We start from the raw sequence: 72,089 nt of genomic DNA, 5'->3' as shown, positions 1-72,089 counted from the left end.
CTGACCATACTAACGACCCTACTTAGTACCTTTTGTGACTCCTGGACACACCCAAGACTGTTAGTGGCTTATATCTTTGAGCTCTTCCCCAGTCTGGTCAGAACTGAAGAAGTCTTTCGGAGGAGAGGTGAAACGTCTTTAAGAATTTCTACCGGTCCAGTTGCCTTATGGATCAAGCTTTGGTATAACCATGACCTGGATGACTGAGAACCTTCACAGACAATGTCTACTTAAAGAAAAATGATTGTCCTTTGCTTTGCAGGACCACAAAACATTTCAGCACAATGGACAGCTCAAAATATCTAATTTACTCTAAACTACAGAGGCAATAGCCAATTTTATCTAAATTGGTGGATGAAAAATTAAAGGCAGGGTATGTAATGTTATCCAGATACACTGCTGTTGTATTGATTGAAATTGTCTTGACATTTTGACAGCTACCAATAATTCACGTTCTGAAAAAGGAATGAAAAAGATCTGTCATCTACAGGAGCTGTAAACCTGTAAAAAAATCCAACCAATCACTGCCATGAAGTCTGAATGGAAAGAACCCATCAAACGGATTCTTGCTTCCCTGTGTTAGTAGCATATGTCAACATGATTCAGGACCGCAATCATCTGACCATTGTTGTTTGCGGCGACCCCACCTAGTGCATATATGATTACCAAGGACTGCGTTTTTATAGTGTAACGTCACCCTAACTCTTACCCTAACCCTTACCCTAACCCTGCCCATAACTGTCACAAGAACACAAGAGTCACTAGAGATACAGCCTCAGCAGAGCGATCCTGTAACTGCCAGCTTCGGACTCTGCAGACACATTCTATTGCCCTGTGTGGATTCTACTTCTGGCATGCACTAGCTTGCATTTACATCCGGTGGTATGGATGGTAGAGAAATGACCATGTGGTTAATGGTAATGGCTTGCACTACTAAACTGGGCTACTACTACTACTACTAAACAGAAAGATGGAGGCAGAGATGGTTGCAGAAAGAAAGAGTTTGGAGAGTCAGCGTTGGTACTGCTTTCAACAACGGTGACAGGCGAGGGAGTTCGAGGGCTTAAAAAGTGAAGCCAAGAAGCTACTTTCGAGCCATATTATCCCAGTGCTAAAATGAGCTTCTCTCTAAATTGAAGCTAGAACATTACCTACATTTAAATTAGGAATTTAGGAAAGCACAATTTATTAAACAGGGCTAAACCAAGCGACAACGTCCGGTCTCAAACTATGAAGCCCATGCGGAAGTGTTATAAACTGCAGTTCATCGAGAATCCGCTTGAGGCTGGCTGCAGAAACACCGGAAACCACATGGACACCAATTCAAAAAAGACGATCTTTGCAGCATTAATAAACATGTTTACAGCCTGGTTCAAAAAACTGCTTGGCTCTACGTAGCTAATCTCTCTATTTTGATTTTCTCTAATTTCGGCACACACTGTACGGGGGGTGAATTTTTTTCTAACACGACGGTTCAGAAGATATTAAAATGACGATTTTTTGCCCAAATAAGGACATGACTGACTGGACTCCCGGGTGGGAACACAGAGCTGTTGGCTAGGAGGCTCAAACTCCGCCTCTTTACGTCACACTCTGCCTGGTTGAGTTCTGCATTTCCAATATGGCTCCCGCCGTTGATTGGCTTCAAAACAGCGTTCAGGAACAGATGGGTGACGTCACGGATACTACGTTCATATTTTATACAGTCTATGAACTAAACATGGCGTCAGAGTGCTGTCGGTAAACATAGCATTATGGCAATAGCCAATTACTTGAGCTATAGCCCTGGCTACAGCTTCGACAACATTTTACATTTCAGGCCTACTAATAACTAATAGACCACTGCAGACACAAATATTAATAATTAACTTAACTGACAAGTAATTTTGGTACTGGCAAGGGAAATAATGTTTAAATGTATAGCTCAACTTAACTTGTAAATCCCTAGTTTACACATTCCAATCTAACATATACATCTGTGTGTTTCTGAGTGCCTGTGTCTTTTCAGATTAATTTCTTACATAGCTTGCATAATGTTAAATTGTTCTGATACATTAAAATGTAAACATTTTGACATTGAACCAACTTTTTTCTATGTCTTTCAGCAGCAAAATATTGCCTTAATTAATGAAAAGGTTTGTCCTAATGAACCTAATGAGGGTGAGAAAGATTCATTACTCCCATCATGCATAAAAACAGACAAACGGACAGTCAATTGCTGGGTCAATTTATCATGGCAGTAAAAGTATAAGCCATGCTGAAATCCTTCATTTTAAGTTTTATTGGTTTAAAAACTCTTCACTGATTTCTCCACAGGACATTATTTTTTTCTGTTCATCTCCTCTGGGGCAGAAATTAGATTGCAGTTACTTTATGTGTAAAGTGATATAGCATGTCATGACAAATTACAAGGCATATATTTCATCAGTGAAGGTAATGAGGTTTTCCTCTATTTCATGCACTGCCTACACCAAAAGTATGCAGCAGTACACGATAACTGAAGGGCTGTAGCATCTATCCTAGAACTTGTCATCCGGCCCTTATCCTCCAACAGTTTCTCCTGTCAGTAGCTGTATTTCTGCATGGTGATATGTCTGTAAGGCTATCTGGAGCACTCATTAAAAATAAATGAAAGTCCATTGTCCCTTTAATCCCATGGGCTGCAGTGTGAGTCAGCAAATGGTCTTGCCAACCCTTTTTGACATGTCCGAACCCCAATGTCGTTCTGGCCACCTGCCCTTCCCTCTCTCTTTTCATTTGCTCCTATCTTACTCTCACAATAATCACTGTTGATAAGCCTTTTTTCTCTAAATGTCTCTCAATAAAGATGTACTGAGGGTGCTGAATCCTCACAGTAATAGGCTTAAATACACAGCTGTGTTGAATACTTGATTCTGATTGGCCAATAATCTAAAGCAAGGGTCTGTTATTTCTCTATAGCATACTGTTGTGATGAAGAACACACCATTGCTAGGGATATTGCTCCAATCACAGACTCTGGAGGACAAACTGTAATCACCATGAAGCCGTGGGTTTGTCAACCGAAGAAAACTGAGAAAAGAGACAAACAATTGAAAAGAAAAGGCAGAAGAGGTTGAAGATGAAAAAAAACCAACTGTGGACTATGACAGCAAAATCTATGAAAATTAAAGTTGGCCCACAAAGTAAACACTCAACCAAACCCAGTGCTGGATACAGAAGTGTTAAGGGGTAATAAATGGACAAGACTACATTACAGACTACATCTCTGAAAAGGCAGAAAAACTGGATCAGGTGTAGCACCTGTTTATGAGGTTTTCATTCACCATCAGTAGAAATGTTCAGTGCAATTTGAGCAATAACATCAAGTTATCCATTTTTTTTATTAAATATTAATTCGTTTTATGAAATGCTAAAAAAAGTTAAATGTGAGTAGTTCCAGCTTTGTTAGCTCATTTAAAGCAGGCTAAAGAGTTGACTATTACTACAAAAAATCTGTGAGTATCATAGACTGTATAAATAATGGACGTAGTATCCGTGACATCACCCATCTGTTCCTGAGAGCTGTTTTGAAGCCAATCGACGGCAGCAGCCATATTGGAAATGCGGAACTCTACCAGTCAAAATATGACGTAAAGAGGCGGAGTTCGAGCCTCCTAGCCAACAGCTATGTGTTCCCGACAGGGAGTCACGTCAGTCATGTCCTTATTTGGGCAAAAAATCGTAATCTTAATATCTTCTGAACCGTCGCGTTAGAAAAAAATTCACCCCCGTAGAGTGTGTGCTGAAATTAGAGAAAAGTAAAATAGAGAAATTAGCTACGTAGAGCCAAGCCATTTTTTAAACCAGGCTGTAAACATGTTTATTAATGCTACAAAGATCGTCTTTTTTGAATTGGTGTGTATGTGGTTTCCGGTGTTTCTGCAGCCAGCCTCAAGCGGATTCTCAATGAATTGCTGTTTATAACACTTCCACATGGGCTTCATAGTTTGAGACCCGAGGTTGCCACTTGGTGAGTATCGAGTACAGTGATATCTCTCAATAGCTACAGGATATATTAGCATTGGATTTTCAAATACATTCTCAGGAAATAGGTTATTTATAGTATTTTGCTTCTTTCACTTTTCATTATTAGCATATAAGGTCAATTCTTGACCAGTCACTTGTAAAGTAAATGACCTTCCTAAAAGCAAAGACTACTTTTTGGTCAAAGCTAATCAGCAATTTTAACATGCTAATGTGCTGAACTGAGATACTTGCCTTCACATCTGCACAACATCAATTTGTTTTTATTGACTCGCTGGCTTGTTGGCTTGAAGAGATGTCTCAGGAGTGTTTTGTCAAAACTTGGACCAAACCCAAGACACAGTTTCCGCTGTCACAGTCACCTAAATTTTGGAGGGAAATCTGTACTAAGTAATTAAGTGTGTCTTGCAGTGCCAAGCTGACATAAGGCAGTAAGCCTCTCCAAATTTATGGCGTTTCATTTCATTTTTTCCTTTATATGCTCAATGTAATCTAAATACTTCACCACATTATGGAAATATGTTCTTTCATCTTGATGCCAAACAAAGAGATCACATGTTGTTTTTGCTAACTTTTGTATATATTTATCCTTGAACTAGGACTGCACACTAAGTGTGTTATGGTCCTTATTGTGTTGTGGGTGAGTCTGCTTTTAACACGTTCTCCTACTACTATCAGGTTTTAATGATTGTGATGTAATCATATTAAGGCCAGACAGTTTAATTTCTTCTTGTTATTAGGTTTTTATCATTATAATCTGATACAATGATGATAAAGTTCGGGTGTACCTGTCATTGTCTTTCATTGTTTGCCTCTGCCTAAAACATAAAAAAAACACATTAAAGTTTTTGATTCATCTTAAGGAATTGTTTCATTTTTAGAGGTTTTGGTTCATTTCTAATGACTCTAATGAGCTCCCTCACTCTGAGGGGGTCTGGTGCTTAATATGACAAATTTTAATGGAAATTTTCCTGTAAATTTTTTCATTTAACATTTGTTGTTGTTTTTTTTTCTGCAGCTATCGCGCAACTCTCTTCAGAGATCTTTTTTTTTTACACCCTTGTGCACACTTCTCCTTGTGTTATCTCACACCTTTATACATTTCATAATTCACAGTTAACCTTGCAGAAAATAACCAAAGTCAGCTGCGCATGGGAAGTCAGTTGTCACATTGTCATCAGGTGTAATTTTTCTCTATTTTCTTGCCATGAAAATCAAGAAGCACATATGAAAATACAGATGGAAAAAACAACATAGCTTCAACACACATGTGCAGAACAAATCCACCAAAAAGTGGGCCATGTATTCCACTAGGAGTGAGCTTATGGTGAAAAAACCCTTCAAAGTGATAAATAAAAAAACAAGGCTGTCTTGCACACAAGCAAACGTTTGCTTGTTACATCATGAAAGAGATTTGTCTCCTATCAGGAATTAGTAGGTTAATGTTTGACCCAGATACAGCAGGGATCCATGGATGTTCATTACATCAAAGAGTTTAAATTAAGCTTTGTCATTTAAATAGAAAAGGATCTTTGAAATAACGATTTTTCACCTAGTAGGCTTTCAGCTTCAAGCAAGTCTGAGTGATTTGTAGCTTTTTATTGTCAGCTGAGGAAAACAAGAATGAGCAGTTTTTCTTTCTGTCCGCTGGGTGTTTAGATTCTTACTTATCTTAAGATTCAAGTTTCTCTCAAAACCCACTGAGCCACTGTATATCCACCCATATTATATTCACAAACCAACAACCCAACCCTGTTCATTTTCTGTCATAAACCAGCAATAGCTACAGATCTGGTTCAGACAAAGTTCAAGTGATGATTGCTCTGTTTGAACCAAGGTTCAGTTTGGATGTGGAAGATTTGCATCCTTAATCTGACTGCACATGAAAAGATGACATGGGACCCTCCTCTATGTCCTACCCAATTTGCAACTTTTACCTCCCAATCTTGGAAATGACTGTAGCCAACTCAGGCATATAGTCACAGTTTTAAATAGCCATTAAGAAAGTAAAGTAAAATGTTAGTGCTTAGAGTGTGACATATTAGTGATCTATTGGAATGTAAAATCACAAGCTTAGTTGGACATCCAAAAAAACAAACATCCAAAGAAGAAGTGTTGCACTCTGATGATATCGTCCAAATCACAAGTGGTACATTTCTAAAAAAATAAGTGCATATAAATCAGAGATGTTGTCCTAATTTTTCCAGACATTCCCCTTGCCTCATTACATCACTTCTACATCATCCACAGTTCAATTCAAAAGCCAACAGTTTGGTTTGAGATCCTGATGTGCAATGCTTATAGACTGAATAAAACATTGGTATAGTCTCAGGGAAGTTAGCCTTTGGTTTCTGGAGCAGAGTTTGAAGTCTAAAGATGGCAGTCACAATAATGGAAAAGCTAGCAACGGGTGAAGAGGCAGAGTTAAAGGGGGCCTTTAGCTTCCTGGCAAACAGCTACATTGTGCCAACTATTAGTCAATTCAGCCATGTCTCTAATAATGTAAATCATAACCCTGGCTTCCCTCCACTGGTTTCCAATCCGCTTCAGAATCGATTTTAAAATATTGCTTTTTGTTTTCAAATCTCTGAATGGTCTGGCCCCACCTTATATAACTGACGCCCTGAGCCCTTACAAAACCTCCAGGCCTCTGAGGTCTTCTGACATGGTTCTCCTGGCAGTTCCCGGTCAAAATATAAACTGAGGGCGACCGCGCTTTAGTGTCAAGGCCCCACGTCTTTGGAACAGCCTCCCCTCCTCAATCAGGGCCGCCCCCTCTGTCAACTCTTTTAAGACTCGCCTCAAAACACACTTTTATATTTTAGCATTTGAGTCATCTAGCCCCGAATAGGTTTCAATCCCCAATGATGTGCTTTCCTTGTTGTCTGTTTGTTTCTTTTTGTATGTATTGTACAGCACTTTTGTCAGCTTCTGCTGTGTTTTTAAATGTGCTTCATAAATAAATTTGACTTGACTTGACTTGACTTAATAACTTTAATATGAATGAGTTATTAAAAGTGTTAAGGAGTAGAGTGCTGGGCTTTTCGGTCCAAAACCATTTTTGTACCAGGCTATGAACATGCTTAATTCTGCTGTGAAGAGGGATGTTTTATTTTGGGTGTAATGAGATCTTTTTGGCTTTCGGTCCCAGCCTCAAGAGGAACTGCAGTTTTTATCACTTCTGCATCAGTATTGCCGTTTAATATTTACAAACTGCCTGTTTTATTTGCTGCCCGTGTGAAGCACTTTGTAACTTGGTTTTTGAAAAGTGCTCTACAAATTAAATTATTATTATTATTATGAAAATGTTTATTATTGTTATTATTGAGGTTGCTGCTTGGTTATACTAATAGCATCTAATGTAGTCTGAAGCTGTTAGCCTCAAGCAGAGTGGCCTCCAAAAGTCTGGTGAGATGACATCTGTCTTTTATTCTTTAAACTTCTATTTACCAAATACAGCTCAGCCCTTTGCAAAGCTCCCTCAGAGCAACAAAAAGCTACAGTCCTGTACAGCTTTTCCTCAGATATTCAATAGTACACACCAAGACTACTAAACAGGCTTTGATTTGTTAAGATGTCCTAAATTCTTCCTTGAACTATCACACCCAACTTCCCACAAAGACTGAAACTTTTACTTAACACTCCTATCCTTAGGCCTGACAGTACTTTTAAAGACACATTTACAATCTGTTCAGAGAAAACGCCTGTGTTTGAGTGTTTAATTGATCGTTCTGTACTGCTCAAGATCAGGTTTAGATTGTATTATTATGTTCAGTTCGGCTTGAGGAAGTTTCTGTCAGCCATGATTATGGATGCTTTATCTGATGTTTGTGAGAATACTGATCAGCATGACTTCAGTGCTTTGTTTACAGCAGCCATTCTGATATGGAAAACTTTCTTTGAAACATTCTCTTTTCATCTACAGGAAAACATCCATGCATCTATTCATTAATTCTATTTTTCAGCTATAAAGTGAAATAATAGATTTTGAACCATTGTTTCCTGTCTCAGTATAATAATGAGCATATTATGAATAACCTTCATCCACTGTGATAGCCTTTATTTCCACTTTCATTACTGGAATTTTAGACATTACTGCGTCTCCTTTTTAGCTTGAATGTATTGTTTTCCTCATGAGACCATTAACATGTATAGGTTGAGAGGGTCAGCAGCTGACTAATGCACATTACAACATGATATTACCCACATGAATTCTCTTGTATAATTGAGCTTAATGAAATCTATTGGCGCTGTACAGGCTGGATCTCTGAGCCTTGGGATAGGTATATACCCTCCCCTGCACTTCCTTTTGAAGGTGGGGATAAGATGATAAAGATAATATTTGATTTAGCGAGGTCATTTCCTGGTTTAATATTCTAATTATGGCCAAGATGACCCTTTCAGAAGAGTGTTAATGCATATAATGAGGCAGACTAAAGCATGTGGATGGTGCTGGGGCAAAGCACCAATGTTAATCAAGATATTACGGTTTGTTTTTATTGTCAGGGGGGGGGGGGGGGGGGGGGGGGGTATGAAAAAGGTGAAATCAGCAGTATTTGCAGGTTTTATAAATTGAGATAATAACAGAAGTCGTTTATTTTCAGACAGCTATAGATTTGATTTCACAAAACCACCCCAAAAAAGAGACACTTAGCACCTAATGGGAACTTGTCGAACCCCATAAAAACCACAAACCAAGCTGAGCCCTCCCACTGCAAAAGCAAAACTCTCTGGCCACCCTGCACTGAGAAACAGCTGACGTCAGCTGCCTCACTGGACTACCTGCTGCGAGATGGCTGCTTCTCCACTGGAAATAGATGAGAGCCAAAGTTGGCACGGGCAATGAGTGATAACAAGCAAACAAGGGGGGATAGTGTAAAGCGATACAGTTTAAAATGGTAGAGGAGAAGAGGGAAAACACAGAAAGGAGGAATGGAGAGAAAAGGGTTCTGGTAATTTGGGTGGATGGGGAGATTAAATGGAGTCATATCAGGCCATGTGCATGCCTTCCAGAGACGGGACCCTAATCCTTTTCACTTACTCCTTGCAGCAGATTTTCCTAATGCATCTTTAACAAGTCATGCATGGAAATATGTTGCTATTTATGAAGAAATGATGACATTTTATATTACTGTTCTTCAAAGCTAGTTTCATGTAAGCTCAAATGAACAAAGTGTCCAGGTTTTGATAAATGTATGTGTATCTGCCTGCGTGTGTGTGTGTGTAACAGAGTCAGAGTGAGTAGATGGAGTAGTGTATCGTAAGTAGAGCGAAAAAAAAGTTCCCTTGAGCAGTTAATAAAAGATGATGCTGCAAAATGGACAGCCGCTACTACTCTGCATGACATGAGAGAAAAAGATACCCCTGTTTTTTTTTCTCTCTTTCTCTTTTTTTGTCTTCCGTGTGCTTTGTTGTGAAAGATTGATGCTGTTTGTAGATATTTTCAGTGTTGGACAGTTATGAAGCTCACATGCACAACACATAACTGGCCATATGTACACTGAGAGGCTTCAATATCTAATCAATAAAAGTCAAGCTTTGTTGTGTGATTTAATTTGTACTTAAGGAATGTAAAATCTGCAAAAACAAATGTATGGCATGGGAAATAACTATGGGCTGCATAGTGGTGTAGTGGATAGCCCTGTTGCCTCACAGCTAGAAGGTTCCTGGTTCGAATCGCAGGTGCCTTTCTGTGTGGAGTTTGCATGTTCTCCCTGTGCATGCATGTTCTCTCCGGGTACTCTGGCTTCCTCCCACAGTCCAAAAACATGCTCACCAGGTGGATTGATCACTCTAAATTGCCCATAGGTGTGAGTGTGTGCGGGAATGGTTGTCTGTCTCTCTGTGTTAGCCCTGTGATATGTTGGCGACCTGTCCAGGGTGTACCCTGCCTTCCGCCCGAAGCCAACTGGGATAGGCTCCAGCCCCCTGTGACCCCTAACGGGATAAGCGGTCAAGATAATGGATGGATGGATGGGAAATAACTGTGTAAAACACAAGGAAACAAGTGTATCTGGAGTTTGACCTGCTAAGACGTATAATGTTAAGATATGCAGTAAGGTCACATCTTGATTTTAGATGTGAAACTGATTCCAGCCCCGTCTCTGACAAACATAATTACACTGAGCAGCCCTTGAGAAGTCCTTATCAGCTTTTTCAAGCATTTACGTAAAAATAACACGTTCTTTCATTTGCATAATTACCTGCTGCACCATAACACAATATTGTTGCAGTGGAGGAGAAGGGCAGGAGCTTTTAAGTGCACAGTCAGGCTGCTCAAAGCTGATGATTGTTACAGACAACTGACACTAAAAAATCTGGGACATGGTGTACAGATCTACTCTGCTTCTGAGATCTGTCTCAACACCAATAGATAGATAGATAGATAGATAGATAGATAGATAGATAGATAGATAGATAGATAGATAGATAGATAGATAGATAGATAGATAGATAGATAGATAGATAGATAGATAGATAGATTTTCTTAGCATTTTTGCATGTTTTATTCTAATGCATAACATCTAAATATTAATGAAATCCAGCCCAGAGGCAGAATTTTAATGGACCCTCATTTATCCAGCATCTGGCTTGTTAACTACTGAGCCACAATTGTTCTGCTAACTCCACAAATCTGCCTGAGCGAGAAGCAGAAATTATTAGTAGTCAGTGTCATTCCTTTGTTCTGAATTGTTTCTATTCTTAGCTCAGAGCGGTGAAAAAAAAGAAAACACTACATACTGTACACAGGCTGTTAATTCATGAGAGAAATTCTATCAGTGTCAGGATTAGAAATAGATCATTATTTTTGGGAGTACGATTCCACGCAGTTTTACATGCAGGGAAGGCAGATAATTGGTGACACACACACACAGAAGCAGGCAGGCTGGCAGGAGCTGTCCTTGGTGCTGAATCAGCCACCCATGCTCTGCTGCTGGTGCTCTCTGAGGACTGCTGTGTCTGTCTGGTGGCCTGTGGCTCTCAACCATTGTGTTACACTTCAGCAGTGTTAGCCTGTCATGCTTTACACCGTGCATGTATCTAATTCATTATTTAAGTCAGCACCAGTACTGAAGGTATTATGTGTTTTTGATGTTCTATTTGCTCCACGTTGTATTTAGCTCTGCATTAAATCTAAGAGGAAAGCAGCTACAAGGCAGGTACTGGGAGATGTGACTTCTTTGTTCCATTGTGTGCTTGCTTGCAAAAGATGAATAAACCACAAGAAAATATTAAAACCTATGTAGGGAATTTTTAGCTTATTTGCCTATGTACTACTAATTATGCACATTAGTGGTTCTTGTTTTTGTTCTAGTGATTACTACTGCAGGAGTACATACTTCCCTGAGACCACATTATTGAATGTGTGATTTTTTTTTTGTTGCATTATCTAACAATATAACGGTGTGCCATATTAAACAATATGTATGTAACATGTTTTGTTTGTAAAATATTATTTCTCATTTCCCTGACAAAGGTGCCAAACAAATTTGTAGAGTAAATAATACAGAAGCGGCTAAGATGGAAAAGTGCCACAGAGACTAAGTGGACCCCAACTAAACAGGTAGATAAAAAGGTAAACCACACCCATGAACCCAAAACTGGAAATGAAGTCAACCATAAAAGGAAATAATTAGGATTAACAAATAAGACATGAAAACCAACATTATGGCTCCTACAAATACAATATTTCACTGATATATGGTAGGAGGGAAGTATAATGACATAAAATAACTCACTTAAAGTATTTTAACATTATTAAAGTACACCACTGGTCAAAAGTTTGAACACACCTTCTAATGCAATGTTTTTTTATTTATTTTAATTATTTTTGACATTGTAGATTAATACTGAAGACATCAAAACGATGAAATAATCTGGTTTTGCCATAATATGGATTACAACAGTGGTCAAATAGGGCTATCCATTGTGTACTAACCCTACCTCAAACAACACAACTGATTGTCTCAAACACATTAAGAAGGGGAGTATTAAGCTGTAATAGAGTTAAGTGTATAAGTGAGCCTTATCTGGCAGAGTTTATCCCATCCATTTATAATGGATGAACAAAATCTGATGACCTTACCCTCTTTGGACTCTTATTCCAGGATGGCTGATGTTGTGTTTTTTCTGGACTCAAAACAAACAAAACTGTAAGGATGTTGCTATGCTGTTGTATCTACCTGTCCATTCCAAATAAAGATACAATAAAAAAAAAGAAGAAGGCAAATATTTCCCCAAATGAACTCTTGACAAGGCTCATGTTAATTAGAAACCATTCCAGGAGACCACTTCATGAAGCAGACTGAGAGTATACCAAGAGTGTACAAAGCTGTCATGAAAGAAAAAGGGGGCTACTTTACAGAATCTAAAATATAAAACATATTCTGGTTTGTTTCACACTTTTTGTGAATTGAATAATTCCATATATGTTATTTCTGATGCATTCAGTATTTTAATATACAGTGTTTCAAATAATTAGAATAAAGAATAACCGTTGAATGAGAAGGTGTTACCAAACTATTGACCAGTAGTGTATGTACAGTACAGTTTGTTCTAGTTGACCATGATTTTATAAAGACCTGTACAAAGATAAACTTGGGAGCTGTAAGGATATTTTTCCTTAAAAACTCGTCCATGTTTATCATGCAAAGAAATAATTTTATGATATCATCAAATGAAAAGTAAAGACGCTTTATCACCGAGCACAAATCAATCTGTAAAACTTTACCTCCCACTACTTGCAACATCATCATCTCTCAGCCAATCACGACACGACCCATGCGTCCCCTTGGCGTATTTTGGAACAATTGACCAATCAGAGCGACTCGAGCACTTTGCCACGGCGAAATCAAAGTTGTTGTAAGAGCGCGCGTGTGTGTGCACGAGGAGAGAAAACCTGGCCGGTGGATGAGAGAGAAGCGAGACAGCGGAGAGAGAAGTGGACAAACAAAACCCCACCAGCCAGCGGCTACGAGACCATTCCTCACACAGAAGAGAATATATTCAGTGTTTTTATTTATTCTGCATCACTTTAGAAGAAAGAAGGAGACGCGCGTGTCGACGGAATACCGTGTTTGACTTCAAGGCAAATTCCCTGATGGATATTTCACTTGAAAGATGACTTGACACTTAAAACTATAGCTCTACCTCGTTGGTCAGAATACTGTAGCGATGTTTGAACCTCTCTTTGCATAGCTTTCTCCATTCTTCAGTCACCGTGGACTCAATTACTTGTTTTGGTTTCCCCCTTGAAGGAAGATTTTCCCAGCTAAGATGACGGAAATCAGCGAAAAGGAGAATGAACCACAAAACCTTCACCGACCACAGGCGACGGTCCCGAGCCAACCTGAATCAAAGGTAAGAAATGAAAGAAAGAAATGAGGTGTAATGAAATATATTGTCAGGTGAGGAAACCGTCTTCAAACTGCTTATGAGTTGTTTGTATGGAGGCTAATTATGTAGTGGCAGCAGGTGTTGCATAACAACTGTAAGCAGCTTTAACTCTTACTACCCTCACATGTGTGTTAAAGGGCAGAGTTAACCAGAAGGTTTGCGTGTTAGTGTGCTTTGTATCTATTTGGCATGTTAATGCGAAACGACATGGAGGGCAACTTTCGAAATTACACAGTGTCTTTTTTAATTATGATATTTAAAAGAAAAAACAGTCATTCAAAGGGATGGGCTGCAGGTGGAGAAACACATAGGCCCACTTTTCCATGAGAAACCTATCCCAAGACAGGACAGACAAACTTACCCACTGGTCCAAAGTGAATTACTGGTGACATTAGTGGTCACACTCTATAACCTATATATATGTATATATATAAGATATGCTTTTTTTTACCTTTTTAATTTTAATTTTAATTGCTAATAACTTTGTTATAATTGTTACTTTATAACCTCTTGTTTGCTTTATATATTTCTTTTGCACTGTCTACTCTGTTACTGTGACACTTGAATTTCCCCATTGTGGGACGAGTAAAGGACTCTCTCTCTCTATCATGTAGCACGCTATGTGCATTTTCTGCTGCTTTTTTTTTTACCTGGCCCATCATGCACTGCAGGCGTAACTTCAGTATCTTTAGGTAGTGCTGGGCGATATTGAAAAAGATGTTATCACAATAACATTTTTTTGTATCAGTCAATATCGATAATTTTCACGATAAATATCAAATCACTCTTTCATTTTATTTTAAAGGTAGATTTTTTTCGCCTGAGTGAAGTTGAATAACGGTTTGTTAGCTTGTATCTGGGATTTAGTAGTAAATAGCCAAAGTATCTTAACTACAGACGTTTAGTGGCTCTTATTGTTGAGCATGTTTTAACTGCTATGAGCTGGTGTTTGCGTTTTTTTCAGTGTCGCTTCTGTTAAGCCTGCCAACTCTTACCCTGTGACATGATTGGCTGTTCCATGCAGACTCAGGGTTCCCACGCGTCCTGGAAAACCTAGAAAACAGTTGACCAGTTTTCCAGGAAAACACCTGGAAAATGGGTCAAAAGTTTGGACACACCTTCTCATGCAATGGTTTTTATTTATTTTATTCACATTGTAGTTTAATACCGAAGACATCAAAACTGTGGAGTAATCTGGTTTTGCCATAATATGGATTACAACAGTAGTCAAATAATGCAGTTAGTGTACTAACCCTACCTCTGAACAACACAGCTGATGGTCTCAAACACATTAAGAAGGCAAGTCATTCTAAAAATGAACTCTTGACAAGGCTTATGTTAATTAGAAACCATTCCAGGAGACCACTTCATGAAGCAGACTAAAGGGCAGAGTTAACCAGAAGGTTTGCATGCTAGTGTGCTTTGTACCTATTTGGCATGTCAATGCGCAACAACATAGAGGGCAACTTTCAAAATTACACAGTGTCTTTTTTAATTGATATTTAAAAGAAAAAAACAGTCATTCAAAGGGATGGGCTGCAGGTGGAGAAACACATAGGCCCACTTTTCCATGAGAAACCTATCCCAAGACAGGACAGACAAACTTACCCACCCATTACTACTGGGGGATATTGAAAAACAGGGTTCCCAAGTTTCCTGGAAAACCTGGAAAACAGTTGACCAGTTTTCCAGTACTGGAAAACACCTGGGAAATGGGAGAAAAAGTCAAATGTCCTGGAAAATCACGGATTGTCCTGGAAAATGATTCCAAATGACTGCGTGCAACCTGACAAGGATAAAAAAAACCACATCCCCATTCAACATTTGTGGCCATTTTTGTCATTCAGTTCTATTTAGGTCAATTTATGCACTGATCCTCTGATTATTATTATTATTTATTTATTTATTTCAGTAAGGCAGTTTCCAGATTCCATTGCTGGCTCTTTTTTTTTTTTTACTTAGCTAATTTCATATTTTTGATTTTTGAGAAAAGAGAAAGCTGAGATGGGAGTTGGCCATCATTGTTACTTGGTTGCGCTAATATAGTGCTGTACATCTGTGGCTGCATTATTCTATAATCAATTTGCCATCACTTTTAAGCTTGTAAGAGATGATTTCATGGGTAGCCAAAGACTACATGTCTTTCAATGTAGACTTGTACTTAGAGGAACATATTAGACTATTTAGGAACTAAATTAGGAACTAAATTTAGACTGTCATACCAGCTTGATCATCACTGAAAATGTCCTTAAAATGCCCTGGAAAAGGATCTCTGGAAAAGAGTGGGAACCCTGGAAAAAGATGTTATCACGATTACATTTTTAATATCAGTGGATATCAATAATTTTCACGTTAAATATCAAATCACTCTTTCATATCATTTTAAAGGTAGGTTTTTTCGCCAGAGTGAAAGTTGAAGAACGGTTTGTTAGCTTGTATCTGGAATTTAGTAGTAAATAGCTAAAGTGTCTTAACTACAGACGTTTAGTGGCTTTTCTTGTCGAGCATGTTTTAACTTTGCTATGAGCTGGTGTTTGCGTTTTTTCTAGTGTTGCTGTGTGCTATCTTTAGGTTTATGTAAGTTCATCCTGCAATCATTGTGTCAGATTACAATTCAAACATGTTATATATACTGTTCAAATGTAATGTAAGGGCAAAGAAGACCTCCAAAAGTCTAAATTTAGAGCTATTACAGATTCTCAATTAAGTGACTCAGTTGTTAATTATCTCCTTTCCTACCCTGCTATAGTATTGTAAGCTGTTCCTTGTGATGTACTTTTTTGTTGACTCATTTTGTATTTATTTTTGTTTGCAACTTTTATGGTAGCATCTTGGACCGCACTCCTTAAAAGTCTAATGCCAACAGGACTTAAATATTTATTTTTTATTTATTTATTCATTTATTTGACAGTTGCCATGCAAAACAAAAACTGTCAAGCCAGAGTTAGCTATAAGCTAATTTTCATCTGTGGTCCCTGGGCAGGACGATGTAAATGAATGTACAATACAAATGATAAAAAACCTACAAGCATTTAAGACAATACATAGGCTACTCAACACAGTCCATCACTAATAACAACACATTTAAAATTGCATTTCATTGTCTCTAGTTTGATGGATTCAGATGATCACATGATTGTTTTTCCTTGAGCCATAATTTCAGTTTACTTTTAAAAACACTGAGGCTTGTACAGTCTCTAATGTGAGTCGGGATTGAGTTCCATTTTCCTGCGAAATGGAAAATTTAGATAAAGCATGAGCTTAATGATAGTTTAAAAACACATAACTAATTCATAATGTTTAAAATCTAGATTTAACCCTCTTGTAGAAGAGTAAAAGGTATAACATGTCTCACCTCAAGGGGCTGATGGTGTCAGTGGTGGTGCATCCTGCCAAACATATGATCATTCAACCATTATTCTTGAATTTCTCAGAGCCTCTGGAGTCCTTGGGCCCTGGGACAGCTGCCTGATACATTGTTTGTTATCTACCCACTGTTGTATTATTTCAAATTCTTTTCATTGTTGTTGCTGGTGGACCTTTTTTGACAAATATTGAGCTAAACGTCTAAAGCTAACTGAGACTGTTCTCATCAAAGTCACTCGTCTCAACCTAAATATCATCTTCCAGATTGGCCCAAATTGTACCAGCATTCACAACAAATCAATTTTGTTTCGTCATAACTACAGTGACCTGGAACACGCTAGGCAGGGCGGGTCTTTTTGTTTGTTTCTGTTTGACTACAGACAATACAATGGACGGTGGGTGTTCGGGTGTTGCGTGAATTTATGAGCCAATCAGCTAGCAGATGTTTGCTGTGTCCTGCAAGAGGCTGAGACATAATTCACACAAACGGCCATCCAGACAAAACAGAACTGGGAGGAAACAATACTCTGAGCTGCGTCAGCCTTGGAGCTCTGTGTTTGCCAAGCTCCCGCTGGCAGCACTGGCCGCTCCACATCCTGCAGAAGAAAAGAACAGAGGGGGAAGGAGGAGGGAAAGATTAAATATGTGTTACAACCAGGGTGTCTTTTTAGTGTAGTATGAATGAGGGTATCTCTTCAGCGTCACAAGTCTTTGTTTCATCACCCTAAATCTTCTCACTCCAGTCTATTGCTCTTTCCATTCTATAACTGTACCCACATTTTTCTTTCCCTGGCCTGTCATCATGTCTCCCTCTGTCTCTGTTTTTTTTATCCCCTCTGCGTCTGCAGCCTTTCTCATTCCTCATCAGCTCTTTCTCCTTCATCCCTCACTCTTTATTTCTTTCCACTGTCCCTCAGCTCTGAGAGTATTTATTGCAGTGCTAAGTGGGCCTACCAGCCTTCAAGAGTGCTTCTAATAGAGGCTGTGACAGAGAATGAATAGTTATTCCACCTCCTCCACCTACAGGCAAGGTGATAGCAAAAATATTATTCCTCTTTAATCACCTTGAGCACACGCCTGTCGAGTATGTTGCATCTACTGAGGTGCAATGAAGTGGAGAATGATGAAAGCTAAGAGTGTGTGGGAAATAGTCATTTTTAAAGGAATAGTTGAATAACTAGAAAACAGTCTTTTATGCTTTCTCTCCAAAACTTGATTTTTCAAATTTCAACTAGAGCTCAGGTGAGCTTATGTGTGCAGACTAATACGATTTAAGGTAAGAAAATACCCAGAAAAGGTTAAAATTGAGAACAATTTGTCAGGTGATTTTTGTTGCAGCGCTCTCAGTTGAAAAAAGTTCAACTTTTGGAACATAGCCAGGCCATAGACTGTATAGAATATGGACGTAGGATCCTTGACGTCACCCATCTGTTTCTGAAGAGCTGTTTTGAGGCCAATCGTCGGCGAGAGCCATACTGTTGCTGACGAGTGATTGCGATGTAAAGAGGCGGGCTTTGAGCCTCCTCACCAACAGCTACAGTGTTCCCGCCTGTCAATCAAGTCAGCTGTGCCTCTCATTGGAAGACTTGTAATCTCAATATCTTTGAAAGCGACGCGTTATGAAAAAACTTCACCCCCCTCACAGTGTGTGTGCGGATCGAGAAATGAGCTATCCAGACTACACTCGTCTTCTGTACCAGGCTGTAAACATGTTTATTTCTGCTGTAAAGATCGGCTTTTTTGAATTGGTGTGTATGTGGTTTCCGGTACTTCTGGAGCCAGCCTCAAGCGGATCGTCGATGAACTGCAGTTTTTAACACTTCCGAATTGGACTCATATTTTTAGACCGCAGGTTGCCGCTTGCAACACAGCCAGGCTCATCAATGTCACTTCTTGATCACTGACCAATCAGAATGAAGAAGATGCACGACTTCCTGTTTCAACTTTGTCAACAGCAATGATGGAGGTCGATACGGAGGAGAACAGTTATCACACTTGTTTTATCGTGGTACAATTTCAGAGTTTAGAGCTGCTGCTGGTGAGAAGCACTCTGAAATTGAGGTTATTGGCACTCCCAGCACAAAAAAATTGACGACAGTGGACTTGGCATTTTAATCATTAAGTCACATCAGTAAAGAGGTATACATCATGCGACTTGTACAATTGTCATGCATTTAATTGAATTACTTCATACTCTTGTTGTTTATCAGTATATTCTCCTCCACTGATTCTTCAATACTATGAATGGATCCAGTTACATGTAGCATTGATTACAAAGCAGTCATTATAGTGTTGACTCAATCCCTCCCCCTTCTCAGATATGTTTGAACAGTACACAGCAACTACCACAATGTCCTTCTATTTCATGTCCAGTTGTATGAGCCCCTTTGTCGACAGGGAAAATCTCCCGTTGTTGGGGACATGAACAAGCAATTCTCAAACAAAATTTCATGGATAAGCTGTCCTGAAATTTTTAAGGCATTCATGCGTAAAAAGGGCTATACTGCATAGAATCTCTTTTTTTGTTCACTGTAGATCTCCTGAAAGATTACCCCCTGCCAAACCACTGTGTTCATGGTGTCCACAGTGTTAAAATATGTGCTTTAGCTTTCCTGAATGCTGAAACAGTTTTTTCAGCAGAGGAGATAAAACACCTATGCTGCTTGAGTGTGACTATGGGTTGACATGATGGCACAGGACACTTTGGGGCTGGTTTAACTCGGTAAAAATACATAAAAAGGGGGGAAAGTTTTCAGGTTGTCCAATTGAAACAACATCTGCCTTCTTCACTTTACATTTTTTCACATTGTATCATATTTGTTTAATCAATAGCGTATGTTTTAAACAACAATTTGCAGAATATTGAGTGCCAGACTAAGTCTTGGCGTCGGGTAAATGTTACAATGTCATTTAGCAGAGGCTTTTATTCAAAGTGACGTACATACGAGAACAAGAACAACACAAGCAAAGATCTAGACAAGAGGAAACAAGATCAGTAAGAGCAACAAAGTGCTTCAAGTCAATTTGGATGCAGGTACTGCCAAGCAGTGTAAAGGATATGCACAAAAGTAAAGATGCAGATGCAGCAGTACGGAAGAGGATTAGGGCCACTGAAAAAAATAAATAAATTGAGGTCCAATAATATTTCTAAATGTTTTTGTTCTGAGAAAAAAAGTCAGAAAGTCAGAACTCTGACTTTAATCTCAAAATTCTGACTTTAATCTCAGAATTCTCAAAATTCTGATTTTAATCTCAGTATTCTGACTTTTTTCTCCTAATTCTGACTTTAATCTCAGAATTCTGACTTTTTTTCTCAGAATTCTGACTTTTTTCTCCTAATTCTGACTTTTTAAAAAAAAATTAAGGTCCAATATATTTTATTATTAAGTCAGAAATCTGAGAAAAAGGTCAGAAAGTCAGAATTCTGACTTTAATCTGAGAATTCTGACTTTAATCTGAGAATTCTCAGAATTCTGACTTTTTTCTCAGAACAAAAAAAAAATGTATATATTGGACCTTATTTTTATTTTTTTTTCAGTGGCCCTAATCCTCTTCTGTACAGCAGAGATTTCAGGAACGCAAAGGCGTAATCCATTACATAGCGACCATCAGACAGTTTTTCCACATATTAACACTTCTAATGTTTGTACATATCAAATGAATGTCACACACGTATTGAGCTTCAGAGGTTGTTGTCGGTGGATTTTGCCACCTGTCAGTCAGCCAGGGCTGGCAGCTTCCTCCTGTTTACACTTTCAAGGCTAAGCTTGTGCTAACTTGCTGATGGCTGTAGCTCCTTGTTTACCTTACTTACCTGAAAGTGGTATTGATCTCCTCGTCTACCTCTTGGCGTGAAAACAAACAAGGGTATCTTTTAAACTGTCAAACTATGACTTTAAACTCTACAGTGTCCGTTAATGGAGGAAATGAGAGTGTGGCCATCAGCTATACAAAGTTTGTGTTAACTTAACTAAATACAGTGGGTGTAAATGCTGATAACGCAGAGGGCTTCAGGGCCCCCACACGGCCCATCGCCCTCTCAGCAAACACAAAGACGTTTTTATGAGGTGAAATGATGGTAACTGTTTCTCCCTGACTTTGCCCTTCAGAATCACTTTCTCAGCTATCGCTCCTTCTTCTTACCAACTTCCTTATCAGCCTTTAAACCTAATTAATTACTTTCATAGAATATGTATTTCCTTTCTCTTATTAGCTCTGGCTCATTGAAATGAAACCCAAACCCATGTGTATTTTTTTTTCCACCTTCACTTCACCTCCTCTCCTCTCTCATCTCCTGTTTTTCTTTCCTTTCCTACATTTTCCTCTTTATCCATATTGCTGTGAGGCTTGCTGGCAATGAAAGTGCGAGTGCTTGAGAGGATAAGGACATTACTTTATAGAATAAGAAGAGAGAAGGGTGGAAAAGTGAAGTACAGGGATGAGAAAAAGAGAGGACATCCAAAACAGAAAAAAGATGCATTCAAAATCTTATTTTACTACTTTAAGACATCATTTGACTAATGTTCACTTTGAATTCCTGGAGCTATCTAAACTTCTTTAACCCTCCTGTTATGTTGCGGGTCAAATTGACCCTTTTTAAAGTCTATTTTAGGCAGTATATGCCTTCCAAATCAGCTAAATGCAACATAAAATATGGGCAGCATGTGACAGAAGAGTTGTCTCGTGTTAATTTATCAACATCACTTCATAAAAAACAAAAAAAATCAAAATGTAAAATAAAATAAACAAAAATCTATGTCATGTCAAACTATTGTATTTATATTTAGGTATTTCCAACGTACATTAAAAAAAGTTTTAACATGAATTTTAATGAAACCGAGAGTTATCCTCATGGAACCATGATCTGTGAGAATTAAAGAACACCAATGAACTAAACCTTGATTTAAATGGTTAGTAATGGAGTTAAAAATTAGATTTTAAAAAATGTGTATTGGGATTTTTTGGGGTTCTTCTCAGATTAGTATTCGTAATGTCACCCATCTGTTTCTGAAGCCCTGTTTTGAAGCCAATCGTCGGCGTGAGCCGTATTGGATATGCTGAAGTCAACCTAACTGCTGTCGAGCTAGTGTGACGTAAAGAGGCGGGCTTTGAGCCTCCTAGCCAACAACTACAGTGATTCCCGCCTGTCAATCAAGTCAGCTGTGCCTTTTCATGGAAAACTCGTAATCTTAATTTCTTCGAAATTGCCATGTTATGAAAAATGTACCCCCGGTACAGTGTGTGCCGATTGAGGAATGAGCTATCCAGACTACACTCGTCTTTTGTACCGGGCTGTAAACATGTTTATTTCTGCTGTAAAGATCAGCTTTTTTGAATTGGTGTGTATGTGGTTTCCGGTACTTCTGGAGCCAGCCAGCCAGCCAGCCAACCTCGAGCCACACTCGAGAAACTGCAGTTTTTAACAATTCCACATTGGCTTCTATTCTCAGAGGTTGCTGCTTGGTCTCCATTCTATGGTTGTGATTATCCTTCATGGGTGACATTTCTGCACGAAGCATGTTCTTTCTCCCTGTTTTTGATTCGCTGTTAGCAGGACAATAAATCACTCACCTGTCTTACATCTGACAGGCTATGATATGTTTGTGTTTCGGCTGCCACAATGATTGACAAGTGCTGCTGACCTTTGAAATAAAACCATAGTCTGCACAGAAAACAGATGACAGTGTCAGAGAGAGACAGAGAGTAGAGAGAGGAAGAGATCAAAAAGAGGACATCAAGAATGAATTCAAACTCAGGGGCTCATGTGTTTGGATGTTGACCCAGCTCTGTTTTTATTAATGATGAGGTCACCGTGTTATTGTCCTTATTGAGATCTAAAATGCTGCTGATTCAGCATAGTCCCATGTGCGGTGTCAGGGTGAAAGAGAAGAGGGACTTTGTTTAGTCCTCTGTTCTGTACCGACCTTAGGCTTCTTTTTACAGACGGTTTACTTCTGAGGTTATTTGTCACTAAAGGGCAGGACTGCTGATGTAATGGAGCAGGGGGGGGGGGGGGGGGGGGGGGGAATGAAGTTTTATGAATTATAGATAGCTCTGTTCTTCAGTTTTGAATGGCAGACTCTCTGAAGAAAAGTGAAGACAGCAACATTGATGTAACTCTTTTATCAACTCCTCAAAAGCATATAGAGCTTGTAAAAGTGGCTTTGAAAAACAATTAATTAGTTTAATACTTTGGTTTGTTACAGAAAATTCTCCCTCCTTAAAGATTGATGAATTGCTTATTCTTCTGAAGTGAAGACATCTGAACTAGGGATGCACCGATCCGATCCTGGTATCGGATATCGGCTAGATCGGACTCAAAAAGCTAGATCGGATATCGATGACAACGGGACGATATATAGTGCCGATCCATATGACAGATCTATTCATCTCAGTTCTATGCGTTCATGTGTTTACAACAGACATGTGCGTCTCCTACGTCATCAGCGCTGGCTGTTCTGTGCATTTTTGCCCGGTGGAGCATGATGGAGGATAACTACAGAGGCTCTGCAGTTGCATGTCATGCTTCTTTTGCTAACAACTCTGCCAGAAACTTGCGACATGTGCAGTGCTAATGTCTCGACTGATGGCAGTCGTGCTAAAAAATATAATGGGAGCCCAAAGGAGGAAGTTCACGTCAGCTGTAGCCGACTGTAAAGAAGCTAGAAACCTTCTATTAATGGATTCAAAGTGTGAAAAAACAGACAGGTTATTAGATTTAATTGTTCCGGATCATTGAAACTAAGGGATTCCAGCCTCTGGTTTAGCACCTGGAACCCAGGTACAGTTCACCATCAAGTAAGAAAAGCCTGAAGTTGCCAATACATGATTCTATCCTCACATTAAGGAATAGAGATTGTTAAATCAATACAGGGCTCGGATTGGCTAGTATCGCTATCGGCAGATACCAAAGCCCAGGTATCGATATCGGTATCAGAACCTAAAAAGTGGGATTGGTGCATCCTTAATCTGAACATACATTAAAGTAGATAAGGAAAGATGTGCTTTAAATACAAATAAGACAATATTTCACTCTGCTCTTAATTTCAAAGGATCACAAAGACTTACAAATGAAGCTTCCTGCCTCACAGTCAAACAAATTATCTGATGCACAGTTCAACTAATGCATATAAGATTCAAAACAAACAAACCAGTGTAATAATAGGTGCTTGTCTTAATTGATGATAGTTATTTCAAGGTGTGTGTTGATTAAAAATCTAAAACCGTAGCTAGTACATTACAGTTCCCATGTGTTTAAGCTGTAAGACTGTGTTTAGTCTCTATTTAATGTTTAGTGTAAGATCATTAAGCCCTATTGGCTAATCAAAGGATAACCCAACTTTTAATGAGCACCCCAATGAGTGCTGTTGGTTTACCATTGCGTGAAAATCAAAGAGCTCATGTGGCAGTCACCTAATGCTAACTGCTAAAGCTCCTTGTGGAGTTAAGCCTTTTAAATGTCTGGATTTGGAAATACAAGCTGCTTTCGCTGCACACCCAGGCTGGCAGTTGTGAGCTGGCAAACGCTCAGCTCGTGAGACGCTCGAGGATCACTGAGAAATAGCATTCAAAACAGTCGCCACACACAGAGCTGGGATTGTGACAATGAAGGGGAAGTAGTTTGCCTGGATTCACACTGTTTTTTCTATCTCTGACGTTAACCTATCAACAACTGATCATTTACTTATATATAAAGAGATCGCAGTCAAATTCACAATCTCCAGACTGATGCTTATTTTTCCTAAGCTGCCTCTTAAAACTCCCAAAACCCCATTTCATATAAAGTGATTGATAATGGAACTATTGTCAGCTTTGCACTGCTCCACCAGCAGCGAGGCAGCCTGTGCAGTGAGGCATTACAACTTTCCACTCGCACAAAAGGTTGTTTCAGTAGGTGCATTTTTACCGTTCAGGGTCCAGCTGGAGCAATGAGGTCATCTTTAATTCAACGCTCAGGTCCCTGCAAGAAGAATGCCAAACTTCATCAGGATCCTGTGTGCAATACTTCAAATATCAAATGTCCATTCGAGAGCTCTGCAGTCGAGATGCCATGTGCAAGAGATGACTCTGCTAAACTGTGTACACACTGACATACTGGCACACTAACTGCTAGTAACATATTTAAAGAGCTAACATTCAGCTAGAAACGTGGCAACTTGTGGAAAACACTGCACATATCATATGAACATTTCTGGGAAAAATGCATTCGATCATCTCATGTTTCATCAGTTGATTTATTGTTAAAGTTTTCGATGACAGCTGTTCCCATAAATATAATGAAACTTATATACCTGCTCCTGAAACTTATATACCTGCTCCTATGGCTTTGGCACTATTCAAGGACATTACTGGTTCCACTCTTAGTGCTTCTCATCCAAACCAGGCCTATAAAACTACTGTAGTAAGTGCTTATGTAGGCTATATTTTTATGACTGAAAGCATTGAGTTTTATGTCTCCGCAGCTAGCTTACCCAGGACTGATTCCTTAATGGGACTGGATGAGATGTGCCAAGCTTTTTGCAGCTAAAACTGCAGGCAGATGGGTAATGACAGCTTGTTATTATTTAACGTCTTTACCTCTTTAATTTGATTTCTTCCAATTTAATTTCACCAGTTTATTACAGATCCTCTGTGTTTGCTTGTTTATTTATTAAACTGCTTGAAATCAACTTACATCCAACCAAGTGAGCCACACATGCATGAAATTTCCCAGCAGGGCATGCAACCTAGGGACATTATTTGAAAAAAAATCATATAACATGCACTCGTCTATCTTTGTAATTTGACAAAGATTCAAAATGTTCCTTTTAGCTTTACTGTAACTGCACCACAATTAAAGAGGAGTACAGCCGGCTCTCAACAGCTCTGTGCACATTGGAAGATATGCGTGCCAATTAGCTTGTCCATACATTTTGCAGCACTCCCTGTCATTATTAATTCATTCACAAATTTATTTCAGATTCAGAGTCCATAAGAGACGAGACAATGCATAAATTAGAAGACACACAAGTGTATAAAAAAATCATACTTGCATAAACTACATAGAAATATCTATAAAAAGAGACATTTATGCTCTTGTCTCCATAACTGGGACTTATAATGTAAAGTGCTTTATCTGACACCAGACAAGACTAAGAGATTCTCATTAACCCTCCTGTTATGTTTGTTTCTCGCATGTTTAATTATCCAAAAGTGTCAGAACCCCAAAAACATTGTTTACATATCATTATAAACTCCATTACTAACCATTTCAATCAATATTTAGTGCAGTGGTGTTCTTGACCTCTCACAGATCATGATCCAATGAGGATAATTCATGCTAAAACTTTTTTAATGTACATTAGAGAGACCTACATATAATAACAATAGTTTTACATGAATAGATTTTTGTTTATTTTAATTTTTAATTTTTTTATGAAGTGAAGCTCAGATAGTTATGCTGTATTTAGCTAGTTTGAAGGGCATCTGTTGCCTGAGATAAGATAAGATAAGATAAGATACTCCTTTATTCGTCCCACAACGGGGAAATTCATAGTTATAGCAGCAAACAAAAAGGTGTACAGTACAAGAATTTCAACAAGAATATATTTAGGAAAGAAATGTTCATCAAAGACGACAGCTTGGCCATAATTCTCCTGTCAGCCACCTCCTCCACAGGGCCCAGGACTGAGCTAGCCTTCATCACCAGTTAGTTCATGGGCAGATACCTCTGAATACCGCTAGCCTTCCACCCACTTTGACATTAGGGCCAAGGTTATGGAGTAGTAGAAGTTGCTTCTGACCCTTTTTAGCCTCCACTTTGACTGCCGGGTCAAATTGACCCAAACAGTTTATATGTAATATAAACATTCAGGGGGGGTTTGCAAATACGTGAAATTAACCATTTTTATTTTATATGTTGATAACGCTAATTAAGCCAAGCAGAAGAAGTTTATACTGAAAAAATACCTTTAACACATTTTTATTTTTATATTTGAACTCTAGATGGGTCAATTTGACCCGCAACATAACAGGAGGATTAACAGAGGCCTCTAAAAGGCAAATAAAGCGATACATAAGAGTATTGGACTGCATTTACTTGTGCTCTCACAGACATTTCACTTGCACTGCACCAACAAGGCAATATTCTCCTAACATCAATACAGGCTTACAGTGCCCAGTATATTACTATAACTAATACAATAAATTACGTAGCTTCCAATAACCGTCATGGTCTCTGTGTTTGTTTGATTACTTCCTGGCTTGTACTTGGGATCTTATTGATACATTTTCCCAGATGATACTTCATGTCCTCTTGTCACTAGGAATCCAAACAACAGCTTTATGAACCCTGCTCTTAATCTCCCTAATCTTTGTCTGAGTTGTAATGACTATCTGCTCTGAGTGGAGTTAAGGCAGTCAGCTGTCTCCACCATTTAGTGGAAGATTCTTCATCGTTCATTGCATAGCTCTGCACTGACACGCACAGCGGGGCAGTAGATCAAGATGGAGAACATTGTGTTCACTTTTAGAAAGTTTAATCCTCTTTCCTGAAGACTCCACATTATTATGCTACACTTGACTGAGGAGTAAATATGCTACGAGACACAGCCACAACTTATTAGTGAAGTATTAAACGTCAGTATTTGTTAATGTAAAATATTAGCTGGGAGATTTTTCCTTTATGATCCTGCCTCTTCACAGCAGCATTGTTGCATCACGTCTTTGTTGTAAACAAAAACAGCATAGAAAAACATGGCAGCTGCAGCAGGATGGGTTTGTGCCGTATACAGGCATCTCTTCTGTTAACCCCCCTCATCTTCTCCCCCCATCCTCTTAATCATTAATTTATCCAAGCATACCTCACAACAGTCTATTTTTAGACACTCCCACCAAACGTCTCTGTGCTCATTTTAAAATCGTCAAAGAACAAGACTGTGAAGCCGGCTCTGTCTCTGCACCGTGCCTTTTTTTTCTCTTTAAAGGTGTGATAGAAAAGGGACCTCATGCATCCTGGTGTGCTACTTTCAATCCATCTCCTCTCTCCATGTGCTGTTTCCTCCATCTCTTCCTCCTTCTGTTGTACTTTCTTCCTTTTCCACTGCCTCTTATACTTTACTCTTATTGTTCACTTCCTCTTCTTCCTCAAACCACAGTCTGTTCTCGTACACTACACTACTGGCACTGTGATGAGCTAATTGCTGTCAGTAGTTCACAGTGTGATGGGTCCCCAGTTCTGTGATCTATAAATAGACTTTTCAAAAATGTTACACAGAGAGACAAGAGTGCTGTGGAGGGACAGAGATTCGCATTCACTGGAACTGTACTATTCCTTTCTGCTCTTGATTTTAAGGTAGCTTGTTAAGGTTTATAAGAAAACACAAGACACTCCCTTTTTTAAACCAACTGATAGACTATCATTTGTTAAAACACAAGGCAACATATATATACAACAACTGGGACGCAAGAGATAATCAAGTTAGTGTCCTGTGTGATGCTCTGCAGCCACAAATCTGGGATGCTAAAAATTGAGGTGTAAATTTGTTTTACAGTTTTAATACTTGTTCTGTGCATAACCGATAAATAAGACTGGAATAGCTGTATTTAATAACTGCTTCATCAATACAAATGCCTTAAAGCTGCTGTTGGTAGGAGTGGTGTCAAAAACGTTACTTTTTTTCCGCTGGGTTTGGAGAAAAGGTCATAATACCCATCAGTACTCATCAGTAAGTGAAGTAATTTGAGACTATTGCGAAATCTCTGTGTTTTCCAATGCCTATGTATAAAGCAATGTCATTATTCCCCTTGTTCCTGTTATGACGGACCAATCATAGCTTATCTACAATCCTCTGTCCTGATTGGTCGGGTGGCGGCCCCATTACGTCGTCCTGATTAGCTGGGAAGCCACTACTTCCTCATAGAACGCACACAAGGATCTTTTGTGGGCGGGGTTACGAGAGCAGAGAGGGGAGGCGTAGTGTTGACATGCGATATCTCTCTCTGAACTAATGTTTATATCACGACTACCAACAGCAGCTTTAAGGTGAAAAACCCTCTTACTGGCGTTACACTCTCATTGGACATTAAACAAGCGGCAACCTCTGGCCGCAAGATTGAAGCCAATGCAGAAATGTTAAAAACGGCAGTTTCTTGTGTCCACTTGAGGCTGGCTCCACATATACACAAATTCAAAAAAGACGATCTTTACAGCAGAAATAAACACGTTTACAGCCTGGTACAAAAAGCAAGTGTAGTCTCAATAGCTCATTCCATCGGCACACACTGTATGGGGGTGATTTTTTTTCACAATATGGCAATTTCGAATAAATTAAGATGACCAGTTTTCCATTATGAGAGGCACAGCTGACTTGATTGACAGGTGGGAAAAGTAATGCTCAACGCTCGCCTCTTTACCTCACACTCGCTCGACAGCAGTTAGGTCGACTTCAGCATTTCCAATATGGCTCCTGCCAACGATTGGCTTCACAACAGTGCTTCAGAAACAGATGGGTGACGTCACGGATACTACGTCTATTATTTACACAGTCTATGGCATTACATGATGTCAGTTATACCAATCAGAATTTGCCCATCATAACTCATATCGTATGTTTATTATTAAGCAATACTTGTAAACTAGAGTGTGTAGTTGTGGCCTGTTGGACATAAAACAAATCAAATGAACCAATCCTGGTTTTAAATGTGAAACTACTGTACTGTATGTGGACTATAGAAATCTAAGAGCTCTTAATTTGATTATTTAACAACTCACTCTAAGACCAATAGCCCCTATATCAAATGAAGGTTTCCTGTATACTAGATCCACTACTCTGATTAGCCTGAAATTACCAATCACAAAGGCTTCTTGGTCTACAGCCTCTAAGTTCATCTTCAGTTTTAATGTGGCACTATCAGAAGGTGAAAACCAAAACGTCTTTGGTGCAATCAGATTGATCTGCGATGCAGCCCCAAAATCTATTTGATATAGCTTCTTGTTTAGATTAGTTTAGAAAACTTTAATGTCCTCCAAGAGGTAATTTGTGGTAAAGCACAGCTTTAAAAAACACAACAACATGAAAGGTACATCAGACACACACAACAAAATGATCCAAGCAACCCTTAGTAGCTGTTTCACATTAGTAGTTAGTGCTAGCCCAATGTGAACAACAATCACAGTTTAAATACAAATTATAAAATAACATTGGTGTACTTGTAGACAACCTTAGTTAGATCACTTGTGCATCTTCTTTAATTGAGTTATTGCCATGGGAATTAATGAGTTTTTAGCACTATTTTTCCTTATCTTTGGGTATCAACATACGACCGAGTGCTTGGGGAGCAGTCAGCTCAGCTTATTTAAATCTATTGTGAATTACTGCCCAATTTGTTTCATGTTGAGATATTGTATTCAGAAATTTCCACATTAGTGTTAGCCATGGCCCTTCTCTACACAGTCATTGTATCAAACCAAATTAAAATGGCCCATCTTAAAGAAATGCTTGTGATTTTTCTGATCAAGGGCAAGCCAGCTGTGGTTTTGTCTGAAATATCATAGCCTGCATCATTAATATAAGCCCTACAATGATGTGATGCAGCCCCCAAAAGAACTTAAACAACACCCCTGACCTGAGAACTCTAAAGGAAATGAACGCCTTCATTTTTCTGTCTGTTCAGTGGATTTTAGCTTGGTCTTATGATGGACTATAATAATGTCCAGTGCGGTTGCCAGCTGTGAAACTACATTGCATCTTTTTAGGGAACAGCCATAAAGCACTTTGTCTGGATTTCAAACAAGAGGACAAATGGGATAGTGTAGATACAGAAACTGCTGAATAACAGATCTGTTCATAAATAGTGTTAAACCATCCACTTACATTTAATTTGTTCAACAAATATTTATTGCTTTCATTAGCGGAGGACTGTGGGTGATTAAGGGTTTTAATTAAAGTAGAACTGAGTGAATACAGAAGCCAAACCTCATGAAAGTCAGATTTCCATGCAACCATGATGAATAATTGTAAACCACATTAATCAAGAAACTATCTTTTATACTTCTAGCCTCAGAAAACTATCTTTTATTCTTCTAGCCTCAGAAAACTTTTTTTTATTTGCTTGTCTCTCTGTTAAAGCTCAGGAAGGCGGTTTAAAGTATTGATTTTCCGTCTTGTGCTACCTGCTTTGTACCTAAAAGAAATTGCTCCCTTTCCCCCTGAAACCTGTGCAAAGACGAGCCTTCACCACAGAGAAGATTAACAAAGTCAGGCAAGTTAAAAATCTAATAGAGAGGAACATCCATTACTGAATGGGCCACCAGTCGAGCCAAGAAGAGGCCATTAAGGAAAGCATGGACTCAGCTCCCTGTAGGAAAACATTTACGAGAGGCGCTCACTAATGAGTCAACGGAGAGGACTCTTTTCATCACTCAAACTAATTGGCATCTGTGAATCTGTAGCTTTAAGAAGAAAAAGAGGACCTGCTCGATGGTATTGATCGAGCTTCCTGCAAAGGAGTGAGATGGCTGAAGTGGTGAGATACAGAGCTCAGAGGTGCACATCACATGAAAACATACAGAAAAACATTCACGACACATAACGGTTTGTTTTTTGAATTCACAAACTGAAACCAGTAAACTTTGAACCTCAACCCAGACACCTAAGACGGCAAATGAGCTCAGTGTAGATTGAAGTGGTACTCCTCAGGAACAGGAACCTATTAACATCCGTGCCCTCATCCCCCAGGCCATTTTTTTGATGTATGAGTCCATCGCTGATATTATTTCCATACACTGGATCCTAATGCCCCTAACTCCCTGTAATTGATTTCATTATCAGTCCCCCCTTTGTCGTAACCGAAAGTGCCAAATTGTAAGCGTGTGGGGAAATGGAGGCAGGCGGAATGAAGAGATAAACACAGTGTTTGCTGCGCATCACTGACTGCATGAATTGCAGAGATGCAGACCGCTCAATAAAACTAATCAAACGTGAATTTTAAGGGGTATTGACGAGCGGGGATTAGGGATGGCAAATTTGTGAACTAAGGAAAAGGGTGGAAAAAAAAAAGCTTAAGATGGAACATCGGAAGCCAGGCTGACAGGGCAAGGGCAGTCAGAGGGTAGAGCTAATAGACTGCTGTTAAACCAACTGATTTTTCAAACAATTCACATCCCCTCCAGCTGGACTCTTTTCCTTTTTTTTGCTGTTTTAAAGGCCATTTCTGTTGTCCCTGCTTCAAAATGGCACCTAGAGCTGTATTTAATGTCACAATTAAAGGAAATGGTTGGTCTATCAGGTTCACAAGAAGTAATTTTTCACCCTTTGTAGGACTTAAAAAGTACTTTTATGACTTAAATAGATGTAACTACATAGGAAACATCAAAATTGGTCATTATTTTTAATTTATAAAGCATTAATCACAGAATCTTAGCCTCTTCAGGACTGTTTAAGTGTAGTTACATCAGATTTAATTGGGAGTAGCCTGAATCTATCAATTTAAGTTATCTTACTGGGATTTAACTTTAGCTAAATTCTGATTAACTAAGAAGGCCAGCTCAGTCCTGGACCATGTGGAGGTGGTGGCTGACGTCTCTGATGGACATTTTTTTTTCTATATATATTCTTGTTGAAATACTTGTACTGTACACCTTCTTGTTTGCTGCTGTAACTCCATAAATTTCCCTGTTGTGGGATGAATAAAGGAGTATCTTATCTTATCTTATTACATAGAGGGAAATTAGCTCTAAATGGCTTATGGTTTGCTTGAACTTTATTTTGTGGTTACTAAAAAAGTGTACAACTCTCTTCAGGGTTCGTACACTTTTCTCATGGTCAAATTCAATTACTTTTAGAGGACTTTTAAGGTGAATTTTCAATTTCAAGACATACAGTAAGAGAGGCATGAAGATTTGCACTGGGTGGGCCAAATTATATCAGCTATAGTTATGTCATTTTAAGACCTTAACAGGGCACATAAGCCTTATGCTTTTCTAAGGAGAAATAGTTTCATTTTTTTCATCTTTTCTTCTGTTAAAATTAATATTGTTGTTGATACTGCTGTCACTCGCGGGGGTGTTTGAAGCTCAGGGCTGTTCACCAGATGCACACCAATTCAAAAAGACGATCTTTGCAGCATTAATAAACATGTTTACAGCCTGGTTCAAAAAACGGCATGGCTCTACGTAGCTAATCTCTCTATCGGCACACACTGTACGGGGGGTGAATTTTTTTCTAACGCAACGGTTCAGAAGATATTAAGATCACCAACTCCCGGTTGGGAACACAAGTTGGCTAGGAGGCTCAAACTCCGCCTTTTTACGTCACACTCTGCCTGGTTGAGTTCTGCATATCCAATATGGCTGCCCCTGTCGATTGGCTTCAAATCAGCGCTCAGGAACAGATGGGTGACGTCGCGGATACTACGTCCATATTTTATACAGCCTATGGGCACGACACGGTAATTTTAGACGAGATAACCTGCCCTGAGCTACAAACACCCCGCTGGTGACAGCAGTACAGCAAATCATCACACCACCTACACGTATATGACACAGTGCTTCTACATCACACATGCCAAGCATGTAGCATAAACAGGCGGTTAGCATCAACAAATAATAGGCTAATTAACATGTAGGGCTAACGTGGGGTCACACTGTCCTCTTTGGGGCGAGGTCATGTCACATATGACAACAGACCAGCATGTCACACAAGCAAGCCAATCAGGGAGAGCGGTTATTTATTTTTTACATTTGACTATTTCATTTCTCTCCATCTAATCAATCTGTTGAGTCAGATTGCTGTTAATTGTGAAATATATATGATGACAATTTCAAGCATTTTTCAAACCTTGAAAACACAACATTAAAATGCAAGCATTTTCAAGGATTTCAAGCACATGTACGTACCCTGTCTCTTGAAACTTTAAGTTATTAATTGACACATCCTCTGTTTTGTCTTTCTGTCTTCCAGCTGCAGCGGTTGAAGCGCTCCCTCTCCTTCAAATCTGTCATGCGCAGCAAAAGCATGGACAACTTTTTCCAGCGCAGTAACGGCGATTCCCGTCTCCCCACAGCCCTCATCACTGTACCCCCACTTCCACCATCTCCTCCCCCCTTCTCAGAATCCCCCCTGGCCTATGAGCGCTCTCCCCCCCATTCGCCTTCTAACAGTCCCAACGCATCACTGTCATCGCACTCCCCGTCCGTCAGTCCCTCGCTGTCTGTAACCTCAAAAGGCCTGCCAAAGTCTCAAGGCCAGCCGGTCAAGACTCACTGTTTCCAGGAGCACGTCTTCCGTAGGCCAACCAGCTGCCAGAGATGCAAACACATGATCCAAGGTTTGTCAGTCACATGAAAAAGTAATACAATCATGGGAGATTTGCATGCATAGTCTTTTTCTTTTTTACATTTTGGTTACTGCTTCTGGCTGAATTTGTGACCATGCAAAGATATCATCACTAAAAATGTCTCAGATTTACAATCAGATTCAAAGTGTTAGTTTTACCCAAACCATAAACAACACATCCTCTTGTTGAGCCCTTCTGGTAAGACTGTTGTTTGTGGTCCTCCTGGGGTTAAAGATCTATGCGTTGAAAAAATCCACAAATCTCACTGCAGACATCCTACAGGGTCTGCTTCTTTACCAGGAAACGGTCTTAATTCAAAATATTGACAGCAAGCTCCGTGGACCAATCTTGTTAACATGCCTCCTCTGGGAGTTGTACAGTCTTGCAATTAACATGCTAACATTTCTCAGCTGCACCTTGAATGGAGGTCTGTCTTGGTAGAGCCTCCAGCCAAAGCTAGAAACAGTAAAAAAATGATGATTTCACATTGTGTTTGAAGTCCAGGCTGATACTGTATTTTGCATGCTGTAGCAAACTAACACCGGGTAACCTACACCTTATTCAGAATATGTTATAGAAAGAACCATATGTACAGTTCAGCTCAAGTTGTTAAAGTCCTCTGGCTGCCCGCAAATCAGGATCAATTCAGGATTGGGATGATTGAGTACAGGAGACCCATTTGTGATGTCTGAATGCTTGATTGCCAGCCAAACTGTAATGTGGCCTTTTGACCAGTATTAAGAGCACATTGATCAGTCCGGTTCAAGGCCAGGGCTGACAGTATTTTCTTGTTGTTCACATGCTGTATGGAAGAGTCCTTATTGAAATTAAGATGATCACCACTGATGTTTTTTTTAAACTGACCTCATTTATACAGACAGGTCATTTCTTAAAGGCAATTTGCCATGTGTGTTTATGTGTGAAGTATTTCTCTCTGTAAGAAGCTGCACAAATAGATTTAACATACTGGAGTGAACTTTTAATTTACACCAATAATTAACAATTAACAAATTAACAGACCTCTTCCCAGCTCTTCCCTGACAGCATCTTGTCTCTCCATTCACGGTGGTCTTAATTTCTAAAAACAGACACAGGTACTGACCTCTGTCTTTGGCCAGCTAGCATAGCTGTTTGTTAAAGTGAGTTATTTTTTGTCTATGCAGGGAACTCAAAGCAGGGGCTGCGCTGTAAAGCATGTAAGCTGGCGGCCCATCTCTGGTGCTCCTCTGAGCTTTCCCAGCAGCCCTGTAATGGCAAGGTAAGAACTCTTCACTGTAGCTCTCACTTAAAGGAACTTGGCACCTTTTATAACACCAACAGTCAGACATTAAGCCAACATGAAATACATTGTAATGTTAAGTGTCTCCACAAGTGTGTGGCACTTATCTTGAAGGTATATAACTCCTACAGATTAGTGGTCATCTGGTGTTAACAGGGTGGAACTCCCACTGTAATGAATTAGTTTGCTAACTTTAATGATCATAGGAATGTATCAAAAACACATTTTCTTTCCAGATCATCATTGTTTATTTGTTTACCTGTATCACAAGACTCTTAAGCTCTGACTTATTTGGTCAAAATAAAAACACAAACATTCAGCTTCCATTTATTGGGCTGTTTTTTGGTGGTATTTCTCATTCTCTTGACTTCTTTATTGTACTGTGGCCCTGAGGTACAAAACACAACAACAAATCAAAACAACAAATCAGAAAACACAACATTAGAAAGGAAAAACATAAATCACAACAACAGAACACAAAACATTAACTTCTAAAGATGCATTTCGACCAAAAGTTCCGGGGTCTTTTAGCCCCCAGAACTACTTTACCCTGAACTAAAAGGTTCCTGTGCCCCCATTGTTGTCTGCGTTTCGACTGCGGGCTGAAGTCCCGGGTAGATTGTGCAAATCTGGCCAGTGGCGTATGGAGAAAAAAAATATATTAAATATATTTTGAAATCTTAATAAAAAACTAAACTAGTATTAGGGATGCACCGATCCGATCCTGGTATCGGATATCAGCCAGATCGGACTCAAAAAGCTAGATCGGATATCGGTGACAAAGGGACGATATATAGTGCTGATCCATATGGCAGATCTATTCATCTCACTTCTATGCTTTTCTGTATTTACAACAGCCATGTGCGTCTCCTACGTCATCAGCGCAGGCCGGTCTGTTCCTTTTTTGCCTGGTTGAATTGTAATTGTAATATCTGTTGGTTATGAAGATTAACTCACCAAACTGCTGGTACACATTTATAATCTCTTGAATAATGATACTGTCAAATTAAAAATGTTTACTTTATTTTGGTTTACAAAGTCAGAAAAGCCTGAAGTTGCCAAACATGATTCTATCCTCACATTAAGGAATAGAGATTGTTAAATCAATACCGGGGTCGGATAGGCTAGTATCGGTATTGGCAGATACCAAAGCCCAGGTATCGATATGGGTATCGGGACCTAAAAAGTAGGATCCGTGCATCCCTATCTAGTATGCATTCCCAGGAACTCCCTCTGTTTTTCAGCAACTGTGTAAACTCTTTGAAAAGTACTACCCCACAAGCAGGGGCTTTTCAGGGGGAGATTAACTACCCCTGAACTAAATTTAGACCCTGGTTCCTCTGGTCGAAATGCACATAGTTCAGGGGTAAAGTCCCTAGTTCCGGGGTAAAGTTCCTGTGGTTGAAAAACGCCTTAACTGTGAAGGTAGGTATCTGCTGTGACAGGATCATTGCTGATTTGCCGTTGTGTTTTTGTTTTTTTGATGTTAGGTTTTGTGATTTGTTGTTGTGATTTGCACTCCAGGGCCACCATAGTGTTGACCTTTACACTGAAAAAATCAAATCAGCATTGTTGCTTAATCACAGGCCAGTCTGGCTTTATCAGTTGTAATTCTACATTCAATGCCGCTGTTTCACTTTGCTCTTTTGCTGCAGTTACTCTCTTGAGTAGCCAGGCTTACCACTGGCAACAACATTTCTACACAGTTAATTACATTTTTACAGTTTGTGGATTTGTTTGTCAATGGAAATGCATGAGCTCTCCATAGGCCAGCGACTAACCCAGAATGCATTGTGTCAGCAGAATTAAACAGCATCTGGATGCTGTAATTGTCTCCCTCAGTCAGTTGGCACAGCCTTTAGTCCTGGTAATATGCTTAGCCTCAAAGCTCTCGCCTTGTTTAAAGAGGATAAAGCCGTTTTCAAACCAACAGAGACAAAAAGGTGGAGGTTATAAATGGAAAAGGGATTGACCAGGGTTTTGTAAAGTAGACTAAGTCAGTGGGAAACGTGAGAAAGGGTAGCAGTGGGATAAAATTATCTCCAAACTATAAATGCCACGAGAGGAACAAGAGCTGATGGGGATGGCACTAATGATGTTACAGCGGCCAGGTTCCAACATTTTTCCACTCAGTCTTTTTGTTCCTCCTCTCTTCATGTGCGGCTCCTCTCACATAACGCCGTTCTCTCTTTCTCTCCTCTTGTCTGGATGCTACATTTCCTTCCTTCCCTCTCGACTCTGTTGGAAAATCAATATCTCCCTGTACCAGCTGGTCTGGCTAATTCACTGTGAAATTCAGTGTTTTTGAGGCACACACAATCCCTCGAGGATATGACATGGCAGGCTCTCGCCGAGCCTTCAGCAGTGTCCTTTTCGATCACTGCACACTCATCAGAGAAAGTATTGGGCATTTTACTGTAACAGGATCAAGTTGGAGGCCACCTCTTTTACATCTAAATAACTCAACCCACGCGTGTCATCCAAAGCTTGTGCATACATACAGGTTGCATTACATTTTTTTTCCTGTTAGTATAGTTTACATACAGATTTACATGTACACATATATAGCAAAGAATATTGAGTAGTTTTTAGGCATCAATGTAAATTAATGTAAAAAATGACATGGTCAGAAACATATGACAGGTGATGTGCAGGGTTTGATTAGCAGAGTAGAAAAGCAGGCTCCCTCTTTGGAGGACTCGAGGCCAAACAGAGCAGCGATGTAGATGCTGCAGGGAGAGTAGAACACACTGTCGGTTAGCTGCAGGAGGATTAGCCAACCAAGTGTGACTAATAATGAATATATATCAGTGCAAATGCTCCATGAAGCTAACACATTTTCAAAGATGGTAGGTAAACAAGTAAACTTAAGTACCGTACCTTACTGTGTACTTTATTTTATAGTTATGTGACATCAATTTGATTTAGATGAAGCTTTCACTGAAGGAACCGACAGTAAGCGTATTCAGCCATGCACGTTTATCCGCCACATCAAATTAGATGAATTGTACAAGAAACAAACCGTTAAAGTGTTTTTATTTTTATCAAATATTGTCCATCTTGCCTAAAATGAAACAGCTTCCTCGTTGGGGTTTGCTTTATTCTTCCCCAAAGTGTCATGAAATATGCTTCAGTGTTTTTTCCACATCCTGTTTTCGAACAGACAAAAGGTATTCTAAACATAACCTCCTTGGCAAGGTAAACTTTGCACTGAGAGTTACATTAGGTGTAATAGACAGTACGTATAGGATAGCAGTTACAAATTTTTAAACTTCTAAAATCTTCATCTTACCTACTTGATTTTGTCTATTACTGCAAAAGAATGTCTTATTTCCTGTAAACAACCAAGCAAAAAAAAGTGATATACTTTAAATCACAATGAATCACTACATTTCAACATTTCATCATGATTAATGGTATTTTGATCACATAAAAAAAAAATCCATCATTTTGCATTTCAAAAAAGCTTTTTATATTACTTATTTATTTATATAAACTATTTGAGAAAGACAATGCAAATTACATAGTACAACTTATGCCTGTTACAAACAGCTTAGCCCTCCTGTTATGTTCGTTTCTCTGGAACAGCAATAATGTTCCTGGGTCATTACTAACCATTTGAATCAAGATTTATTCCATTGGTGTTCTTTAATTCTCACAGATCATGGTTCAATGAAGATAACTCACTCGTTTTTCATTCAAATGAATGTTAAAACTTTTTTAATGTACATTGGAAAGCCCTAAATATAAATACAATAGTTTTACATCACATAGATTTTTGTTTATTTTATTTAAAAAATATTATTATTATTTTTTATGAAGTGATGTTGATAAATTAACACGACGTCTCTTCTGTCACATGCTACTCAGATTTTATGCTGCATTTAGCTGGTTTGGAAGGCATATATTGCCTAAAATAGACTTTAAAAAGGGTCAATTTGACCCGCAAAATAACAGGAGGGTTAAGTATCTGATGCTTTGCATATAGTGATTATAGCTATTGCTTGTTTCATTTCATTCATTTATTTGTCTATTTCAACAGGGACAGCGTACAGCCAATTAGTTGTACCAGAGTTAGCTATGAGCTAATTTACATCTGTAGTCCCTGGGCAGGAGACAGAGACAATGCCTCTGTTAAAACCAAACAGTACATTATTTAAACAGCTACACAATAATACATAACCAGTATACAACAACAGGGATATATTCACATCAAAACTATCAACACAATAATACAATATAAAAAGCTAAAAGCACTACACCATAAAGTTAATTATATTTAAGTGTGATGAGTACATGATTGGGTTGATTTTAGCCATGATTTCATCCTACACTTTAATTCAGCAAATCTGCAGCACTCTCTGATTTCACTCGCTAATGAGTTCCAAGCAGTTGTTGCTCTAATGGAAAGGGCTGATTTGCCGAATTGATAGGATCTACAGTGTATGACACAGTCACCTCTATTTGCTGTCCGAGTTGGTCTTCCATTATCTTCACGCAGTAGATATAACCTCCAACTGCTGTCCCTAGTTAGGCTTTTGTAAGATAGAAGAAGGTAGAAAGATTACATAGAATAACATACATACAATAACAATTGTGAAAAAATATCTCAAGGATTAGAGGACTTATGTCTCAGCAGGATGCAGAAAAACTTGTCCATGCATTTATCTTTAGCAGACTAGACTACTGTAACGGTGTCTTTACAGGACTCCCTAAAAAGTCCATCAGATGGCTGCAGCTCATACAGAATGCTGCTGCTCGAGTCCTAACAAGGACCAAAAAAGTAGACCACATCACTCCAGTTCTTAGATCTCTACACTGGCTTCCTGTCTGTCAGAGAATAGACTTTAAAATCCTGCTGATGGTTTATAAAGCACTGAATGGTTTAGGCCCAAAATACATTGATCTGAACACTGATCTGCTGCTCCTGTATGAACCATCTCGACCTCTGAGGTCATCAGGTACTGGTCTGCTTTCAGTCCAGAGAGTCAGAAGGACACGTGGTGAAGAAGAAGCAGCAGCGTTAAGTCATTATGAACCACATATCTGGAACACAGTCCCTGAAAGCTGTAGGTCCGCTCCAACTCTCACCTCTTTTAAATCAAAGACTAAGACTTTTTTATTTGCCACTGCCTTCCTATCTTAGCTCATTTTAACTTGCTTTAAATGCAAATTTTATTGTAATTTTTAATATATTCTAATTTTCCTTTTCTTTTCTGTTTATTATATTTGTCATTTCAATTGTGTTCTTTTATGCTTGTCTGAATGTTACCAATGCTTTTAATGTTTTAATGTAAAGCACATTGAGTTGCCCTCGTGTATGAAATGCGCTATACAAATAAAGCTGCCTTGCCTAATTTTGAGTTGTGAACTGAGCCATCTGAAGTTTTAAAGTGTAATGTGCCGTTCAAAAGCGTTGTGAGGTAGTTATTCCCCTTCATGGCAGAAGTAGGAAGTCACTGCAGAGGCTTAACTATGGTGTCAAAATGGACAAAACAGTATGGGATTAAAAAATAAAATAATATGGTATTGATTTCAGATCTTAAATGCAGCAACAATGAGAGCGCTAAGTTTGTTATACAAGAGCAGCTTTGCTTCATTTTTTTAGTTTCTTTTTTGTTTTGTCGTCAACATCATCACACTTAGCTCTTGGCTGTTGTTAATACAAATTAATACCGACAAGGAACGGGTTAAATCAATATAAACCGTCTCACAGATTTGATTTTTCTAATCAAAACATTGATGCCATAAAAATCAGTACGTGATTCAAATTTTTGTAAGAGGAGTTTGTATTTTATAGAGTGTGAAAAAAGTCTATGATCCATCTAAAAATTAAAAATCATGTTTAACGGTTCGCCACCTTAATTAACTGCATCGTTAACACTTTTAATTCGAGACTTACGTTTAACACAGAGTTTGTGCAGTGTGGTGTTTTAACTTTGTCTTGAATATAAGACTCATACTTCTTCAATCTGTAATAAATCTTAACAGTAGGTCTGATAAGTGATTAGCACAACTTCTGCACAATCTAGTGTTCAGGTAATGTAGTGAAATCAAATGGAAAAGGACTGTTGATGTCAGGCTCTCTCTCAGTATGTTTCTGAGTCTGATATGTGTTCAAAATATAAATTATTCACTAGATTAAAGCAGCTTTAACAGACTGTGGAATCATGGCAACATGATGCTGATCAATGTTAATTGAACTCAGAGATGTATTGCAGTTTGATTAAAGAAATAGGGCTGCTGAGCTCTGCACAAAATAGATGATTCTGCAGGAAAACTTTACAAACACACACACACACACACACACCTACACACACACACACACACACACACACACCACACACACACACACACACACACACACACACACACACACACACACACACACACACACACACACAGAGAGAGAGAGAGAGAGAGAGAGAGAGAGAGAGAGCAAAATGTAAATTTTCAGCCTGTCCACTCTCTTAAACTTCAATATGACCCGGACTGTCCAGTCATGCTCCACTGTCACCACTGGTTAAGTGCTGGTTTGTTATTGTAGAGGGTTACTGTGTTTGGTCATTGATATGAATGACAAGATTCCAAATACTGAGAAAGTAATTAATCTACATCCAGTTCAGGGTGTGTCAGTTAGTTCCAATTTTGGAGACTGTTAGAGAAGATTATTCAAACTGCATCTCATTAAAAATCAATCTAAAGTTTATTTACAGAAAACTCACATTGTTGAGTCTTGTGTTTTTTCCTCAGGATATTGTAAGATTCAAATAACATCAATGTTAATAGTGTTTAGAAGAAAGCATCACAATCCTTTTTGCCTGTAAGCCAAAGTGACAATGATGCTATTAAGAGAAAATTCTTCAGCTCTTTCAATGAAAGGCTTTACAGAAAGGAATCTCCATTTCTCCGCACGCCTGTCCCTTACTTATCTCAAGAACTGACAGACTTCACACTCGGTGGGTGTGTTCCTTAGGACTCAAGATTCTGCAGACTTGAATTTGACACTTAGCCATCAGTGGTGTCAACATGTTTTGTTTAGGCCTGCAACTCTTCCACTGTGTGTAACGAATGTTTTTCCTGGTGTTTGTTGGAATTAATTGGAATTGTTGGAGAATCTGTATGTAAATGTATGTCTACATTGATTTTCCAACATAATGCATGTTGTCCATATCTTCTGCATGCTTGTATAATCATCAGAATGTATTAATTACAATAATAACACATTTGAGAATATTTGGAATGAGGAAAATAAATCACTTTTGGAATGTTGTGTATTTCCTACTATTAAAGCTGGGGTTGGTAGTCAGATTTAGACACACTTTTTGTTATACTGGTTAAAATGATCTGTATGTCCCGATGACAATTGATACATAATGTGTTCTTAAAAAAGAGTGAAAAAAACCTGCTTTCTACAGCCGGAGTAAACCTGGGAAAACACCAACCAATCCCTGCCTTTAGGGTCCAAGTTTTTAAACCAATCAAATTCCGTCCTGCCGTTCTGCCTGCCTCCTGCGCGTACATTTCCCCGGTGTGCACTACCCGTCCCCTGCCTCTATTCACTGCCCCTCTCGCTGGACCTCGGGCCTGTCCCCTCTGACCCCATGAGGTGGTTTGCTCAGGACTGTAGTCCGGATCAGAGTCTAAAAAGCTCTCACCACGGGGGCTCTGACAAGCAAAAGAATTAATGACATTTAGTAAGTCCTACAGAAAATGTAGATGTATTATATGTATTATAGCTTTTCTCCTGATATCGTGTCACTGGTACAACTGGATAATGCTAGCATGACAGTTGTGAGCACTAACAATAGCCATGTTTGTTTGTGTTTTTAACTTTCACTATGATAATGTTTTGGTGTTTTCTTACCGCTGAGTGAGAGATGAGTTAATGTAGTGCAAAACACAAACAATGTGCTGAGGACCAGTTTTGAATCAGTCACAATCATATGGTCGAGAATCAGCGGTGCTAGTGCATGTGAGTGGGGGCGTCTTTTTGGAGGAGCTCCGAGGGGAGGGGGGAGGGAGTTAGACGGAGTCCTAAGGAAATGCTAAATTCAAATTCATGCTAGTTTTCTGTGACTACCAACCCTAGCTTTAAAGCTGCTATAGTCCCCCTGCCCCCCCCCCCCGCTATATTTCAGATAGGTGACGTAACATGATCAAATAACCGAAAATGAAGTAAAGTAGATATCAGAATCCCTGTCAGGTGGAAATCACATGACCGACGCTGAGTTTCATTGGACTAACTACATACTATATATTATTGAAACACAGTAACAGGTGTTTTGAGCTTCTTTGGTTTTTGGATTGCTGATTGGACAACCTTTTAAAAATTGTACGTCCTATTTTACGCTACTTTCAGACAATTCAATTATTCCTTCAAGATGGTGAGGTTTATTACTGGTGTACATTACAATTGTATTTCACTTAAATAACTTCCAGCTTGAAAAACGATGTGCAAATAAATGTCAGTGCAGTTTCTTGCTGTTATTTTAGGGCCGAGGTGACTTTGTTGTCTGTAAACAGGCATTAGGAGAATAGGTTTTGAACACATTCCTGATTGTCAGTCCTGAAAGCAGTCATCACACTCCCTCAGATCCTTAAAGAGATGTCTCACTTTTGGATGACCTTTGTACTTTTCAGAAGCTCGACACTCGGGATCTGTCAAAATGTCAGAGCAGTCACATTGATAACTTCTTCATTTATATGAATATGTTCTTTTAGCTTTACCTCTAGGACACATTCAGGCTTGTAAAAATATTTCAGTTATGAAAAAACAGGAACAGTACAGCATGTTTGGGTGTTGGCACGCAAAGTATATTGACAGAATAAAGGGAGTTCAAATGCTGAGAGTGCTGCAGAATGACAGGAAAGGAAACTTAAGGACATTTCTCTGAGAACATGTTTTTGAACACATATCACTTTCTATGAAACAGATGAAAAGAGATGCAGGGATTGAAGGATGCTATATTTAAAATCTGTTTGTAGTTGAAAAACAGCACATCACAGCGTTTGTCAGAGGCAGGACTCTGTAATTGTATCCCTTCGACTGATGAGTCACAAACTGTAGCTAAACATATTCCTCCTTCTAAATAAAGAATCAGGTATCAGAGTTGTACAGTAGAAGATCTGCACTTACTGATCGTGTACAGTTAGACAGAGACAGACCTCTATAGTGCTTAAGACCACATGGATAAATTAGGTTTAATGTAGGACAAAGCAAAGTCATACTCCATTAGGTATATGTGTGGATATAGAAGTGTGCAGGGGTATTATATCAGAGCGTGCATGTTAAAACTAACAGGGAGTGCAAAATTGGCACCATCAGTTGGCAATCAGAGCTAGTGCAATGCAGCAATAAATTCTAATGAATTTAACTTGATGTGTTTAGAAAGAAAAGTGTGGTCAATGATTCATTCAGTCTCTTTAGCACTCTAAAGATTTAACATCATTACCAACTATTCTCTTCTTCCTACATTCAATCAGCTGGGATGCCCATATGCAAAACCAAAATGCAGCCTTGTGTTTAAAATTAGTGCTCCGTTTTTATACGTTACCCCAAAGACAAACTTTTTTCAACTGCAACTCTACTAAGGAAGGACCACACCATCAATATGATGATATTTGACAATGATTTATTGATTTTAACTGGAAAAGTGATTCTGTTTTTGATGTTTACCTTCGCACTTTTGATAGTTTGGGGAATACGCTGTAGTTCCTGGGCACGGTGAAGAGCCCTATGTATAAGATGAAATAAGATAAGATATTACTTTATTGATCCCCCGGGGGGGAATCAATAAAGTCAGCGTGGTGCAGTCTGTGGCCTCCGTTACTGTTTAACAGTCTGATGGCGGTGGGCACAAAGGAGCGCCTGAAGCATTCAGTCTTGCCACGTGGTAGGATGATGCGCTGACTGAACGAGCTACCCATCAGCCACAGCTCATCATGGAGAGGGTGAGAGGGGTTGTCCAGGATGGCTCCCAGTTTGTCCATCAACCTCCTCTCAGCCACTGACTCCAGACTGTCCAGTTCTAGGCCAACCACAGAGCGGGCCTTCTTAGAAAGAAAGAAAGAAAGAAAGAAAGAAAGAAAGAAAGAAAGAAAGAAAGAAAGAAAGAAAGAAAGAAAGAAAGAAAGAAAGAAAGAAAGAAAGAAATAGAAAAAAAGAAAGTAATAGAAAGAAAGAAAAGTGGTGGGAGGACGGGGTGCGGGAACTGAGAAGGTAAGGGAAAGAGAGGGGTAGGTTTAAATTTATAAGAGTTCCAGAAGAGGCGCAGTTGTGATGGGGTCCTGCTCCTGAAACTTTGCTATATAGAATCATATTTGGGCACCACTACACAATGCATTTCTCTTTTATGTATTTATTTAAATTGTATTCAACCAGGAAAACCTCAGTGAGATTAAGAATCTCTTTTACAAGAGTGTCCTGGCCAAGATCAGCAGCAGCAGTTTCCACAAAGTTACAGATAAACAACACAAAATTCTAAAACATGAAATCATGGATCACATAGCAAATAATTTCTACATTCTGCTGTTCTGCTGTCTTAATTTCAGAGCTATAATTCATATCAGTGTGTCAAAAATGAAGTTTGTTGTTATTAAATGGACAATGGATAGATGTCCTATTTTTTGTCTTATCAGAATCATCAGCATTGACAGCATTACAATGTTAGGCCTTCGTTAAATAACCCATGGTAAAGTGACAAGGACAGATACTGTTGATGGATTATAGATATATAGATATAGATACATTTCAAGAATTAGACAAATAAGATAACACATTTTTTGAAAGTATTGCTATGATGCAAAATATGTGATTTAAAGTTACATGAAGCAGATTTCAGTTGAGCTGAAAGAACACCATCTGAACACTCAGATACTCAGGTTTCATTGCACGTACTGCAGGTCCACCTTCCCCTCATGAAACCACACCAGTATTGTCTTACAGCAAATATCACATATGCCCTTTATCCTTCTTCAACCTCAAGTAACATTTCTCCTTCTCCCTGTCCTTCCTCTCCTGTCCTCTCGTCTCTCTGTCGGCCTCTCAGTCGGGCGCTTTCAAGAGAAACTTCAGCTCTCCTCTGCTCACCACCGATCAGCTGGGCGTGGTCAGAGAGGCCCCGGCTGCTCAGGGTGAGTGAAGGAAACACAGCGCGGATTTTTAACAGCACTAAACAACTGTGATCTCAAGATGACTGATGACCATGTCTGTGGCCTTTAGTCCTTGATACATGACAGGCCACTGTGTGTGTGTGTCAGGGAAGTGTCAGCTATAAAACTGCATGTGTGTTTCTTTGTTCTATCATGTCTGTCTGTGTGCAGAGGCAGATAACAGCGTTGTTGACCCGGTGTATGAAGCACTGCGCTATGGGACATCACTGGCTCAGATGAGCCGCTCCAGCTTCAGCAGTATCTCAGAGTCACCGTGTCATGAGGTACAAGAACACACGGACAACCCTCGTCACTCATACAGATATGTGCTGACATAAATCAGACCAGTAGAACTGCTTCTAAAACCTCTTCTTTGTTACAGGAAAACAATGAGGACAAGCTAGAAAACCAGCCAATAGCTGAAGAGGAACAAATACCAGGAAGTATGTCTTCTTTTTTCTTTGTTTGAAGTTCTGCTTCGTAACTATTTGAATGACAAACTCAATATTTTGCTCAATAGGAACAGAAACATACTTGTTTGAGAGTATGAGAAGATTGATACCAAAGTGATGAGTACTTAAAATATGAACACTTCAGATCGCTTAAATAAACATATTATTTATATTTATACAGTATTTATTTAAATTTGTACAAGAGTGAAAGTATAAAACTATCGAAGTAAATCAGTCTCATCAGATTTTGAATTTTTTAAGCCTTGGAATTCCTAGCACTGAATTTTTTTGCATTGAAATTATGTTTCTGAATTTTTTGTATAGTATTTTTCACTTTTATTTGTCAATGTTCACAAATTCAGAGTCAAAAATTCAATGCCAAAAAAATGTATGTATAAAAATACGATAAAAGATAGAATTTTTATACATTGAATTATTTTGCATTGAATTTTTATACATTTAATCTTTTTGCACTGAATTTTTGACTTGTGAACATTGAAAAATAAAAGTAAAAAATACTTGTTGAATATGTGAAAACTTAAACTCAATGACAAAAAATTCAGATAGATAATTTCAATGCAAAAAAAAATCAGTGCTAGGAATTCAAAGGCTTCAAAAATTCAAAATCTGATGAGACTGATTTACTTCCATATAAAACAACATGTAAACAAAAAAGCTAAAATTAGAGAGACAGGCTAGTTGTGTCCAACTTTTTCATGTCTCTCTATTAAACTTGAAATTGATGTGTTTACTTTTTTTCTCTACCCTAGTAGCTCATTTTGAAAAGTGAATTCAAACATTTTAAGAGCTAAAAAATGGTTATCTAGCTCCTCTAGTGAAAATCATTCAGGTTGAGAATGAACAATGTTGTGGTGTACCACACCCAGTCAACCCAATTACAAAAAAAAGCTGTTAAAGGATGCTTTTGGTCATTAAACTCTGACTGTGTTACATTCTGAGGTAGCCTGGCAGCTGTTGGCGGAGTTATTCATATTTCTTCCTTTTCCAGAGGATTCTCTAATATTGGACAAAACAAGGATTTAGAGGGAAGTCTTTGCTCTTAAAATTCAAGGGACTGGTGCAAAAAGTGAGATTATGCCATCATATCATTCAAGAAATTAAAACTTCCAGTTTTTTTTCCAAAGTAAAGGAGTGGTTCGTAATTTGTTGAGCGCTTATTTGCTGTCTAACAAAATTTTAAAAAGTTTGTTACCACCCACATTATTTCTGTACAGTCTTATCAACAAGAAAGACAGCAGACACTCCAGAGAGCCACTGTCTCAGCCATTAAATAGTCCCATGACATCGTTTACAGCAAAATGATGCGGTACCTATGGCAGGAGAAATGAGACTAGGTACTGCTATTATAACCCCCCCCAAATCCCACACATATACACTGTACATCAAACTGTCTTCTATATATACCCATCACGCTTCCTTGTGTTTCCTTGTCTCTGTTTGTCTAATCTTTTGGTAATAATCATTTTATACAGACGCCAAGTTAACACAACTCACATTTTGAAATATTTCACTCAGTATTCCATCATAACAACAGATAATCAACACGTCAATCAATCAATCAATCAATCAATCAATCAATCAATCAATCAATCAATCAATCAATCAATCAATCAATCAATCAATCAATCAATCAATCAATCAATCAGACTTTATTTATAAAGAGCTTTTCATACAAAGGCATTGTAACACAAAGTGCTGTACATAAAAACAACTTCAAATAGAATAAATTAAGAAAAAGATCCTTCAATACCTGAAGACCTGAGGGCTCTCACTGGCTCATATGATAAAAGCAAATCTGATAAATAAGAAGGACTAAGACCAATAAGAGATTTAAAAACCAATAAAATAATCTTAAAATCTATTCTAAAAGATACTGGACAAGACTTTGTTAATGATGTAGCATATTTCAATGATCCAAAACAAAGATAATGCAGAATGTTATCAACAGCAACCAGCTGCACAGAACTTAAAAAACAGGGAACCGTATGAGAAGGTTGGTATTTAATATATGAAGTCACACCTCAATCAGAGAGGACGCACTGAAGGACATCTCTCTTTCTGCCTCTCTGATAACCTGCAGGGCATGTGTCAGGCCCTGCAGGTTATCAGACGCAAGGGGCTGAGAGAAACTAGAGATTGTCTGATCAGCTGTGGATGACGATGTTACACGGATAAAAAAGAGAAAGATAGGAATGATCTGCAAATATACTCGGCCGTCCAAGCATATACGTGTCATAAAGGTATGGGCAGCACTACATACATTAACTCCAAATATTTCTTTCTGGATTTTTTAAACTGTGTCTGTTGTATGGATTGAACGCACATGCTTCAAACATGCATTTAACACAGTACAAATGAATCTTTGTAAACTAAGGCTGGTTTTAAATGCCAAGAAGACTAAGGTGATGTATTTCTCAAAATCCAAGAGAACGGTGAAAAATGACTAAGATGTTCACCTCCACAAATGAGGAAATCGAATGTGTCCTCACATTTAAATACTTGGGTTTTCTCTTAGATGAAAATCTTTCTTTTAATCGTCACATTGAGAGTCTAACTAAAAAACTGAGGATGATGTTGGATTTCTTTTATAGAAACAGACTCTGTTTTTCTTTTGCTACTCGTAAAAACCTCATTCTAGTAACCTTTGTATCTGTAATTGACTATGGTGAGGTTCTTTACATGCATGCTTCCTCAGTCTCTCTGAAAATGTTGGACTTGGTGTACCATGCTGTATTGCAGTTTGTCTCTGGTTTAGGTTTCTGCACACATCACTGTAACTTGTATGAAAAGGTAGGCTTGTCTTCCTTATACAACAGAAGAATGGAGCATTGGTATATCTTTCTTTATAAGGCCATACTCCAGGAGCTGCCGTCTCATTTATGCTCCTTATTGATTCCTAAAGTTGTCAGTGGCTGTCATCTCCGGTCCTATGGACAATTTCTTTTTGTCATTCCTCGGACTCGCTCTGTCTTTGGTAAAAGTGCTTTTAATGTCTTTGCTCCCTCTTCTTGGTTTGAGCTTCAGGGTCACCTGAAACTGGATTGTTTAAATCGATTGGAGGATTTTAAAACTAGGATAAAGGATGACCTGATCAGCTTGTGCACATGCTTTAGAGCTTAACACTGCTAATTTAGAAATCGATGTAATCGTTACTTGATCACTATATGTTTTGTCCTGTTCTGTTTGTGACACTTTTTATGCTGCTGTCTTGGCCAGGACTCCCTTGTAAAAGAGACTTTGTATCTCAATGGGATTATTCCTGGTAAATGAAGGTTAAATAAAACATTTTAAAAACTTGCTAGTATGTAGGCTTAAGAAGTTCAGCATGTCGATTTGTAACTTTTGTTCATTTTGGACAGGGACAGGTGAGTAGCTTCACGTAGTTTTAATGCATATTGACTGTGTAGACATAAAAGTTTCCCCAAAGGTTGAACTTGTAATCTAAACTTCATTGTAACTGAGCCAAAAATGGTCTTTGTAATCATTAATGCACGAGTCGACTTTTGTGAAGGTCAAACATTCCAGTGCTCAGTGCTGGGAAAAAATGTCCCAGCATCTCTCTTGGAAACCTTTCAGATGGAGGACTTTTTCTACTGGTTTTCAAATGTTAAAGTGGAAATGCTGAGATGGTTTAAATGACACTGTGGGCAAAGACAAATTTGAGCTGACAGTCAGGACTTTGAAGACATACATTAACATGACACAGTATCCTATAGGGCTTATGTGTGTGTGTGTGTGTGTGTGTGTGTGTGTGTGTGTGTGTGTGTGTGTGTGTGTGTGTGTGTGTTCCCTCTGCAGTACTTTAACCTCTCTGTCTTTAGTCCCAGGAGAAGGGATCATCTCTGTTTGTACTGCTGCCACTGTAAAGTAAATGACCTTGGCTCCAGCCTTCCTTCTGTTTGCTGCAAAGTGACGAGACCTTTCTCTCTGTAACCCTCCTCTTTTCTCCTCCTCTTTTCACCCAAACTTTTTCTTCTCTTTACACATCACCCTACTTCTTTCTCGCATATTCTCCTCTTTCTCTTTCTCCTTCTCTTTGTTTCTGCGTCTGTCTCTCCAGTGCTCACCCCTCCTGAAAGCGAGAAGGCTGATTCAGAAGACAGGGTCAGCCTGAAGGTGTGTAGTCTGCATTCTTTCCTTGTTCCTGGTGAAAACTCACTCTGTCAGCTCCCTTCAAATTTCATATCCTTTTCTCTCACTTTCAGAAATTCACATGAGCAACACTGAGATAACAGCCTCATTTAATTCTCCTCTCTCTCTTTTCTTCCTCTCCTGTTTTTTTAGACTCCAAAGAGAGTCGAGGTTCACTCCATCCACACCTACGTGGCTCTCTACAAGTTTCTGCCTCAGGAGAAGAACGACTTGGAGCTACAGTCAGTCAATTTTCTTTATATACTCATGAACTCATGTGTAAATGAATGATTGGATGACAGAGGAAGTATGTACCTGGCCGAAACACGACTAACATTCGCTCACCATCTGCCTCCTCAGCGGGATGATAGTAGGGGGTATTAGGGTTCTGATGGGGAGGGGGGGCATGCTGGGAGGCCGGGAAGAACAAAGAGCACTGAGTGAGTAAAATCTAAAAACAGTCTTTGTTAGTAGTTGCAAAAGACCTCTATATGTGGACTAAGGAGCATCCATGTCTTTTTGGATCTGCTCTAATGCAAACATACACAGTTTATATTCCTTCAAGAGAACAATGCAAAAACTCAGAATCTTACCAAGTGAAATTAATTTAAGGTAAATTTACTTAACAAGTAACATTTGAGCAAAATAGAGGGACTTGTTTAAGACAATGCATCTTAAATATCTTGTTAAGTCAAACAATCTTGAAAATGGTCTTGTTTTGAGTTGTAATTTAGAAGAAACAAGGTTTATTTTACATTTCATACATTTTTCAAGCTGAGATCTTATTTGTAGAAGACGGAGAATCTTGATTTAAAACAAACACTTCACTTGATTTAAGTAAATGCATTTTATTGGAGAATCTATCAGAAAACAGCTCCATTGATGAAAGAAAGAAAGAAAGAAAGAAAGAAAGAAAGAAAGAAAGAAAAGTTGTTTTTATTAAGGGTGGGTTACAGTTTTCAGGCACTGTTTCTTCTAAATCAGATAAAAATATACATCCTCAAACTACATGCACACAATGAAACACCTACTTAAGAGCATAGCTGGATTATCCTAAAAAAACAACATGAGTGAATATTAGTATATCCAGCTCACTATGAGAAGACATTATATCTCAAAATGCTCAAAATAAACTTTGTAATCTTATTTCAAGTACAAGATGGTCTTAAACCTAGAGAAGTGCCGCTGTAATACAACTCAAATTAAGGTGAATATATCTCAAATGAAGAAGTTGACATGAAATGTATTAGTGCAAAAAACTCTTTTTGATTGAAAAAGTACTAATTGTTAGCATTCCTGGCTTATTCTGAGACACTAAGCTTTAGACTACTGGTAAAAAAATTACCAGTATTACCAGAAGTACCTTGAAACAAGTTTTTTTTTTCTTGCTTTTGGAGGGGCATTTTTTCCAGTGAAGAAGTTATAAAACACATATTTAGTGGCTTAATTATGCAATAATATCTGCGGAAAAGGAGGTTATTTTTTCAGCTTTGAAATGTGACTAAAACTTGAAATATATCTTTATATGAAGCAGTCAAAAAGCCACTTAAAATGTGGCATCAGTGTGGCTTTAGTAGGTTTCTGCTGGAGGACTGATTTCTGTGCATATCAGCTTGAGAAGACATCACCACTCTCGTCTCTTTGCAAGCGTCAAAGCTATGGCCTATGTAGTCTAGCGTAGCTTAGCATAAAGAATAATGGCATTTTTCGACCGCAGGAACTAGGGACTTTACCCCTGAACTACGTGCGTTTCGACCGGAGGAACCAGGGTCTAAATTTAGTTCAGGGGTAGATAATCTCCCCCCTGAAAAGCCCCTGCTTGGGGGGTAGTACTTTTCAAAGGTCCTGGGACTTTCGGTTGAACGTAACTGTGTTTGTGGAGTATACACAGTTGTTGAAACACAGAGGGAGTTCCTGGGAATGCATACTAGTTTAGTTTTTTATTAAGATTTCAAAATATTATTTAATATAATTTTTTTTCTCCATACGTCACTGGCCTGATTTGCACAATCTACCTGGGACTTCAGCTCAAGTTCGAAACGCAGACAACAAAGTGGGCGCTGGAACCTTTTAGTTCTGGGGAAAGTAGTTCTGGGGGCTAAAAGACCCCGGAACTCTAGGTCGAAATGCACCTTAAGACCAGGGGGGAAAGAGCTAACCTGGCCCCCACACGAAACAACAAAAAACACACCATGTCATTGTTAAATTTTTTTTTTTTTGTACATAAATAAGAATTAGAGTTAGGCTAGCTACTTCTGATCTCTATGCTAAGCTTACTGGATGCTACCTGTTGCTTGTTATTGTGTATACAGAGATCTAATTTAGCAGAAAAGCAAAGAAGCATCTTTCCATGACATCAAATTACTGTGCAGCACATTCTAGATGATTTTGGAAATAGTGTTAGATACACAGAAATGTACAAGACTTCTTATTGGCTGTGGCAGAGGAGGAACAGTGGGTTGCCCACTGATCCGTGTTGGCAGTTTAATCCTCATGTCTTCCTGTCCACATGTCACAATGTCCTTGGGCGAAACACAAATCCACAAAATGTTCCAAATAACCAGCACCCTGCTAGCTGCCATCAGTGTGTGCATTAATGGTTGAATGAGCCACATCAACCTTATAAAGCACTTTGGGTAAAAGCTTTTTTTTTTTCTTTACAGGCCTGGTGACAGAATTCAAGTCACAGACGACTCCAATGAGGACTGGTGGAAGGTGAGCTCTGAAAAAAACTATTCCATGGCTCTGATGTGCTGTGGGACCATGACACATTTCAAATGATCCCTTTTCTCCATATCTTTCTATTAAACCAGTGCTTTGGGAAATACAATTTCATTATGACAAATCTCCAGATTACTTTTGAGCAATACTACAATAACACACTCACACACACACACACACACATGTTCAAAGCAGAGACAGTGAGACTAAAGAGCTGAGGGATGGGCTTGAAGGACAGCAGATGTGGGTGTTAGCAGAGCTTTGGAACCATGAACAGAAAAGAGGAAGAAGACAGATTGCAGTGTGTGTTTAATGAGGCAGCTGAAGATCTTAACCTTCACCTGCTGAAGGACAGATAGGCTCGTACATAATGAAACGCCAAGGAAAAGTACCAGATATCAGCTTCAATAGAAAGTCTGCAGAGTTACTATATTTATATAACTCTTATGCAATAAGTCAAAGAGTTAGAAGTGGCTTTTTCAAAACACACTTAGGGAAGTGTTGTAGCACTTGAGTCCAGGACTTGGACTCAAGTCCGACTTGAGCCCTGTTTTGCAGAACTCATGGCTTGACTTGGACTAAACACAGATGACTTAAACTTGAACACTTTTTGGATTTGGACTCATATGATGGAGAGGAGGACCCTGACTTAATAATTGATCATTTATTGGTTTTTTTTGTATAAGGTCCTAGTAATAGATTGATTTTCGAGTAGGATTTGCACGTTTTCACCATAGACTGTATAAAATATGGATGTAGGTTTCTGAAGCACTGTTTTGAGGCCAATCTTCGTCGGCAGCCATATTGCTGCTGTCGAGCAATTGTGACGTAAAGAGGCGGGCTTTGAGCCTCCTAGCCAACAGCTACAGTGTTCCCGCCTGCCAATCAAGTCAGCTGTGCCTCTCATTGGAAGACTGGTAATCTCAATATCTTCGAAATTGCTGCTTCAGGACACTGGGATAGGATGACTATGATCTGACACAGAAGGGAGGAAACACAGAGACTGTATACACACTGAGTAACGAGTAACGAGACACAGGTGAGACAATGAGGCACAGGTATAGACGATTAAGGCAGAACACCTAATCACAAGGAGGGAAAACAGCAAGAAAAGCATACTACAAAATAAAGTACTGTACACACAAGGACCACAAGAACACAAAGGTAACAAATGATAATACACAGAGCATAAACATTTTTTAGAGCAAACTCAAGACCGACCTTTTTAGTCTCGCCTTTAATTGAGTTTTATTCTCATAACAGTTTTATTTATTTATTTATTTATCATCTAGTTCAAATTTTAGTCACTTTTTATTCTATTTTATTTATTTTTTAAATATAGCAATTTGTTTTCCTTTTATGGTTTAATTTTTTACTGTTTTATTATCTTAGAAATATATTTTATTTTGGTGATTTTAATTTCCTGTGTTGAGTTTTAACATCTTATTTTACCTGTGTTTCAGCAACTTCTTTTTTATTTGTATTTATTTATTTTATTTATATTGTTTTTATTACTATTGTTGCATATATTGTGTTCTCCACCTTAGGATTGTGGGAGGGTTTTGGGGTTGGGGCTGGCTTGGGATTAGGATGGGGGGGTCTTTATATTTTCATTTTTTTTGTACAGCACTTTGTGTTACAATATCAATGTATGAAAAGCGCTTTATGAATAAAGTCTGATAGATTGATTGATTGATAATCTAACACAAGATATAAATCACTGATAAACTCCACACATGACAAAAGGAAAACTCATAACTAATACAGACAGGAGGTGAAGCAAGATATGAAAACACAAGGTAAGATCTACAAAATAAAACAGGAAATCAAAGCCAGATACAACACCCAGAAAAAACTGTTTATTACAGCACTGAAACAAATTTCTGTGCAAGCGGCATTGCATTTCAGGAAACTGACAATTAGACCCCTCCATCCTGCCGCTTTAGTGTAAACGTGCCTTTTCTAAATGTCAACATCTAGACATGAGCAAAATGGCTAAGTAGGCACCCGTGGTTTTGTGTGTGCCTTTAAGCCAGACTCTCTGTAGAGAGTAATGTGCATTTGTTTCTTTTCTGTTTTACTGAAGTATCTGATTGGGAAAACAAAAAGACTTTTAAAATCCATGTATTTGCTTATTGTAACAGTTTCAGCAGCTCCCATTTAATTTTGATGTTTATTTGGGCAGCTGGTCAAGCAAACAACAGTGAAAACACAAAAGGATCTAATTGGATCTGCTCAGCCAAGGACTTTCAATGACTATAGTGGAGGCTGACTGTGTTGGATTTGCTTTCTGTGTTGAAATGTCAGCAGTCCAATGATTGAAATGTGGTTGTGGGTTTTTTTGGCAATAAGGCAGCAAATTGTGGCTGCATTGAGGAGAAATGTAACTCCAAACAAGAGGAGTCAGCATCATAGATTTTTCTACTACAAGCAATTCAAGCTGCCTCTGTACAGGACATGAAATATCTATTTATAACTTTCAAAGACTAACAGACTGTTTGTGTGTGTGTGTGTGTGTGTGTGTGTGTGTGTGTGTGTGTGTGTGTGTGTGTGTGTGTGTGTGTGTGTGTGTGTGTGTGTGTGTGTGTGTGTGCGTGCGTGCGTGCGTGCGTGTGTGTGTGTGTGTGTGTTTACCAGGGGAAAAGCAGAGACAAGGTGGGATTGTTCCCGGCCAACTTTGTGCAGCGGGTCCGTCCTGGTGAGCGGGTGTGGAAGGTCACGGATGGTTTCCACGGTAACCGAGACAAAGGCCAGATGACTGTGAAAGAAGCCCAGGTGAGCACACACATAATTTACACACAACTTTCTCTCACACACACTCACACACTCCCACGCACACACATACAGACTGAATAAATGTATGTAGATTCATGCAGAAAAGTGCTGAGATTACAGAGGACAGCATGTTACGGCCTCCAATGCAGCTCACTGTTTTATTGCCTCAGTCCACAAACTGACTCAGTCACATATCTGAATGTCACTCGCTCCTCCTTTCTCTACACACCCCCTCCCTCCCTCCTTTGCCCACCCCTCCTCCTGCAGATCTGTGTGGGTAAGAACGAGGAGACTGATGGTTTTCTTCGACTGAGCAGCGGGAAGAAGAGGGGCTTGGTCCCGCTGAAGTGTCTGCTAGAAATATGACGAGGCTGGCCTTCTTCTTTCTCCTTGACCCTCAGTTTTCAGAAGGAAGTTCACAATGACTGAGGAATACTCAGGAGTGTTTACCCGACACCTCACTGATCGCCAACCATCCACCTCCACCCCTCCAAAAAAGCGGCACTGAATTAGCAGCTTGAGCGGCCTCGAAAACCCCTCAACTCTGCTTTCTCACTGCGGAAGATTTGAAAGGTTAAAGGAAGGATGGGGGGGGCTTTATCAACTTTTTTTAGAGCTACTTTTCTTGTAGCACAACTTGACTTTGTGTGCTTTTAAAACACACTCACAAATAGCTATGTAGCAACATCTTGAAGAGGACAGCGTGCAGGAAGCCTGGCTACCTCACTAGCCATTTCCATTGGCCATTTGTATGAAAATGGGGACTACTTTACTATGATGTCAAGGCCTGTAAAGGGACTTAATGAGCAAAATCTGTTCATTTCATTGTTTGTGTAGCAAAAACAAGACATAAAAGATTGTGAAAGATTGTAGCTGTTTATTGTAGTAGCTTGTCCAAACACCTTTTGGTCGGATGATTCTTGCCCAACCCTCAGATCTGCACTGGAAAAAACTCTCAACTACGCAAGTTTTTGTCTTAGTTCTTGCACTAATTGTCTTATTAGACTTAATATAAGCTTCATTCACCTGACACACCAAGATAAGCGTCTTATTTTAAGATATTATGAGCCCAAAATAAGGCCTGGATTGCTTGAAATGAGTTGAAAAATCTGCCATACGTCTAAGAAAAACTACAAGTCATCAAGTTCTTGAAACTGAACTCTTTTTTTTCAAGAAACTTGATGACTTATATATTTTCTTTTACACCTTTAGCACATCTTGAACTCATTATAAGTAGTCCAGGTCCTATTCTTGGCTTGTAATAACTGCATATGTCAGGTGAATGTGGCTTTTATTAAAGCTAGGGTTGGTAGTCTCGGAAAACTAGCATGAATTTGAATGTAGCATTTCCTCAGGACCCCTCTCTCCCCTCGGAGCTCCTCCAAAACGACATCCCCGCTCACATGCACGAGCGCCGCTGATTTGCGACCATATGATCGTGACTGATTCAAAACCAGTCCTCAGCACATCATTTTTGTTTTGCACTATATCAACTCATGTCTCACAGAGCAGTAAGAAAACACCAAAACATTATCATAGTGAAAGTTAAAAACACAAACAAACATGGCTGCTGTTAGTACTCACAACTGTCATGCTAGCATACTGGTGACACGATGTCAGGAGAAAAGTTATAACACATATAATACTGTAACAACTCTACTGTTTGTTAAACATGTTCAGTGTAGATGTTCTTAATTCCTACAGTGTTGACAGTCAGTGAAGGCATCAGGAGAGGTGTAGAGTGTGTGAGGAGGAGAGAGGAGAGACAAGCAGGAGAAGTTTTTCATTCATTCAAACATTGATTGTTGCTTTGTTGGTCGGCGTGATCACAGCCGACAGTGACTGGTTAGTAAAGCTCAACGTGTTCACGAATCAGCTCGTCATCCCTACAGCGTCTGGACGGACGCTACGATACATAAACATTTCTGTAGGACTTACTGAATGTCATTCATTCTTTTGCCTGAGCAAAGCACCTCATCGGGTCAGAGGGGACAGGCCTGAGGTCGAGCGAGAGGGGCAGTGAATAGAGTCAGGGGAAGAAGAGGCAGGGGGCCGGGAGTGAACGCCGGGGAAATGTACGCGCAAGAGGCGGGCAGAACGGCAGGACGGGATTTGATTGGTTTAAAAAATTGGACCCCAAAAACGGTGATTGGTTGGTGTTTTCCCTGGTTTACTCCAGCTGTAGATAGCAGCTTTTTTTCACTCTTTTTTAAGAACACATTATGTATTGTTTGCCATCGGGACATATAGATCATTTTAACCAGTATAACAAAAAGTGTGTCTAAATCTGACTACCAACCCCAGCTTTAACTCTAATAAGACAATTTTATGTGAAATAAGACAAAAAACAGTGGCTTAATTTTGAGTTTTTGTAGTGTGGCTCAATTAAGAGTGTAAACAATGAAGCTCCGTCTCACAATGAGCACTTTAATTCAGATTAATGACGTGCAGACGTGTGTCCCTCCTGCTCTGACCAGAAAAGGAATCAGGTAGAACATGGTGTGTGTCCAAAAAATAGAAAACAAAAGTCTTCTCTTCCACATCCTGGTCAAATGAAAGTCATAACCTAACCTCCACACACACACAAAGATACAGACACAGACACACACACCCACACACACCCTGGGTATTACGGTACATTTGTGCTCTTCACAGCTCCAATGTGACAAATGCTTTGCGTGCACCTGAGGGAGCCTCTCTCTCAGTGCACCCTTCAATCCCCCCCCTTTTTACGCGCACTAACACACATCGATTTTATATTTATAGTCCACTTTGTTTCATGTATCTCTAAAAATCAGCCGCTAGAATCTACTTCCTGTCATCCTCCTCAGAGCTGTTTTATTGTCTCTTGTTATCTCCTGTGATAGTCACCGTCATATCTCAAACATGTCTTGACTTTGCTGATGTACTTGCTTTTTTTGCATGGAAGAGCAGAGCAAAGAAATCCCGTAAAAAAAAATCCAACCTCTGTGTTTCTGTCCAAAAAATGTGTTGAAGGTTGTCAAACCTCAAGTCTCTCAGAGGATCATGTTCCAAACTTCAGCTGTCAAAAGAGGGATGAATTTTTGATGAATGGCTTATGTTTCTCCCACCACATGAGCTTTGCTTTTAAGCCACTCTGAGACACTGTTTATGTTGCTGTTATTTAAGGGGATAAAAGGCAAATCAGGCACACACCGCTGGATTTATGCTGTCACCATGAACCATAGAGCAGTGACAAACTGCATTTGTTACGGCAATAAATGTAAATAAAAACATGCTATAATTTGTAAATAGCCTTATAGATATACTGTATATACTGGCTCTGATAGCATTCTGACCTAGAGGTTTGCAGCTGTCCAAGAGCCAACTAAGGGCATTAACTCTACAGCTATAAATTACAGAGGATTATTATTTATTATCCCACTTACTGATGTATGCATCCTAATGCTCAATTAACACTTAGCTCTGTCAGCACAAACTTTTCAACTACTATGCACAACAGTTCCAGTCACTTCACATTATTTTGTACTCAGCTTTTTTCCAGCGTAGCCACACGCACACACACAAACATACAGTCTATACCAGTACTTTTGCAGATATTTGAATTTGAACTCTTGCTCTGGAAGTATACAGTGTTCATCATCTTGGATCAGTCTGCACCGTGCGAAACATCTCCATCCACTAACTACAACATAGACTGGCTCAGGATCAGTATTATCCAGGTGAATTTCCTTCCCCACCTTGATGCACACAAACAGGCTAGTTCTTTGCATGGCTAGCTGCCCTTTGATCGTCACATCTCTCAATAAAATCAGATGAACTGGTTAATTGTGTCCTCATTTATTTGCAAATGATTCATGCTTTGTTTCTTGTGTTCTCTTTACTCTTACTTCCACACAATCATTGTTTTATGGGGTTCCTCAGGGGTCCGTCCTTAGTCCTTTGCTTTTTACAATCTACATGCTTCCCCTAGGTCATTTAATCAGTCGTCACAATATCAATTTCCATTATTATGCAGATGACACACAGCTCTACTTTTCCTTTGATACTTCTAATCATAACCAACTGTCCTCACTCCACTCTTGTCTTAATGAAGTTAAAAGATGGCTGTGTCACAATTTTCTCCAACTCAACACAGACAAATCCGAAATTATGCTCATAGGTCTACACTCATCACAGATTCTCTCCTCACTACAGCTTCTCCTGTCACCCCCCACCGCAAGAACCTTGGCATCACCTTTGATAAAGACCTTAACTTCAACCAACATGTCAAAACCACAGTCCAGTCTTGTTTCTATCAGCTGTGCAAAATCTCTCGGATCAGGCCTTTCCTTTCACACCGTAACCTAGAAAATGTCATCCTTGCATTCATCACTTCCTGATTAGATTATTGTAACTCACTCTACACCTGCTTAAGCAAACACAACCTCTCAAAACTCCAGTCAGTCCAAAACGCAGCTGCCAGACTCCTCACACACACCAAGAAAAGGGAACACATCACACCGATTATAGTCTCTCTTCACTGGTTGCCTGTGGGTTTTAGAATTGATTTTAAGATGTTAGCACTCACTTTTAAAGCCATAAATGGACTGGCCCCTGAGTACCTGTGATAGTGTCTAAGGATGTATGTACCCAACTGCTGCCTGAGATCCTCCGGCAGGTCCCTCTTGGAACTTCCTAGAGTGAAGTTAAAAACCAGGGGTGACTGGGCCTTTGCAGTCAGGGCCCCGTCACTCTGCAATGACCTGCGCTTTTGCTGTGCTTTTGTGCGTGTGTGTGTGTGTGTGTGTGTGTGTGTGTGTGTGTGTGTGTGTGTGTGTGTGTGCTTTCATTTCTTAACTCATCACTGACTTTTTAATTTCTGCATGGTTTTTATTATTGTCTTTTACTTAACTCATTTTAATTCTCCTAAACCGTCGTTTGTGTTATTTTTCTCTCGCTGTCTTGCTCTCTGTAGAGCACTTTGTAAACCTTTTTTTAAAAGGTGTTATATAAATACATTTATTATTATTATTATTATTATTATTATTATTATTATTATTATTATTATTATTATTATTATTATTGTAGCTGAAAGTCAGTAACACAATTATACATCTGAATCTATTTACATTAACTTCCTTCTCAGCAGCACTCCACTGTGTCTCTCTGCAATTCATGGGGGTTCTGGAAGCTCATCAATGACCAAACTTTAATGACAACTGAGTACTTTCAGTTATTAACACTAGAATTAGTGCAAAACCAAGTGAAAGTAACCTAGCTCAGTGTTAGCTCAAGGTAAGGAAAGGAGAGTTTATTTATACAGCACATTACAGCAACAAGGCAATTCAAAGAGCTTCACATAAGACATTAAACAAATCATTATAAAAGTCAGCAAAAACACACTGAAAGAAAGCATTTAAAAATCATTAAAATAATCCATTTAAAATCCATTTAAATAATCCAATTAAGCACAGACAGATGGTTAAAATATAATAAGAATGATTTGAAATATAAGCATAATAAGCTGAGTCTTCAAACTTGATTTAAAAGAACTGAGGGTTTCAGCAGGCCTGACATTTCCTGAGAGTTTGTCTCCGATATTTCTGTGCTTCGTTATGACTCTTGGGATGGAAAGCAAACCTGTCCCAGAGGACCCGAGTGGTCAGGCAGGCCAGGAAGTCAAGCTTAGCCAATCAGTTGCTCTCAACACTAACCCCTATTAGCCAACAGCTCAGCTGATTGCCTCTATGCATCCAACTGGCAAATAGAAAAATGGGTGTTCTATTAAAACTAATTTTGCTGGCCTTCTCTTGCTGCTTCCCCTGCAAACCACTTCGTAACCCACCTCCACCCCAGCACCTCTTTTTATGCCGAGTCTGGTTTTACCAGTGTCATTTGTATTGTCACAGACGCCTGCTCTGTTGTACATGAAATAGAAGGGGAGGTGTGCCCTCTCCACCTCAGGTTATGGCATTCCAAGTAGGCATGTGGAAGGGCAGGGAGTTCCCAGGACGAAGCCACACGGCAAAATATAATGTAATACATGCAAATTATTAAATCTTTTGATGAGAGTGGTCCTGACTGAAGGATTTATTCTAGGGATGCTGCTTTTATGCAGGCTCGGAATTGCTAAAGCCTACCAAACAAACAAACATCGGTTATAAAAACCTGATACCGATAATTCCCGATGTTACATTTTGAAGTCAAAATCGCCCGATAATATCGGAGGGACGATAATATCGGAGGGACGATAATATCACCCATCCCTAATTTATTCATTTACATTACTAAAGACAGCAATGTTACAACACTGAAAACCCTCTTAGAGGAAGCTGAATTCAATATTCTGTTAAAGCTTTTATCCACAACTTCATTTTTTAATAAACTATTCATCTGGTTTCCCTTTAAAATCTTAATCTTAACAGTTAGAAGTTACTAAATATAGTACAGTATGTCCATCTGAAAAGTAGCATAACTGTAGCATGATAATGGCAATCTCAAGTCCATATTCTCCTGAGTTTGTGTACTAAGTGACTTTCCATGACTGCATTAAACAGTTTGCAAAACTCAGTCTAGCTCTGACTCATGCTGGGAGACCGGAGACAGCCTAACTGGAGAAGCTTGTTCATTTATGTCCTTCACTGGCTCACTGCTGTATTATCCTCCCTCATACTGTCAAGCTATGTTCTGTCCAGTCACCAGCCTGTTCTACTTTGACACTAATCAAACAGTGACCCTGACATTAATTAGTAATGCTGTCACCCACACTTCTTTTTGGGAGCTGATATAACTAATGACAGGAGGATTGGGTAACATATTTCACTGTTTAATCAGTTTGTTGAAGGCATAAACCCAAACAGCGACCCCACAGTAAAGGCCATTTTTTAAATTATGTAACACCAAGAGCAACTGGCTAATGACAAACAACAACACTGTGAGCCTGTTCTCAATGCTTTGTGCAGTGGCTGTGAGAGCTCAACAAACTGTTATTTAGAAAAACATGCAGAGAGACATAATACAATAGAATTTAAAAATCACAAATAACATATGAAGCATTTAGAAGATACAGAAAATAAAACAGAATTTAAAATATCACAAACAACACATGAGCATATAATACAGAAAATAGATATCACCACCAATACAGCATCACAACCAATTTAAGAGCACATCACAACAGCACAACCAATAACTTAACCCTCCTGTTGTGTTGTGGGTCAAATTGACCCATTTTAAAGTTCAAAAATCTAAAAAGAAATTGTTAATAAAATGAAAAAAATTCTAAATTGTAAATAAACCAAGCAAAAATCGAAGTAATGTAAAACTACTGTATTTATATTTAGGTCTTTCCAAAGTACATTAAATAAAGGTTTAACATTAATTTCATAAAAGATGAGTGAATTATCCTCATTGTACCATGATCTTTGAGAATTAAAGAACACCATTGCACTAAATAATGATTTAAATGGAAAGTAATGAAGTTAATAATGAGATTTTGAAAATGTTTATTGGAATTTTTTGGGGTTCTGACACTTTTAGATGATTAAATATGCCCATGGTCATGCTGACCCAGGAACATTATTGCTGTTCCTGAGAAACAAACTTAACAGGAGGGTTAAACAACAGCATAAAAAAGTACATTAAATGGCCAAAAGATAAAGTAGTCAACTATTAAGATACAGTTTTTGCTAAATATATATCTTTTTGTTTTTTTTACCTTCTCAAAGTCACGCCAGTGTTTTTCTGAAGATCATGAGAAATTTTGAAAATAAATCTTAATTTGGTAAAACCTATATTCAAATCACATAACCAAAACTTACAACACTACAAAAATGACAAACCAACTGAATAAATCCCTACTAAATATCAATAAAGCTGCCAATTATGAAAACAAAACCAGAAACCACGACAAAGTCCAATATGACTACACAACCAAATACTAGTCCATAAACAAATAGACAAACTATAAAAGTAAAAAACACAACCAAATGCAGATTACATTACAATACAACCAAACACTGAGCGCATAACCAAAGAGAGGTGACAAGACTAATTGCAGACAGCACAACCAAAATTAAACAAAATTAAAAACTGCATGACAACTAAATACTATTATAAAACCAACATGACAACACAACCAAATACAACAACATAACATAGCACAACAACACAATACAATACTATATGATATGATACGGTACGGTACGGTACGATACGATACGATACGATACGGTACGGTACATTGTGATGTGATGCGATGCAATAGGTTGTTTGCATATGACGTCATTTACGTTGTGTGGCAGTGGCACGAAATGCAGATGGGGGTCAGGAAGTGATTTGCAGCAGTCTGCGCAGACACATAAACGAAAGAAAAATGCCTACGGTTTGAGTTTGTTACGGTTTCCCTAACCAATAAAACAGAGAGAAGTTGACAAGTGTTTATCGTGTCCAAAAGGAAGTGCCCGTGTGTGGTGACTACTTTGTCCAGGGTTAGTTAAAGTAATGTATGTATGCTGTATATATGTCTATGTCTAAGTAGCTAACTCCTTCCATACTTTGTAATGTTATGTTTTTCCCATCTTTGTTCTGCTGGAGTTTTTAACCATTAACAACAATCAATAGTTAGTAATTGGTAATGCTAGTCAGATAGCTGATTTAAGTTATTATTTTCTTGCTGCAAACTCCTGTTGACTGGACCGTTTAGAGCAGTTAACCTGCGGTAAGTAAACAAACGTTAGTGTTGATAGCATTGTGGCGAGGAGGACAATTCATATGGAAATTAATTGGAAAATACTCACCCTGGCGAAAACCTAACGACAATCGTTGTTGAGCACCTTCATACCAAGGTCGTAGACCCAACCACCCAAGAAAATAGTGAGCCTGGAGGCTTTTGAATGCCTTCATTTGCTCGGTGGTGTACAATGAAGTCTGGAGGTAGAGGTAGTTAGTGATGTCAACGGCAGACACATTCAGAAATAAGCTCGGGTCAGTTAAAAAATGAAAAGTCCTCATGAGAGGAGGATCTCTTCCGATATAACCCAGATTTTTTTTCAGTATCGCTGTCTTATTACAGTGTCTATTGCAGCACAGTACGGGCTTTCCTCGGTTGCGTCCATTCTGAAATTTACTTCCTGACCCCCATTTGAATTCCACATGTCACTGGCATGACATGATTGCAAACAACCTATGGGATACATTATCCCATTGGGCAAATTTGTCTAGGACTCAATTGCTGTGCACACTCAACTGTCTACCCTGTAGTATCAAATGAAAGTGACAAAAACATAAACAAATACAAATACACTCATGCACCAAAGGAAAGTAGCATCATACTGCAAATCAACCGAATGCCACAACCCAACCGAACAAAGACAATCCAACCTGATACTGACAACATGATCAAATATAAGAACACAACACAACACAATTGGAGTTGTATCTTCTCAATCAAATATAAGAATGCACACAGTTACTGATAATACAAGCACTTCTGACAACACAAATACCAACAACTGTGGCATCACAACTATATACTGGCTACCCAACCAAAAACAACGTCATGGGAGAATTTAAAGAATCCCCTGAAATAAAATTCTGTTGTTGTCCCTGACACTTGCAGTGTGTTTGTGTATCTGGTTTTACTCAGCATTTGGTTATGTTGTCAGCAGTTTATAAAACAGCCACTGAATCCAACAAAATGTCTCCCTTCTTTGCCACAGAGTTACACCGAGATCTTTCATTCTACTCGACAGTGAAGAGACTGAGAGGACTTCTTGTTCTTAATGACCATAAATAATGTGATTAACTCCAAATCAAATTAATTGGCATCGGTGGAGCTGCTGGCAGGCCATGGACTAAGCTGGCAAAGACAGTTTCTATGTGTGTGTGTGTGTGTGTGTGTGTGTGTGTGTGTGTGTGTGTGTGTGGTGTGTGTCCCTGCTGTGGTGTGAGGAACATTTCTCAAATCATGACCCAGTTCTGTTATCAAATTGGATCAAATGTGATTTTCCACTCTGCAGAGAGAGAGAGACAGAAATGTGTGCAACTGGCAGTACATCAAGCTACTTGTACATTTTATAAAAGTGCTGACTTTGGTGCTCAAGATCCTCCGTTTACTGTCGTAACTGAGCTCTTTATGTCTCTCTTTCGTGAAAATGAGCAGAGGAAGCCAAAATCCTCTGAAATTCTCTTTCTACGGCTCAAACGCCCGGTGATAAGCAGAGAATAAGGCTGAGTGCTACTCTCTCTCTCTCTCTTAGCGAATCACTTTCACTCTTCACTCCACGCAACATCCATCAACATCAGGTCCAGACGCTGAAGGGTTTAGTTTGGGGCAACAAATCCTAGCAGAGAGCATCAAAGAGACTGGTCCATGAGCGTATCATGCCTGCTGCAAGAGATGAAGTAATACGGCTCATTAAATGTGTGAAATGTTGCACAATCATCTCCTGTCTTATAATGTTCACACTCACTTCTCTGTATCTTCTGGAACTGAGCCAGTGCTGCTGGACTGACTTGAGACATTGGTGATGATCGCAGCAAAAGGGCACTAACAGGCAGCAGGAATACGGGCAAAAATGCAACTTCTGGAACAATATCTATGCTCAAAATAGCACCTGATTATATAGGCTGGCAAAAGGAGAGGAAAGCACACTCAGGGGAAATAAAGCTGTGTGCTGCTTGGTGGACAAAAAGAAGAATATGTCTTATAGAGTTCTATGTAAAATACATGCAAATAAGACTATAAGTTATCCTTCTCTTTTCATTACTGTCTGTTAAAATCAGTGCACAGGTGAGGATGTGACAAAGAATATATATAAAGTGGGAAATATCAAAATCATGCGTCAGTTTGTAGAATTTTTTTTGTATTCTTTATTTTTGTTATTTGACAGCAGTTTGTTATACAGAGCATTCAAATATAAAAGAGAGAATAATGTTAATTTCCTCTTCAGTCCTCCGTTTTTAAAGATTATTAGAACTAAGTACAACCTGGGGGAGACAATATGTAAACACTAGAGTGAGCCAGAAACATTTCAGGGAGAGATAAGTGACAGAAAGTCACACACAAAAAAACAAATAAACATGTAATTAGCTAAGACAAGACAGCATCACCGGGTCCTTGAATGGTATCATCCACAAAATCTGTCTTTAGGGGTTTTACATACTTAGTCCACTTGGTCCAGATCCTTAATAAATACGTTCTTCTGAAGTCATAAACAGAAAGTAGTCCTTTCCATAACATAAATATAATTTACTATATCAATCCACTCCTGTATTGTGGGAGGTTCGTTCAGGAAACAACCAGCGCCTCGTAATGGCTTTTTTACAAACACAACTCAAAATGGCAAACAGGTATTTATCAACAGGCCTCGCCTGAAAATCTACATCTCCTAAAATCAGTGCAGTAAATTGTAGGGGCAGGTCAATATTAAAAATACTTTTTAATATTCTATTGAACTCTATCCAGAAGGGCCTTAACACTGGACATTCCCAGAATATATGCCAGTGGCCTGCTTCCTGAAATCCACACAACCTCCAACACTTTGAATCCCCTCCTGTAAAATGAGCTTTCTGCTTTGTTGTGACAAAGAAACGAATCAAACACTTCCATCCAAATTCACGCCAAACATGAGAATTGGTACATTTCCACTGGAGTTTACACACATCTGACCAAACCTCATCCTGTATCAACAAATGACCCTCTTTCTCCCATTTCTCTTTAATATATCCTGTGGCAGTTTGTGGAATTTACAGTTAAATGTCATAGCTTTATTATGCCTCTGTATCTACATCTGCATCTACATCTCTATCTGCATCTGCATCTGCATCTGCATCTGCATCTGCATCACTCCACAAACAGGAGGATAGTGGTGTATAGGTAGTGAGAGACAGTGGTAAATTTGCACTTAAAGAAAACATGGGGCCTAGGGTTATAATCCTGGGTTGATTTTTGTTTGTTTGTTTGTTTTTTTCAAGATTTGTATTGATTTTTCACATATTAACAAAAGAAACAAAACAATAACAGTGCTCTTCACAGTAGAAAGATTATTGGAAACAATTGTTGGTCAAACATTCAGATTAAGACAGAAATAAATAGAAAAATAAAAAATAGAATAAATAAATATTCCACCATCCAAGCTAGGGTATCTTCAAAAACAGATATGAGAATAATAAGTAATATTGATAGTAGTTATTATATCTGCATCACTCCACAAACAGGAGGATAGTGCTGTATAGTTAGTGAGTGACAGTGGTAAATTTGCACTTAAGGAAAACATGGGGCCTAGGGTTATAATCCTGGGTTTGAGATTGGGTTTAGTGAAATGCTCTTTAAGCAGCTGCTCTTTCAGCATATTCATAGTGCTGCAGCAGCATATCAAAAGTAGGCAAAGAACCTAAAAACGGGGTGTCATCCCTTAGTTCTCAGAATCCTGCGTTGACTTCTGTTTTAAATGGCAAAATCTTTTCAGCCACTGTGGAGATAAAAATGTCTCAAGTCGAGAAACCCAAACTTTAAGCTTTGTTAAAAAGAAAAGTTTGAACCGACTATGAAAAGTAGAAAAGATGTCAGCTCACAAACTAGAGGATAATTCCACAAGAGTGATGCCTGATACTTTAAGGCTCTGCCTCCCATACTACTTTTGAAAACTTTATCAAGTGAGTGCCTGTTGGACCAAAAACAAGACCCTTTTAAACACATGTTGCAGACCTGATAGGAACCTTTGAGTTTGGAGATTATTCCCTGTAAGTGGTTTGTCTGAAGTTGTCTTTTTAATCTTCAGAAGTTATGAATTTAAAAAGTTTACTATACTTAATAATGCACTCTATAGGAAGGGGCAGAGCCGCCTCTTTTTCTTACGGAGGCTCAAATCCTTAGATATCTGCAGTAAGATGCTGCAGATGTTTTATCAGTCTGTGGTGGCAAGTGTGTTATTCTATGCTGCAGTCTGCTGGGGAAGCAGTTTAAAACACAAAGATGCGAGGCGACTGGACAAACTAGTAAAAAAAGCTGGTACTGTGATTGGAACCAGGTTGGACTCACTGGGGGCTGTAGTGGAGAGATGCACACAGAAGAAGCTAGAGGCCATTCTAAATTACACAGATCATCCATTTCACAACTTCTTTGTGGACCAGAGAAACAGCAGCAGTGGACGGCTCATCTCTCTGCGCTGCAGGACTGAGAGATACAGAAAATAATTCATCCCTGCAGCCATTAGGCTTCATAACTCTCTAGCCAATGGGAGATGAGCTAACAGACACCTGTATTACTTACTTTTATGTGATTTTTATAATTTTATCTGCCAGACAACTGAATTTCCCTTAGGGATTAATAAAGTACATTCTATTCTCTTCTATTCTATTATTGTTGCAGTGCAGTTTGTGAATGTTTCAAACCAATTCAAAGCTTCTAGTCAGCCAGCCCAGATAAACTGAATATTCATTCATCAAAGGAACATCATCATCTCACACTCCAGCTACAGTCTCTGATGAGCACACCACTTGGATCGTTTCCTCCTCCCTCTCTGAAGTTGTCACCATCCTCAGATTTCTGGTGTGTTTATAATTTTTCAGACCCATGGCTAACTTGACCATTAAAAATGAAGAAGGTACACTGAGATAGCATGTTTAATGCATGGTCTCGTCTCCTGACGCCAAGGCTACGTCTGATGTTTTCAGGATGCTGCCTGCAAAACCACACTCACTGTGACATCAATGAGCACTACATGGTGAATGGAGTCCAGAGGTAGGAGATGGGACACAGTGTTCCAGTGCTTCAAGCCTGAATAGTGAGAAGTCAGCGCATATCCTCTAAGCTGATGTTAGAGGTTGAACAGGACAGAGAAAACAGGCCCTCGGGGTTGACACAAGCTGTCTTTGAAGCATGCTACACTGGGAATGATAGATTTGAGGAGCTGCATATGTCTCTTTGCCTCCATAGAATTAGTATTTCAGGGGAGGCCCAGGGTGATTTACTGTTTCTACTCACAGAACAATAAGAGATCAAGAGAGTTTTATTTATGAGGATTGAATAGCCTTAAACCATTGTCATCAAAACATAAACATCTTTCTATAATAACAAGCATTGTCTAGTGGATAACGTTGATATAAAAATACATGTTGCACTAAACAGAAACAGAATAGAGCACTACCACAATTCAAAAACAATCAACCTCTTTATTCTTCTTGACATTTAGTGATAAGTAAAGTTGAAATAATAATGCCATGTGTTGACTTTTTGTTGCTAGTAACATAGCTTGCAGTGAAGTTTATTAAGCTCAAATACTGTACAGAGTGTGTAATTGCTGTGGTGTGAGGAGCAAATCTCAAATCATCACTTAGCAGGGAACCCCAAAAGCACTTTACTTAGTTGTTGGCTTACACAGTTAGCTGACTGATTAGCAGTGGTGGACAGTAACAGAGTAAATTTCCTTGAGTATAGTACTTAAGTACATTTCGAGTATCTGTGCTTTACTTGAGTATTATTTTTTGGGGTACTTATTACTTTTACTCCACTACATTCAGAAGACAATTATTGTACTGTTTACTCCACTACATTTCTATCAGTGCTCTAGTTACTCACTACTTTTGCTTTGAAGTCAGCTCATGAATTTCTCTTTTCTGAAATCTGATCCCTAAGACAGTAAAATGTGTTTGTGTAGTTCTGTTTGTCTCAGTGGTTTAGTCATACCTGTATATCGTGCGTCTCCACGGTTGAACATGGAGCAAACACAGCAGATTTCACTCAGATCAGGCAGTTCATTTAGAGGTGGTAATGATGGCTATAATTCTCCACCTGAGCACTCGTGGTCATATCTTCAACCCGTGTTAGAGGTTTTTGAAATGAAGAATGATACATATCGTTTGAAATGTTCTCCCTGTTTCTGCTCAAACAAACAAACATTCATTGTCCAACCTGAGAAAGCGTGTTGAACTGGTTGAACTACGTAACATTTGTTTCATTGCAGATGAACATTTCAAACTAAGTTGTCTGTGCTTGGAGTAACTTAGTGTCTGTTTCTATTCCATGGTTTAGTTTTTAGAGATTTCAAGTAATGGTTTCCAGATGAACATAATGTAACAGAATGTACTCCTATGTATTCTTGACTGCACTCATGCTTTGTGAAAATATAAAGTTTTGAGATATTTTAAGAAATACTTTGAATACTTAAGTATTTTAAAAGCAAGTACTTCAGTACTTTAACTCAAGTAATAATCTGACTGAACAACTTTCACTTGTATTGGAGTAAGTAGTACACTCATGTTGTTTGTATGAATCATGATATTTAGGGGTTCAGTTCAAATATGTTAGACTATTATTAGAAATGGAAGTGTTACCTGTAGTTTTTAAATGGCTCATTTGACTCCCAGGAATTTTATGTATGGTCAAATTTATATCAAGAATTCAAAATTACAATATAGGGGTTGTTACATGACACATCTCAGAATCTTGTCCTACAAACTTAGGTAAAGTGTCTACACAGAGCATTGCCAGATGGCTGCTCGTTGGT

General features: G+C 38.8%; 1 protein-coding gene across 3 annotated transcripts; it reads left to right on the top strand.

Annotated features, from left to right (window-relative positions):
• Nucleotides 1–12,894: 12,894 nt before the first annotated feature.
• On the top strand, nt 12,895–60,426 carry LOC117829672 (SH3 and cysteine-rich domain-containing protein 2-like). 3 transcript variants are annotated; one of them, XM_034707288.1, is made up of 12 exons: nt 12,906–13,093; nt 13,263–13,365; nt 33,708–34,074; nt 35,247–35,341; nt 46,414–46,498; nt 46,688–46,800; nt 46,899–46,959; nt 51,050–51,105; nt 51,274–51,362; nt 53,784–53,835; nt 56,479–56,616; nt 56,884–57,728. In XM_034707288.1, the coding sequence occupies exons 2-12, from the start codon at nt 13,282–13,284 to the stop codon at nt 56,980–56,982; spliced, it is 1,239 nt and encodes a 412-aa protein (XP_034563179.1). In that variant the 5' UTR covers nt 12,906–13,093; nt 13,263–13,281; the 3' UTR covers nt 56,983–57,728. The 3 variants fall into 3 exon arrangements, with proteins under 3 accessions (XP_034563178.1, XP_034563179.1, XP_034563180.1); XM_034707289.1 differs by having other exon boundaries at nt 12,906–13,162; XM_034707287.1 differs by having other exon boundaries at nt 12,895–13,365; nt 56,884–60,426.
• Nucleotides 60,427–72,089: the final 11,663 nt, after the last annotated feature.

This window comes from Notolabrus celidotus, chromosome 18 (genome assembly GCF_009762535.1).
Source record: "Notolabrus celidotus isolate fNotCel1 chromosome 18, fNotCel1.pri, whole genome shotgun sequence".
NCBI lineage: Eukaryota > Metazoa > Chordata > Actinopteri > Labriformes > Labridae > Notolabrus > Notolabrus celidotus.
The sequence above is the reverse complement of the archived record's forward strand: the minus strand, read 5'-3'. Positions and strand labels throughout refer to the sequence as shown.

Coding starts and splice junctions, on each gene's coding strand:
- LOC117829672 (XM_034707287.1), top strand. CDS start 13,282: ATGACGGAAATCAGCGAAAAGGAGAATGAACCACAAAACCTTCACCGA. Junction 34,075..35,246: donor ATGCAAACACATGATCCAAG/GTTTGTCAGTCA, acceptor TTGTCTATGCAG/GGAACTCAAAGCAGGGGCTG. Junction 51,106..51,273: donor AAGACAGGGTCAGCCTGAAG/GTGTGTAGTCTG, acceptor CTGTTTTTTTAG/ACTCCAAAGAGAGTCGAGGT.